This window comes from Arvicanthis niloticus, chromosome 17 (genome assembly GCF_011762505.2).
Source record: "Arvicanthis niloticus isolate mArvNil1 chromosome 17, mArvNil1.pat.X, whole genome shotgun sequence".
NCBI lineage: Eukaryota > Metazoa > Chordata > Mammalia > Rodentia > Muridae > Arvicanthis > Arvicanthis niloticus.
Window position 1 is genome coordinate 58,287,996 of NC_047674.1, and position 72,089 is coordinate 58,360,084.

At 41.3% G+C, this 72,089-nt stretch overlaps 1 protein-coding gene across 9 annotated transcripts; it reads right to left on the reverse strand.

The window, feature by feature from the left end:
* Window positions 1-11,359: 11,359 nt before the first annotated feature.
* On the reverse strand, window positions 11,360-32,189 carry Dazl (deleted in azoospermia like). Of its 9 annotated transcripts, XM_076915386.1 has the most exons (13): window positions 31,767-32,095; window positions 30,939-31,062; window positions 30,343-30,494; window positions 22,321-22,467; window positions 21,859-21,950; window positions 21,374-21,425; window positions 21,011-21,074; window positions 20,784-20,923; window positions 19,503-19,574; window positions 18,230-18,280; window positions 17,448-17,561; window positions 16,291-16,389; window positions 11,360-13,235 (listed from the first exon to the last, which is right to left on the reverse strand). In XM_076915386.1, exons 4-13 carry the CDS (start codon window positions 22,357-22,359, stop codon window positions 13,173-13,175), a joined length of 786 nt encoding a protein of 261 aa, XP_076771501.1. In that variant the 5' UTR covers window positions 22,360-22,467; window positions 30,343-30,494; window positions 30,939-31,062; window positions 31,767-32,095; the 3' UTR covers window positions 11,360-13,172. The 9 variants fall into 9 exon arrangements, with proteins under 9 accessions (XP_076771501.1, XP_076771499.1, XP_076771498.1 ...); XM_076915384.1 differs by lacking the exons at window positions 30,343-30,494; window positions 31,767-32,095 and adding an exon at window positions 32,171-32,189; XM_076915383.1 differs by lacking the exon at window positions 30,343-30,494.
* Between the last annotated feature and the right edge of the window lie 39,900 nt (window positions 32,190-72,089).

The window sequence follows — 72,089 nt, forward strand, 5'->3', positions numbered from 1 at the left end:
ATACTGCATGCATGTGAACATATGTGTGCACACTGTCCACTCTATCATGTGCCCCTTCCCATTACCCATGTTCTCATCTGCCACTGCTTCTCTTTTCCTTCCTTCCCTCTGTCCCTGCCTGCCTGCCTGCTTCTCTCCACCCTTCCTCCCTACCTCCCTCCCCCTCCCTTCCTTTTTTTCAGCCCTAGCACGAGGACTATACCCAAGGGCTTTTCTACCTGCACCCAAGTTCCCAAAGTAACGACTAAGAGACTGAATTATCTATGCATAAATGACTAGCCCAAAAGCTTTCCCTTGATCCTGCTAGCTTGTAACTCAATTATCCTGTTCATTCTATTCTAAGTCCTGCCACATGGCTAATTACCTATCCTCAGGTTCATGTGACCATCTCCATCAGTGTTTGGGGGTGAATATCCTCCATCACCTCACTCTATCCCAGAAGCCTCTCTTCCCTGCAGAACTCCCACCTCAAACCCATTAGGTACAGTCATATCAGAGCCTGTGCACTGGCTGTACCCATCTGGAGTTCTCTTTCCTCAACAGGGTTCCATGTTCCTGATCTATCTGGTGCCTGACTATGAATCCCTGATAGTCCTGTTAGGACTTTCTGTTAGGATATCCTACTTAAAATGGAAACCCTTGCCTGGTGGAAGGCTCAGCCGGGAATCCAACACTCAGAAGTGGCCAGAGGATCAGGAGTTCAATGAAATCCTAGGCTACATAACGAGTTTGAGGGCAGCCTATGTGAGATGTCCTCTCCAAATACAATGAACAAATGGCAAGCCATCCTACCGTCACCTCGGAAGTCCTTGCCCTCCAGCTGGGCTCTCACTGTCTAACACACAAGTACACATTTTGCTTTTATTTCTGCTTATTGTCTTTCTCTCTGAGAATACCAACTTCAGGAGGCTGGGTATTTGTTTTGTCTGCTATGTGCACTGACATTTCTGTAGCAACTAGAACAGTGTCCATCATACTAAATGCCAAATGTTTGTCAGATTAATTGCCTAGAATTAAGGAGAGAATGGGATATGTGAGGGTGCCTTATTGTACAACTCTAGAGGAAGCCTGTGTGACCAGTTACACTACAGTGATGATCCCAACAGCAAAGACAGTTACTTTGTCAGCGTATAAATTACTTAATAATTTTTTCTAATATATATTATAATAGGAATGATTCCATAGTATAATAGGAATGATTTCCCCCCCCCCCCCCGCCCCCAGACAACAGACAGGAGACAGAGGCAGATGGAAGATAATAGAGAGAAGGAGATAGGGCATGGCCAGACTCGTGTTCAATTTGAAAGACTCACAGGGATAGGCTGTTTTAAGTCCTCAGAAGAATACATAGAAACATAAAGAAGAAAATCATTGCAAGACCTCCAGCCTAGTGACAGCTATGTTCAATGGTATTTGCCAAACATCCCTCAGGCTCCTCTCTGCTGATACATATGCATATGAATATTCATTTTATGTAAGCAGCATCCCACTATCCACAGGACACTAACACATGCCTTTTCCCTTAGTACATACGGTGAGTTCTCCATGTCAACCAGTACAAACTCCTCCCTCTTTAAGGCAATCTGCACATGAAAGCCCCTAAGCCAAATCCACCTGATGGTGGATTTTCATAAGAATTATACTAGAACCCTGTTGTGTCCATTTCTTTACACACCAGAGGTAAACTAAAACAGTTTTAAAGAGCATGATCTTAGATAATTTTACTTTCCTCTGTATTTAAAGAGCTTTAGACATGAATTACTTCATTATCAGTTTGCCTCAGTGTGCTTGCCTGCGTGCACCTGCCTCAGTGTGCATGTGGTCACGAAAGAACGTGCCGGTGACTGTGTGGAACTAGGCTTAGTGGCACAGAATGGCCTTTTCCCATTGAATCATGATTTTATAGGTGCCTTCAAGTGTTCTTTGTGCTACTTCGTGTAGTAGCCAATGTTGACAAGAAATAGTTCCAAAAAGAAATTTGTAAATGTGTTTTGGAAGTTAAAAAATGATGTGCAATAGAACCTAACCATTTAATTCCTAGGTGTGAAATGGAAATGCACACTGGACCAGTGATGCCAATCTGCAAGGAGTCAAGTACAAAAGCTAGGCTCGTTGAAGTTGTCAAGAATAAAGCCTACTTCATGAACCACTTTGGTGCAATTTCAGTGATGTTGAGGATAAAACCGACTACTATGGTGATCCAGACCAAAAATAAGTAGAATACACCCAAAATATAGGAGGTCAGTAACTAATAAATTGTTTATACCTGTATAAGCAAGTTAGTGCTGTGTGTGCACTTGAACTACTAACCTGTGGTATATAAGTCAGATAAACTGTGCCTCAACTCTTTAGTGCTGGCTCTCTCTCCTTTTTGGTAGGTACAGCAGAGAGGAGACCTGTGAAGGCCAAGTGCTGGTAACTGGAGACGAACAGAATGTGAAAAGCACTGATGACCAAAGAAGGGCAGACCTTGCCATAGATATTATACAGTTAACTAGCAATAAAGGTTATGGGGCTGAAGAAAGTCATAGATGAAGTCTTCTCTAGTCCTTACAGTGCCTACGGAGCCATGGTTACAATTCTGAAAGTAAAGAGTATAACGCAGAAGTTCATTTCAAGTACATTATGGGTCATAACATTATACATTATATGCATGACCTAAAGGCAGATAAAAAACATTTATTAGAAAAAAAACTCAGTATTTGGGCAACAGTGTACATCCACATGTGATAGGGATGTGTAAGAAAGCCCATGCTGCTATACAAGACAACTCAGTGAGAGAGGTCAAGAGGGAAATTCAAGAGGTGGAACCATCCCAGAATATCCCTGGCCAGAAGGAAGGTCAGGTAGTTCAAAATAAGGCAGGCTTTGTCAGAGCTCAGGAGCAGGCTGCTGAGGTAAGCTATGAGGGCTGTGCTTTAGATAAAAGCACAATGTGGGCTGAGGAAATAGCACAGTGGGTAACAGTGCTTGCTGTATAAACACGAGGATGTGAGTATATCCCTAGACCAGGTAAAGGCAGGCATGGCAGCACATGTCGGTACCTAGGACTGGTGGGGATGGGAGCAGGGTCAGAGATGCAGATCTCAGGGACTCACTGTTCAGCTAGTCTAGCCCAACTGGCAAGCTCCAGGAGAGACTGTTTTTAGAAAGTGACATCCTGTCAACCCCTAGCTTGCACACAGGCACAGCAGAGTATACTAGCACATATGCACATCCCCCCCGAAAAAAAAAAACGATGTTCATTATATTTAATATATATGTGTACATATAAATCATCACAAAAGAGAGACAACTCTAGAAATAGAAGAAAATGTTCCCAATTATACCTCTAAGGATCTAATATCTAGAATGTATGTATAAAAGACAACTTTAAAAAATGAGCAAAAGACACAAAAGATGTTTCTGAAAAATCTCTGTCCACACACATACCATGGCACACATGCACCTAAATATACATATACATACAGACAATAAATAATTGCCACTCACTATGCTAAGTAAATATTCTTAAAATCTCCAAAGCTATAACATAAAAGAAATCTAGAGTAATCAAACATTTTAAATTAAAAACAAGAAAGCCCATTGTGCTGAGAAAGGATGAAACATAACGAGTAAACTACTGTACTAAAAAAGAGAAAATAACTATTTTTCCAAACAATATCAGTGAATTCAAGATTATAAACCAAAAAGATGGGGTCAGTATGTGTTCATTTAAAGTACAAATTCAGCAAGCTCACAGGTCAGCATTATTCTTTGTCCTGGCATCAGCACGTCTCACCCGTTGCTCTGGCGACCACCATGCTCCTTCAGCATCCTGCAGAAAAAACACAAACATGCCCTCTTCCCCATATTTAATATGTGATCAGGACTAAGACAGGTTCAGTCTTGTTAATGAAATAAAAAAGGGGGAGAGGTGGAGAGCCTTTGGGGCTGCTTGGCAAGAATCTGACATGGGCCAAGGACAAGGAAATGGGCTTCAGGTAGGAATCTAAATCTTAGGCTAGAACAAAGAAGTAATTTCAGGTAGGAATCTAAATCTTAGGCTAGAACAAAGAAATAATCTCAGGCAGGAACCTAAATATTAGGCTAGAACAAAGAAGTAATTTCAGACAGGAACCTAAATATTAGGCTAGAACAAAGAAGAAATTTCAGACAGGAATCTAAATCTTAGGCTAGAACAAGGAAGTAGGCTTCAGACATGAAAATGACCTTAGGCTAAGACTAGGCTCAGATACTTTGGTCTTATTGATAAGCCCTTAGAAACAGTGATCATGGGAATGTTCATGTAATTGGGTTTAATGCCTTGGTTTTTTTTTTTCTTTGACTATTTGTGTTTATTGTCTTGCTTGTTCCTTGACTATTTGCATCTATTGTTTTGCTAGGCCCTCAACCTAGAACTGACCTTAATATATGCATGTAATCAAATGGTATAAAAGCATAAAGGAGGAGGGGGGATGGGATAGGTGGTTCTAGAGAGGGGAAATGGGAAAAGATCTGTATTGTAAATAAATAAAATATCCAATAAAAAATAAAAAATAAAACACTTCTTCATAACAACAACAAAAAATAAAGTGCAGACTCCTGAAACAAGTTATTAGCAGAAACAAGTTATTTAGCAGAAAATTATACACTGAGGTTTTTTGTTGTTTAATATTTCTATGTATATGGGTATTTTGCCCGCATGTTTGTCTATGCATATTGTGTGTACAGTACCCAGAGGCCAAGAGGGCCTTGGATTTCCTGGAACTTAAATTTCAGATGGCTGTCAACAGCTGTGGGGGTGCTAGAAACCAAACCTCAGTCCTCTCTCTGGAAGAGCAGCCAGTGCTCATAACCAGTAAGGCCCTTGAGAAGTTATCTTTTGATGGGGAGGATGAGGAGCAAGTACATTATACTCAGGATTTTCTAATTCTAGGCTAGTTCTTATGTGACCTTGGATAGTTTCGCTTATTATTCTTTACACGTGTATTTTTATACACATTTATGTGAATTAGGAGTAAAATTTAAAAACATAATACATACATAAAAATATCACAAGCATATATCCAGGACTATCTAGGTCTTTAATTTATTTGATATTAATTTGATTGTTAAGGATAGAAGAAACACTGGTTAATTCAAAGACAGGAGGAACACCAATATTATACCATACCTTTCAAAAGCCGTAAGTAATAAAACTTAAATTTTTTTTCAAGTAAGTCTCAGCAGTCATCTTAGCCTGTCATTTATTTCTTGACATAGTTTTGGTTTTCAGATTGCACTCAATCTATTTATCAGCCTGCTCATGAGTCATATTTGTCTATGGACAAGTGGCAAGTCCTGAGCAAGCTTGGCAGGGGAAGAATTTAACCAACAAAGTTCCCTGAGACTCATTGGATGTTACAGGGGTTTCCTAAGTCCAGCTCCTAAATCTAGGGTGAAACTAACATGGTAATACTGTAGAAGAAAAGGTAGGCATGACCTGGTGGCCAGCCTACCTGAAATACTGTGCTTTTAAGTAAGAAGCATGGCCCGCCATGTTCCTGAATATTCCCAGAAGTCAGAACACTCGATTGTGAAGTGTCCTGAGTAGCCAGTGTGCATGAGTGTTCACTGTCCAGCCTGAGATAATATGCAGACCAATCACAGGCAGTAGACCTCTACTATGTAAGTGCTTGCTCCTATACAATAAAGCGGATGCTGCTCCCATGTGGTTCATCTCTGCACCCTTTATCTTGTCTTGTCTGGGGATGGCCAGGTAAGGACAACACAATACAACTGAGCTCGATTCAGAGCTGTAGCTGCATGCTGCACGGCTCACATTACAGATCTGTAGGCTTGCCTGCCTTCCAGACCTGCCCCTGATACCAGAGTTCAGGACTGTGCATCTCTGCAAAGCAGACAGGGCAGGTCTGAGGATGGTTCCAGTTTTCCTGTTGAGTTGCTATCCTTGGCGACCTTGCCTGCCAAATGCTGCTCTGATCTAACTAGGGATATATCCTTTAGATGGCTTTTCAGTTTGCTCAAAACAGACACACAATAAGCAGAGTGATGAGCATCAAACAACATCCAGTTTGAAAAAAGTTTAACGAAGTTAAGCTTTCTTTAAAAGCAGGTGTACTGCTTCAGTCACAGCAATGTGACCCTAACCAGCATTGGTAGAAACAGAGAAAACGGTCTCCTTATTTTCAGTTGCCGCTCTCCTCTTTAATGTCCAGCGTGATTTATTGTGGAAGGGGATAATGTCAATTTTTCTAACCAGATTATACAAGAGCAGAGGGGACAGAACCATCATAAACAGCTGGGCTGGCTCTTATCAGTGCAGATTGATTGTCAGCTCTGCTTTCTTCTACAATAAATATCTCACTCAAGACCGAACTAGAAGACTGTGTCTCTATCCACTTTATTCTGGGGAAAGGCAATATATGTGATTATAGTCTTAATGTAGTTTTAGTAATTTTGTTTTCTGTAAAAAGAAACCAATTAAGGATTATAAAACTTCTACTTTCTGAATTGCTTCTATTGCTTAAACTTATAAACAGCTTTAATGGCCTGAATGTCCCAGTTATTCATGCATTTGTTCCGAGGCTAAAGACCTAGTGAACTGGTACCTGGGCGTTTTAGATGGGTAGGGGAGGCACATTTCTGGCACACAGCCTTAATCGACGTACATTTAAGATAAAAGTCTGCCTTGGGAAGACAAGCTTGAGACTCAACTAGAAAAGTTTGTTTCAGACCAGTTAAAAATGTAAAATATAGCTACCACAGAGCTTAATTGTACAATGGTACTTTCAACTTCTGTTACCAGGAGACAATATTTTGCATTTTTGTGGGATTGGCCTACAGCTACAGCCATATTGGACAGATGTTTTTAACTCTAAGTGCAATGCAAAATTACCTATCATTTCTTTGCTATGCAGATTGAATATTTTGCATGAGCATTTAAAAACGCATGTTTATAGTTTTAACTTTTTAAGTTTATTGTTTTCTACCACCAAATGTGCTGTCTACAGATGGAAACTCAAGCCTTTGATGGGTGGTGAGGAATTGCTCAAAAGAATCAGTTACACAGACAGACACATTACACATAATGTTGGGAAAGGCTAGATTCCAATTTTCCAAATATATATTGGAGGAAACCTCATCTGAAAGAAACATTTTCGGAATTCCAGATGATATCCTCAACAGCTGCTCCTATTTACAAGACTTGGTCAATGGGAAATACTGCTGCTTTTTCCCCCTGGTGGTTCCTCCCCTCTCTCTAGTGCCATCTTTGTGAAAGCAGACTGGCACAGTAGTCTCATTGATGTCGTTCCTTATTACATTCAAAACAGCAGCAATAAAAGCAGGCACAGCAATTAAGCAATGTGGCATCCCATTTTTAGTTTACCTTTATAAATAACCAAAAAAAAAAAAAAAAAATTGAGAATGTGGGGCTTTCCAACTACAGGGAACTGCAGAAGAGTACTTATTTTTGGAACTCAGTAACTTTCTGGCAGGAAGGGTACTTAATACTGAATAAACAATTACAAAGGACTTGTCAAATTTTTAAACATGAAGACTTGGTTTTGTGTTGAAAATGTTGATAATCCTTAACCACTCTACTTCAAATACCATAGAGCAGGTTTAAGGCAAAATTTCAAGATACATGTAGTGTAGTTTAGGATTTTCATATTGAAACATGCTCAGTTTGGTCAGAGATAACCAAATAGTCTAGGTAACAGTCTTATGAGGAGTCAACCAGAGATGACCACTCAGATACTATAGCTTATAGCCAATTCAGAGTTTTTATTTTAGTGGCTTGGATTATACTCAGGTATCAGGCATTTAGTGTTACGGGCTTTTAAAGACAAAAACCACATTCTAGTATCTTGCTCTGAATCTGAGTATGAGGATGAGGAGGGGGTAGTTGCACAACAACCAGTTTAACAGATGCTAAGCTGAGTAGTTAGCTGGAGGGAGAAGTTTACACAAGCAGGGAATTTAACAGAAGTGAAGCTAAGCTAAGCCAGCTGGAGCATCCTGGCCTCAGATTCCTAGAATACAGTTGGGTAATTTCCCAAGGGATTCTCCATCAAGGAGATCAAATTCTAGTTAAACCTGAGGCCTCAGCAAGGATACAAAGACAGGAGAGCTTCTGCATTGTCTAACCCTGTCACTTTCTCCACTGGTTCTATGGGCATGAGTTAAATTGTTCACATGTCCTTTTCTAGGGGGCACAGTTGATCCTAGGGACCAGTAGCTTAATTATCCATGAAGTTGAGGGCGCAGGGTCCTACCACTAGCCTGATTGGGATAAGAATCAATGGCCATTGCTGACAGTAAGGTGGTCAGCCATGGGGATCAAGTAAACAAAGTAACACACCAATCATGTGATGTTTCCTTTCTTTGACATTGGCCATGAAGAGAACATATCAGTTGTCAATGTGTATGATAATAGCCTTGTTTACCCCCTTCTCCAGCAGAGTGCTTGAGTCAAAGCTAAAAGTTCAGTTTTTTGACCTAAAGTTACTTTACTTTAAAAACATTGTGCCCAGATAATCTTACCTTGGGTCACTACTGCTGTCCTTGCATACCTGATCCCATTTTGGGCAAATCTGCTCCCACTTGTAAACAATACCTTGTCTGGGGTCACCAACAGGACTTCAGTCAGATCAGGCTAACAGACTGTATCAGTTCAGTCATATCAAGGCATTGATGCAGGTGTCACACAGGGTCATCATCTGGCAGGAGCTGATGTCTTGTTGTGTAAACAAGTACACAGTTGATGCAGAAGCAGGGCTTTTTACCAGGTCACCTAGGCATTAGACACCCACTTGAGAAACCAAGTGGCCCTCTAAAGGAGACCTCAACAGAGTATGGGGCTGCCTAGAATAGTTTGTGCCCTAAAGTTAATTTGTCAGCTTCTTTTATCAGTAGGGCAGTGGCAGCTCTGGTAAATGGATCAAGTCTCTTCCACAGATAAGCTACTGACTGGCCTTTTCCAGGGTCCCTGGGTTTAACTAGGAAGCCCCACCCCAGGCCATGCTTCTGGCCTCATCCACATAAAATGGAAATGGTTCTGTAAGGTCTGAGAGGGCCAGGGCAGGGGCAGACACCAGGGCCTCTTCCATGGCCACAAGGTCCTTCAGCTCAGTTTCAGTCCATTCCAAAGGCAGCATACCCTTGATGCTAGCATAAAGGTGCTTCACCAACTCAGGCCAGTATCCAACTACTCCCAAAAATCTCCACAGGATGCACATGCCTAAAACATGGTCATGAAGTGTCTGCTTTCCTCTCTCTAGGTTGTAGTCTAGGTATGTGACCTAAGGAACACAGTTGAGCCTTCTTGGCTGAGAATGTAGCCCAGGGCTTGGTGGGCCTCTAAAAGGACTTCTGTTACCTGTTCACATTCCTCCTCAGGAGTCATAGCTATGGGGCCATCTACATGTTGGAGCAGGGTAGTTTGTGTGGTTTTTTTTTCTTTTGGTCTAAATTCCAAGAGATCTGTTCTCAGGGCCACTTAAATGCTCGAAGAGTCCCTGGACCCTGTCTCATAGTCAATTTGCCTCATTTCTCTCATCTGTTTCCCCAAGGGCAGAAATCACAAGGGAGAGTTTCCATCTTTGAATCTCAGTTGTTGAAAGCTTTCTGAGCTATTTCCAGAAATTGACATATGTTTATCCCTTCAAATTACTTAAAAATTTCTGGAGCTTTTATGTCTGGGCCAATTACATGACAAAGCCCAGTGGCTCACTGGTTTGGAGAGCATCTGGGTCTGTAGGGGTAAATACCCAATATGTGTCACAAAGCCTTTCCAGAAACCCATCAGATGACTCATCTGGTCTTAAATTACCTGGTAGATTTTTTGGCTGCCATTTTTAATCCTCCTGTTTGTTGAAGAAAAAAGAAAAAAAAAGCATGTTACCTTAAAACAGCTTCAAAGAGCTGTTTCTAACAGGCTCTTAAGGGTCTGCGGCTTGTCAGAAGATAGAGAGTTTTGGGGTCTTCACATTATGTAAGTCACTAACAGAAGAGGACATAAACCATGTACCTAGAAGTTGAACTTCCAGGTCAGGTAACTATTTTCTCTTCCCTGCATAAGGCTGAAAACAGGTACAAGTTTTGGGTTTCTCTGGGAGACCTGGCTGCACCCCAATTATTTGTGTCACCAATAAGCGGGCACAGGTCTTAAGCCAAGAAGGTATGTTTCTTGTACCAGAGACAATCACTGGTTATTGAACTTGTGACTAGTTTGTATACATACACATACATGCATATATAGCCATGCATATATACCTATACAAATGCATATTTAAAATAAATTCTAATTTCAGCAATTATACACTAATTTTAATCTTTGATGATTCCCAAAGCCATTCCTTGATATCCTGTATAATAGCCTTGGTATCTTAATTTTCTATTTGTCAACTACTCAGAGCTTATCAACTATTAAAATAATATCTACAAAAAGTCCTGTACCTATGGCTTCCTTTATAGAATTCAAAGTACTAGAACTAGAAATGGACATGGTATGAAGTACTTTTCTTCCTGACATACTCTTACAAAACTTCAAGATTCCATAGTAGTAAGTATACATTTCATTGCAGATACTAGGAAAAATACCTTGAAAAGCACTATTATTTGAAGCAAAAGCAACATGAATCTATAAGGTCTCTAACAAAAGGGTCAAAGATATTACCCTCCAATAAAGGCAAAAAAGCATTTTATAGCATCTAAAACGAAGTCTTTGCCTAAGTGACTAAAGTCGGTTGTGTACTCCAGCATTCCCAACAGGCGCTACTGTCTATGCTGCAATGAAAACTGAAGTATTTTCAGCTCCATACAGTATTTTTCTCATAAAATGTACAGTGACTGCTGAGAATGAACCCTATAGGGTCATATATTTGAATGTCTAGACACTAGTTGATGTAATATACACTAGTTGATGTAATATTTGAGCAGGATTATGTATGACCTTGTTGGAAGAAGTATCTATCACTGCGTGGGCTATTGAAACCTCAAAGCTACTGCTCCAGCACTATGCCTGCCTTTGTTAATACCATGCTCTCTGCCACAATTATGGACTTAAGCCTCTACAAAGGTAGGCAAGGCCCATGAAATGCTTTCTAAGTTGCCTTGGTCACAGTGTCTCTTCACAACACACTACTTGAAATGAAACAGTGACTATAAGACATGTACATATATACTAAAATATGTGTAAATATAAACATGTACACATGCATAATTTCATAGAATGTCTCAAAATGCTTTATAAATTAATGCCCTGCTTAGCAAATGCAGCATATAATTTCAATCTCAAGGACTTACACATTGTCATTCATTGTTCACACCAAAGTTTACTATCATTTCTAGAAACATAATAGTAAGTCAGTGATGCTTTTGAAAAAAGGCTTTATTCGTATATGCAAAGACAATAGGTAATAGGAACATACTTTTAAGTTTAAAATTAATCTTCCATTTTGAAAGGCTCAGTACTTGTTTCTTTCTCCCTTCTCTTAAATACTTGACTCCAACAAAACAGCAGACAAAAGTTTATTCCCTTACTTTTCTTTAAAGTCATATAGCAACAATTACATTTGTGCCTCAGAATTTAGGGCATCATTCATAGTAAGTTGGAGATTTAATCACAGAGTGGTACATGTAAGAACATACACTACAGATACACTGAAATAAGGGGACAAACTGTAAAAAGAAATAATTTCAGGACACTTCTTAGTTTTCTGGTATACTGACTTGATGACATAAAAAAATTTGACTTCAGATGTAGAATAAAATTAGGAGTTAAAGATCATTAGGGACAGTTGTGATATGAACCATTGGGTTCCATTAAGTTAGAGTAAGTGAAATCTCCATGTTTGAGGGAAAGGGCTAATACAATATAGACAACAAGGCATTTTAAAACTCATGTCCCTGGCAGGTCAGATGATGGTTGGTCAATTGTTTTGGTTAGACTAAGGTCCCTGAACTGCTCTGCTCATAACTGTTACTTGTCTACTTTATACCAAAGGAGCAATCCTGACAGAATAGAAGTAAGATTGCAAAAGACTGTGGGTACAAAGGTTCTCTGCTGTCACAATGCATAATGTCCAATGATCTAATGTCCGTCTAATCTAAAAACAGATTCACTTTAGCACATTCTTGGGATACATTTATGAAACAAATTATGTGGTTTAGAAATGTCAAAATTGCCTACTGACTGTTTTGGACATATTTTACTTTACAAAGGGAAATACAATAGACTAACAAAACTAAAAATGTATTTTACTCTGTAACAACTAATATTTTGAATGTTTTTATAAAAACAATTTCTTTCAGATACTCTGATTAACTTTTAAGTGACATAAAAAATTTTCAGCACTCTTTAATACTAGTATTTTGCACAATTTTAAGACAGCCATTGAGTTTAGCATTTTAAGAAAAAAAAAGAGTATTAACTCACTAAGAATAGCTTATACACCTAGTGAAGTTTAGTTTGTCTTGGATTCTTTAAACAAAATTATACCCAGAATTTTAGATATCCTAATTACCACCCCAACCAAGTAACTAGGATATATGAGTATGTGTGGATTCTAGATAAAGGGTAAAATATTTTGTATAAATGTTAAGACCCACTGATTGGACTGTTAAGAATCTGTTTTCCTGGGTTTAGATAAGGAAGACTTCAATAAAGCTAACTATATATTGAGTTCCACTGATTAAAAATGCAGTTCTAAAAATTCTGCTTTTGTGGCAAATGTTTAGACAAATAATAAATGTCAAGTACAATATTGTAAAATACTGTACTGTTCAGGTACCTGTTGAGAAGTGAAATGCTTGTAGTCAAACTATCAAAATTCTGACCTTTCAAAATAGGTTTATAAAATCCTTTTCTTGAAAATTAGTACTTGCTTTTGAACTCTTAAAATGCCAATTTCAATTAAAAGTCCTTAAGGTAAATCTTAAAAGTTATTCCTTTCAACTATTTTTCAATTATTTTTTATCTTTTTTTACTTGCAATTATTTTTTCTTTAACTATATGAACACAGAACCAGTTTCTATATAAACATCTAATGAACAGATTGAACATAAAACTAGGCAATCTAATATAACTTTTATAGAAAGTCTGAGTGATTTGTCAAATTTCCTGTAATAGTGAAAAAATTTTCAGTTTCTTTTAATATTCAAAACCAACAACCTCCTGAGATGAGTTAGCAGAGATGATCAGATTTAAGCACTGCCCGACTTCTTCTAAAGTGATGTACTCTTTTATCCTAGAAAAGATAGAAAAAGTCATTTAAAATCATTGAAAACTCCAGATTACCACTACTGACCTAAAATTATGAAACGAATGTGTTGTCTTAACTGTAAATATAGTGAGGAAAAAAAGATCATCTTGTAGAACCCTGCAACAATAAATGCACTAACTAGTTAGACTCTATTAAATGATGAAATTAAAAAGGAATCCCAGTAAACTCAGGAATATTAGTAAACTCAGTTAAAATTAGTACCATTTTAGATAATTAATGATTTAGCAGGTGAATCAGAGAGTGGATTCTTAAAACTTACTTTTAAAAATTTCATTGTAATTTATTATATGTGCATATGCATATACACATTATGTGCGTGAGTGTATGTATAGAGGTGGGGGCGGGGGCAGAAACACCAAAAACCTCTTCAAACAACAAAACTCTAGTAAAGTTTTTATTAACAACTTCATCTTGACAGAAACCATATTGAGAACAGTATTTCATCTAAAATCCTTATTTTTGATTAAAAACTTAATCTTGTATATTTAAGGCTCATCTTTCATCTGTGAAGATACTTCATTCCATATCAAGAAAAGGTTAAGAAAATTGAAAATGCTTTCTCAAGGGGATTGGTCCTAGGAACCCTCTCCCTCATGGGTATAAAAACCTGATGGTTGCCCAAATCTCTTATATAAAATGTTTGCATATACATTACAGATCTTTCTGACTACTTTAATTTTTTCTTATTTTACAACCTAACATGCAAAGTTTTACTGCTTTGAGGGGAATAAGAGAAAGTCTATACATGTTCAGTATAATTTAAACTATCTATATATTATCAGTTGAATTCAAGGATACTGGATTCATAGATACAGAAGACTGATATAGACAAATTATTTTCCTTTATTTTTTACAGCGATGTAGTTATAGGAAAGTTGAATCCTTAAAAAGAGAAATGCAGTTAATAAAATATAATTTTCTTTTCTACACAACTAGCTTAACCAGGCCCTTTTCATGGGGACCAGATTCCACTGTTAGGAAACAGTGACTTCTAGAAGTCACTCATTTGGTTAAGTACCTGCTATGCAAGCATGAGGACATGATTCAGATCCCTGGCACTCCCTTTAAAATGCTGGTAGTTGAGGTATACTATGTAGTCATAGAGCTCAGGAGTAGAGGCAGAGACAGGCAAATCTCTACAGCACATAGGTCAGTCAGCCTAGACAAATGAATGAGCTCCAGATTCAAGACACCCAAATTCTACCTCTGACTGCCACAAGCACCCTCATATATGTATGTATACACACACACATCATGTAGCCTGTCAGTAAGATAAAATCCCACTTAGGTTGGGGTCTAGAAATGTGGTCACAAAGGCACACATTTTTAGAAGTTAGGTAGGAATTAAAATTATGGGGCTGAAGTTAAAACAAAGAATGAGATTTACCATGGAAATAACCAGTGCATTCAATTACAATAAAACCAGCATTTAATTCATCTTTGGCTCCATAGAAAAAAGTGCTCCTCTGTATCAGGACAAGAGCTTGGGACGCTGAGAACACAAACATCTTCTACAGGCCTCCATACAGTCAACTAACACCCCTTGAACATGCACGCATACACAGAAGAAAAAGACAACAGCAGGCCACTCTAATAATTGATTCCTAACAGGGGTAGAAATCTCTGGAGATCAGAAAGTTTTTCTTCTAATACTAAGTAAAAACTGAATTTTGAATACTTTCTGTTTTCAAACAAGTCATTTTACACCTTTAGAACTTTTGGGCAAGCTGACTACTGCAGTTCTATATTGCACTATGTAGAAAAAAAATTTTAAATGAATATCTTTATTCATTATGTTGCAAACACAGTACTAACTTTCACTGGCTGCCTAAGACTAGAGGTTAGAAATGGAGAGAGATTGATTTCAAATAGGCAAGGGTTTTATTTTTGGGTGGCAAGACATTTAAATTTGACTTATGGTTGTACAATTTAGTAAATATACTAAAGTCCATTGAATTATATACTTTAAATGGCTTGCATGATATCTGTATTATATACCTGTTATTAATCTATTATTTTAAAAAATCTTCCCTTAAATGCAATTTTCTTTCCACTAGACTAACCAGTTAATAGCTTTCATATTCAGACTTGAAAGTAAAGGGACCTACTTTGTGTTCTACTCATCCCGATTTTACTTGTGGTCTTAGAGTCTGGAAAAACAGTGCAGTAATAAAGCATAGTCCCTGAGTTCTTCTCTTCAAACAAAATAACCGCAATGAGCTGGCAAGACTGTAGTCTTAAAATAAAAATCATCTGTCCAACTTGGCTGGAAGACTAGAAACTAAATCTTTGCTAAATTCAAACATTCATATTCTCTTCCACTTCAACTCTGGATCAACTTCCATTTCTTCTCACTTGGCTATTTTCAACCTTCTCAGTTTTATTCCTTTTCTTTCTCCACAATGCTCAAATATGTTAACCAAGCAGTTCTTTTGTTCTCTTTAGTCCAAGAGCTATAAATTATATTTTTGCTTTCAAATTTCTCTTACACCATATGGTTGAAAGTTACTATTTTCTTATCTGCCATCTCTCACAAACCCTTTATATTACTTGTGTAGAGAGGCCTGAGGTTAACACCTGGAGTCTTCCTGATTGTTCTCTACCTTTTTTTATTGCACCCAGAGATCACTGACATGGGTTGTCCTACCTACATAGCTCGCTTAGGATCCAGTCTTTGCTTTCTGAGGACTGGAATTCTAAGGACAATAATCCCACCTGACATTTATGTAATTTTACGTTCAAATTCACACTTGCTCAGTAAGTGCTTTATTCACTAAGCCATGTACCCAAGGGCTTACAACCAGTTTTTTCCCCCTAAAGACAAATTATTTACTCTAAGATTTACATCACATCAAACATACTGCTGGGTAAAACTCAACCACTATAATGGTTCTGGAAGTTACAATAAACACTTCAATTAATTGGTTTAAAAATATGTACACTACAGAAAAACAATTTTTCAATGTAAACACAAACACATAAACACACACCTTTACTATACATACTATCCTTTTCCTACCTTGAAGTAGTCATCTTGAGTAACAAGAGAGTTTCTCAGTCTGTTCTCAGGGTTAAACAGACAAGAGACCACGGTCTGTATACTTCGGTCCACAGATTTCTGCAACACAAAAGTTTAAAGACAATAATTTTATTAACTGGAAATGGCCTTCTGAAAGTATTCTAAGCATATCCCACTTATTTTTAAGAAATTCTTTCATAATGTTGAATGAACTCTTATGATTTTTAAATATTTCTCCCAAGAACAGTGGTTTAAAAGCTGAATTTACATATCCCTTGAAACATTTATTTTTTTCCTATCACAGAAGTCAGTTTTAGTATTTCAAGAAAAAAGTATTCAGAATGAGATGTCGTCAATATTTGTATAAGCTACTTTATATACACACATATGTATATATGTATGTATGTGTATTTGTATGTCTATAAAGTTATTTTTTTAAAACAGACTTATGTAACTCTAGGCTTGCTAATTTGCTATGTAGCCAAGGCTGATTTTGAACTTATTTTTCTACCCCTCTAAAGTTGTACTTCACTATACCACCTTTTTTTTCCCCTAATTTTAAGAACGTGGAACTGTGGCTCAAGTCAGGTTATATATTACCTTATTGTTCAGTAGTTTTGGTTTTTTTTCACTAATGAACACAGATGAGAGATGTGCCCAATAAAAATTCCCATTGTACACATTCCCAACATATCAACCATTTTAGTCATTCAACCATTATGAATTAGAATTTGGTAGTGAAGATATGTTCATTATCAAATAATCATTTTTTAAAAACCAATGTCATAGAATACCACAAATGATAAGTATTACTATTTAGCTAAATAAAAACTTCAAATTATAAAATACTTGGCAAATATAATTCACACTAATTGTAGAAACCTAGTCACTAAATTCTGTTAAGTCACACTGTAGCAATACCTAAAATATGTTTAAGAAAAAATAAAATTAGAACAGAGGATAGGACAATGGCACCAAAAACTCTCAAAGTTTGGAGTGTCATTATTTTGTATATTAACTGCAGAGTTAAAGTTTCCTAAGCTCTGCAGGTTGACTTTCAGTTTTAAATCTGGGCAGACAGACCTACTTGTCAAAGAACCATTACTAATAAACATAAATAAAAACATAAAAATCAGTAAACAAAATTAGATTTTTGCCTTTTGTGGGCCATTTCCAGAGGCAGGAGCAGCGTCATGAACTGAGCATTCATTGGGCAAAATGTCAACTCCTGGATCAACTTCACTGCAGTGGTAGTTAACAGTTGTATAAGCCTGTATTAAAATGATGAAAAAGTATAATTAAAAAGAAATATACATTCTAAGTCATCTGTTTTTCAAAATGCTAAGCTATTTCAGAAATGTTTTTAAGCTTAATGGCTAAAATTAAGTCTTATTTTAAAATGTCCTCTGTCAACACTATCAGAATCAGGATTCTAAGAAAAGTATAACATGTATTAACAGAGTATGGGAGAATTTTCTTGATATAGTTTAAAAATATCCAATCTTCATGAAAGTTAACAAAAGCTTTGGTGTTTTACAGCCAGTTTCTTCCTTTAGTCCTTTTATAAAGTATTATTAATGGTAAAGTATTTGTCTTGCTCCTAATACACGTTTTCTCTAAATAGCACAGTTAGAGGCAGATTAAGGGAAGAATAAATGCTAATTCTGAATCTAATATTAAAACTACTTTTTGTGGATTATATATCATGCCAACAAGTAACCAAAAACACATGAAGCAGCCATTGTGCCTGTGCATACAAAAATAATGTGGAGAGAAAAAAAGAAGTTTCTCTCTCATGTGTGTATGCAACTGAGGTTACAAGAAAGTGAAATATGTACTATAAAAAGGCAATTAAAATATAAATGTATACAATATGGCAAAGAACTATATTAGAAAATACTGTAAGACTAATAAAGTATGCTCAGCTAATTCATTTTACCGGCGGTATAACATAACTCCTCTGCTCTCCAGCAGGCCACTGCGGTGGCATCTTAAGAAAAGGAAACAAAGATTATTTAATCACACATTTTTACAAAAGAGGCAATAAGACAATGTTAAAGTACTCATCATGCTGACTCAATTTCTTACTATAAAACAGAACTAAAGATAGGTACCTTTATGCTTCTAATACCTGTGTACTTCTCATTTTCTTATATATAAGCACCTCATTTTCTCAGAAGCTGGCATTCAGAAAAATTTAATGAAACAGTGGCTCTTGGAAATTATCACTATAGCTATGGCTGTGGGTCATAAATATGGTCACATCTATTGAAGAAATTTATGAAACTATTTCACAGCATCCAGCATAATCACTATCAAACAGACTCTGAGTGCTCTAAGAACTGGGTAATATTTTTATTTCAACATACTCTATAAAAAATTATAAAAATCAGTCTAGATTTTTCAGGTATTTGACAGCAGTCAAAGAATGCATGCTGAAATAATAGAAGATACTGAATCTTTGTAAACAGTCTGAACAAGATTTTTCCTTGTCAAAATAATCTCAAATACTGCTGTCTGAATTTTAAACTACTACTACTACTACTTTTCTTTAATTTTCAATAGATACTATGTGGCAATTTTATATAAATACAGACTATATTAATATCCTAAATTATTTTCCTTTCCCTTATCTGATAATTCAAATCCATATCCTTAGGGCTCAGAGAAACCTGGGAAAGAAGAGGCAGAAAGAGTGTAAGAATGGGAGGGGATGGAGGACACCAAGAAAACAAGGTCTTCTAAATCAACATGATCAAAGCTCACGTGAACTCACACGGATAGATGTGGCATGCCCAGGTCCTGCACAGATATGCACTAGGTCCTCTGCATAGATATTATGGCTTCCAATTTAGTATTTTTATGAGCTTCATGAGTTTGTGAATGAATGGGTCTCTAATTTTCTCTTGGGCTCTTTTCCTTCCATTTGTTTTAATTCTGATGCATTAGTTTTTGTTTTGATTTTATTATTATCCCTTATGCGTTGGTGTACGCAAGCCCCAATTAAGTACTTTCTTTTATAAGAATTGCTGTGCCCACTGTCTCTTCACAGCAATAGAACACTAAGACACCTACCTTAGAAGCCTGTTTATAAGGAGTGGGTGAAAATGAAATGGAAGTGGGGGGGGGTTGGCAGGACTACAGGAAGGGGAAACCATAATCAGGATATTATTATGTGAGAAAAAAATCTTTTTCAATAAAAGAAATAATACCTGGTAATTATAAACAGGCAGCTGATATCCAGTGATAACCTGAACTGGTGAACTTGGATAAGGAGGATATGCCTGAGAATAAAGTGCACAGAAAAAAAGTGGGTAATAAAATAAATTTGAAAAAATAATAGAATCATTCACAATACAACAAAAATACAAATTTTCTCTTTTTCTACATATAGAAAATCTGTAAGAAAAAATAGAGATGCTAAATGGTTTTATGAAGAATTTCTTGTCAAATGATAACCTATTACACAGGAAGGAAGAAAAAACAATGTTAATGACTGCTTTTCTAAGCCAGTAACTACCTTAGGAAGTCATTGTACACTGATTATAAATATAGTTCTAGTAAGGAAGTTAAATTAATAGATCTTCTGTTTCTTTATAAAAATACTTTTGCAAAGTATTATTAACAGCAACATTAGCAGACAATCTCTAATATTCCTTCAGTATTTATGATTTTCTTATTTAATTTCTAAAAGTTAAGGGAATTACAATCTGAAACTAGAAAAGAAATAAATCAATGTTTTCTATACTTGTATTTATTGATTGAAAACAAGTAGGTCACATATGGACACCTTGCATCAGTTAGGAATTAAGTAGGGATTTTCTTTTAAGTCATATTTAGAGCAGGAAAAAATAAGATACAGTCTGTATTCCACACATTAAAAAAAACATAGGATTTTACTATCATCATCTTCTTTTATGGCAAAAAAACTTTCAAATTGAAAAAGTAAAATATATCAATGTATCAATAGGCATAGTACATGAAAATTTAAATGTTAACCAATTTAAGATAAATTAAATGGAAGAGTATGCTTTATAGAAAAAAACTATCAATTCTAGAACCAAAATAAACCCAGATGTCAACAACTTACACAAGGAGTCATTTGGAAAGCATTGCAAGTAAAACACAGAGTAACTGATATCAGCTGAGAAGATATCAACTAAGAGAACTTTCAAAACTGTTTCCAAATACTTAAAAACATTTTCAAATTTTAAAACTTTACAAGAAAAAAGTAATAGTAAAATTCTTCTGTATATATTTTTCTATGTGTCTTAATGTGGCTACTAAGGTTCTAGGATAAAGGCTTATATAAATTAGAGAGGCAAATTAGCTTATAAAAAGCACTAATGATGAGATAGTAACAAAATCCTAATACTTGAAGTAGTCCAATAAAGAATGGAGTTGTGTTATCACTTAACATCCAAACTGTGCATATAATTTCAGAGCTTAAGAAGACTATTAAATATAAGAATAAAAATACAGGTAGCTTTTACCTGAACATACTGAGTGATAGGATTCATCATGGTTGGAGGCTGCATATATGTCTCAGCATTTGGACTACTCCAAACACTCTGGAACTGTGGTGGAGGAGGAGGATTAAAAATCAAAGGACGTGGCTGCACATGATAAGTACCTTTAAAAAAGTAAAAAGAACAAAAGTTATATTGACTTCTTTGAAACCCTAAGCAGTTTCATCAAGAAAACTTCTGGTTTTACTCACATAAATTTTGTTTCCTGATTGCAGGGCCCAGTTTCAGCTTTTTACCATGGAAATTTATCTGTGACTAAAAACAGTAACAAATGATAATTTAATCTTTCGTGTCCAAGACTTAGGCAAACACTACTGTGCTCAGCCATACTTTAACCAAAGTGCCACAATGCATCAAATCCTATTTCTAATCTTGTCTCTAGTTGATAAACCTAGAGCCTCCAAGCAAGCAGTTTCTGACAAGTTACATAAGATTACATTTTGATTTTAAACAGAAAGGAAGCCTGTTTTTTCTGTATTTTATATAAGATTGAATATCCAGGAATTACTCAGCACTAAAGCATGCTAAGATTTTTACAAAAGACTATTACTTACTTCTACTATCTTCTGCACATCCACGTCATTGTAAAATGAGACAAATCCATAGCTAGAAAGACAAATGAAATACAAAATCATAACTATATAGTAACATGGTTTAGACTTAATATCCTATGTAACAGAAAGTGATGACAAAAGATCAATACATTGTGATAAATATACTGAGACATAGAGAATAGATCCTCTATAATACCATTGCTGTTTTCTTAGTAATAAGTCAGAACATGCTAATATTAACATTCATTAACAAAGGTTTATTAAGGCAAGACAGCTAAAATTTAAGACAGTGTGGAATGTGCCTTCATTTGTGAATAGAAAATATTGAAATACAAGTACTAGCAAACTGATTTTTAAAAAGTTTGCCCATAAATTATCAAAAGCAACAATTTTATTAGCTAGCATGGCCATGTCTGACATCCAAGCATCTCTCTGGCTATACTTAGCTCTATAAATAGTAGCTTCTATCAAGTATGTTTACATACCCCTTCGACACACCAGTTCGATCAGTGATTATCTTCACTTCTTTTACTGAGCCATATCTGGCAAAGAAACTCCTGATTTCGGTTTCATCCATCTATGGAAAGAATTGAATTTCAAGAGACAAAATTAAGCATTCAAACTTTTAATTGTAAAAAAAGACATTTGATTATGTGAAAAGTCAATCTCTAGTATTTGCAAACTACTCCGTTTTGAGTGTATTATTAGTTTCTATGTATTAAAACCAAACCTGCATAAAATTTAAAACAACAGAAAATCCTTTTAGGTTTACACTTCAGCTCCCATAGCCCATAATATTTTAAATAGTTTAATTTATTGAGCTAACTCTCAACTATGTTGCCCAGACTCCCCTTGGAACTCCTGGACTAAAGCACTCCTTCCACCTCTTCCCACCCCAACACTAATTGGCTTCACAATTTCAATTGAATGAAATGTAAATACAATACCCTAACATCAATTCCACCAACAAAAACGGTGTTTGGCATGATTTTGCCTTCTGGCAAAACATATCCTTGACTGGTGGTTGCTGATGAAGACTGAGTACTGGCCTCTCTGGAGACAGCTGAACTTGGAGCCTCAGAAGTTGTGGCAGACTGAAATTTGGAAAATAGACAATTAAAAAAATATATATCTATATGCACATACATGTATATACACACATGACAAATTATATAAAACATTTCTTTTGTATTTAGCTTAAATTAGTGTTACTCTAGATTACCTAGCAATACAGTGTAGCTCCAGGACTTAAAGCAATTAGAGAACTGGCATGGAAATTAAATAAAAGGATGTAATACTTTCAGAAATATCCTTCTTACTGTTACCGTTTTTAAAACAAGTGTGGTGGTCTAAATTAAGAATGGCACTCATAGGCTCACAGAATGAATGCTTGGTCACCATTTGAATGAATTAGGCGGTATGGTCTTGTGACAAGTATTTCACTGGAGATGGGTCTCAGAAGGCCAAGCCAGGTCCAGAGGCTCTCTTTCTGTTGCCTGTGGAGCTGGATGTAAAACTCTTAGCTCTCAGTCGGGCAGTGGTGGTACACGCTTTTAATCCCAGCACTTGGGAGGCAGAGGCAGGTGGATTTCTGAGTTCGAGGCCAGCCTGGTCTACAGAGTGAGTTCCAGGACAGCCAGGACTACACAGAGAAACCCTGACTCAAAAAAAACCAAAAAAACCTCTTAGCTCTCTCTCCAGTATCATGTCCACCTGTATATGCCATACTTCCGCCATGCTAATAATGAACTAAACCTCTAAAACTGAAAGCAAGACCCATTACATGCTTTCTAAGAGTTGCTGTGGTCATGGTATCTTTTCCCAGCAACAGAACACTACGACAACACATTTTTTAAATGTGTCTAAGCATTTTGTCTGTTTGTGTATTTGTGGACCATGTGTGTGCTAGTGTCTGCAGAAGCCAGAGAGAGCTGGATCTCCTGGAACTGAAGTTACAATTGTGAACTTAAAAGGTCCTTTGATTGTGAAATAAGGGTCCTCTACAAGAGAAACGAAAGTGCTTTTAACCAGTAATTCATCTCTCTACCCTCATGATGTCACCTTTTATACTATACTGTGAAAAAATGCCAACTTTACAGTTTATGAAAATATTTTTTTTTGATGAACTGAGTGAAATGTTCTGATCAGTGAAGACTAAAACCATTATGGAAATACTACTAAATTTTAATTTTACTGGGTATGTTAAATTAAAGGCATATTAAAACGCCAAAGTAAACAAAATAGCTGTTCAAAACTCCAATCAAAAAATTATAAATTCTTAAACCAATCTTTTTTCTTTGCCTTTCTACTATCAAATTAACATAAATCTTATAACCATAACACTCCCATATTAATGTCTGACTGACTTTAGAAATAAATAAAACCGGACTGGATTTGATTTCCTAATAAACTATCCATCTCTACTCAATTTTTTATTTAAAAGTAAACTCAAAATATAAAACAACAGTTTTTTAATTTTCATAGGACTCAATTTCTCAATTCTTGTATGGAAGAACTTAGGATATATTTATATTTGATAATTCTTTTTACTGGTGTCTGTACCACAATACATGGATGCATTTCAACTTAGAAGTGCAATATTTCACCAGTTAACCAGAATATAAGTTACAATGCACTGATTCTCAGTACTGTAAGGGTACTTATTAAATGTCTAGGAACATTTCTGGATGTCACAGTGAGGTAAACTTCTAGCATCTGGTAGTCAGCCAGGGATATTTCCATTAACAAATGATCCCCATAATAAAGTAATATTGGGACCAAAATCTGTACAGGGATGTGATGAAAAATCCTGTTATAGTGACTCTAAAAGTGAAGAGAAAAAGTACTGTTGGAAGAACTTGCTTGTCATTGTTCAAAATCTTGTTTTTCTTGCTTAAAATTAGAAAAACTCAAAATGTCTTCTAATTGTAACTCTTTATACAAAAAATGGATGTTTGAGAAAGTTTAATAAGGAGGAAAATAAAGCATTAAATATTATAGGATGCTTGATTTGGGCTTAAACTACCTGCTTCATCAGAGTAAATATAAGATTGGTCTCATCTTAATAGTGTAATGTATATATTAAAGGCGGCACACCATATCCTGGTCCTTACCCAGTAGGTGGCACTCAAAACCAAGAAAGCAAAGAACTCCATTTTAATACGACCCAATGTCTACTGTATGCTTAATACTGTTTTATCTAAAATGCCCACACTGATAGATGCTTTAGTTACTTTTTAAATACGACCAAAACCATTCTACAACTAAATACTTGTAAGTCAAAGTTTGATGTTCAAGAAAGTGTAATTTTTAAACTTAAGAGAGGGTCTCATTATGTAACTCTGGCTGGCTTCAAACTCATGTCTCTACTTCTTGAGTGTAATTTTTATTTTAAATGACGTCTTATGTTGCCAAAGTTGGCCTGAACTTCTGAAAAGCTCAAGTGATCCTCTTGCCTTGGCATCTGGCCCCCATTACCCCCAATAGTTGAGATTTTCCACACACCTACATGCCTACTACTGACCCTGGAGGAAAGTATAATCTTACCCATCAATAAACTACAATAGCATACTGAAAACAAACTGTATTAAATTTAAGACAGATTAATTATACCTCCTAATGAGCTATGAGTTAAATGAGAAATATTAGAATACCAGCAATAAACTTGGAAGCTAGCACAAACTTTCCTATTATGTACAGTAACATATTCCATTATATTTGACTATCCACATATTGAATATAACTAAAGCTGAAAATTCTGTTGTTAAAGATTTCAGGATAACGTTTTTGAAATGCAATTAAGTCACTATGCTAAGAAAATTATGCTACAAATACTGGCCAAGATAAAGTATGCAGTCATCAAATTTCTAATTGTAATGTAGTGTGAAAACTGTCCAGTATTGTGCGACTTTAATTATTGTGACAATTACCTAGTTCACAAATATAAACGTTTACAAAACTCCAACTTAATTTAACATGTCAGAAATTGTATAAATTTCTTCCTTTACCTCTAAAATGGAAAAAAAAAATATTGTCACGCTTAACGGATCTGTGGCTAAAAGGCTATCAACGTTTTCAGTACTGATCCTGAGGCAGGGTCTCCTGTAGCCCAAGCTAGCCTGGAGCCTCCTCAGGCAGCCTCCGTCCCGGCGGGGAGGTGGGGATTACAGCGTCCTGTCCGGCTACCCGCCTCCCCCAACCCCACCCAGGCCTCCGGCTGCTGGCTCCTCCCCCAGCCCACGCACGCACGACAGACGCTAAACACGCAAGCTGACGCAAAGCCGCCAGGCCGCCTCCGCCCGCCAGGCACCACAGGCGACAGGGCCCGGCCAATGGCGCCCGGCGAAGGTCCCGCCTTCAGCCTCCAAAGCTAGACACCACAGGCCCACAGGCCCAGCCGCGGCCGGCCTAGGCGCCGCCTGGCGGAGGAGCCCGCGCTGGCTCCTGCCCGGAAGCCGCCGCGGCGCTCGCGATGAGGGGCTGGGCCGCGGCGGGCCTCACCCAGGCCTATTCCGGCAGGCACCTCAGCCCAAAGGCGGGAAAGCGCCGTCACGTGACGCCCAGGCCGAGCACGTGGCCCACCCTGGAGCAGCCCGAGGCCCTCAGCGCTGCCCGCAGCCACCGGCCTCCGGCCGTCTCCCGGCCGCCCGCCCCTCAGTGCCTGTGTAGGCCGCCAAGTCAGCAAGGCCGCGACTCCCCGGGAACTGTCCGGTGGGGGACCCAGAACCGGAAATATGAGGGAACCCCCGGTTTTTTTTTGCCCTCTCCCCACTCCTTTGTGCTACACCGGAAAAGCCGGAATTTCAACCCCCGTCAGGAGCTGCGGCCTCTGGCTGGCCTTGCACTGCCACCCGGGGCCTTCCCTCGACTCACCATGATGGCGGCCGGAGTTCTGGTGGAGAAACCTCGAGGGTGGAGCAGAAGCCACGCGGCGGGCAGCTACTGGGGCAGCTGCTGGAGCGGCAGAGGTGGCTGCCTGGCCGCCAACGGGCAAAAAAAGCCGAGGCGGCGGTGGAAAGAGAGCCGAGGGCCACGGAGACAGCGGAGCCCCGAAGCGAGCGTGGCCAAGGTCGCTGAGTCACTGCGCTGTGGGCTGCGCGCCCCCGGGGGAAAGCTGTGCGTGGGCTGGTCTCGTGGTGGGCGTCAGCCAATGGGCGGCGGCGCTCGGCCCCTGCAGGGGGGGCCGGGGGACCCACGTCGCCCACCGGCGTGCGTGCGGGGTGTGCATGGGGCATGCGCGACGGACGCGCTCGGCGCCGAGCTAGGCCCGAGCCTCACAGATAAGACCGACGTACACACCCGAGTCACTCCCGAAACGTGTCTAAAGCCCCTTTGAAATAAGTCCCGGCCATAACTGTGGTCCGAGTTCTGTCAGGAAAGCATTTCTTCAGGCCATTACCTCAAAATGGCGCCTTGAATGCATAGGGTCATCCCCGTCCCATAAGCTCGGCGACCGGATTTAAACTGTAGAAATGAACAGGCAGGTCTAGAAAGCGGGCCTTGCCTGGCCGGACCCCTGAACCCCTTTTCCAGCCACATTTAGAGGAGTTGAGTCGGGTTGCGTGTTGGAGGGCGCGCCTCACGGGCCCACCCTTCAGCCGCCCGACTTTCATTTTCTTCCGTTTTTTCCCCCCCCTTCACTCTTTCAAGTAAATGCCTGAATTATCAGGTACAAGGGACACAGCAGTGAACACACAAGAGAGTTAAGTTGCAATGCGAGCGTTTGTCTTCGCAGGCTCTACAGAAACAGGCTAGGCCGGCTGGGAGAATTCTAGAACATTCCCAAGGTCGCAGACGCGGGCCCGCCTGCAGCAAAGCCCAGCTGCGGTGGTTGGGCGGGACAGTCGCACAGCGGAGCCACTGGAGCACCTTACACCGTCCTGACTGCCTTTTGTGCTGATGAAAAGTATTACGGTTTTTTTTTTTTTTTTTTTTTTTTTTTTTTTTTTTTTTTTAAGCTGGCAGAAACGATAGACTTAAGATTGCCGTTAACTATACAGCAATGACGGATAAAATAATAATAAAATAAATAAGGATAGACGCACTCATCTAAAAGGGGGGAAATTCCAAGGTACTGAAAAATGAAAATAAGCTTGAAACTACGGCTGTGGAAATCCGATTCTCCTCCGGCCTTTGATAGGTGGCTGTGTTGTGGTGTGAACTGTCTGACAAAGGACCTGGACCGTCCTCATTTTAGTATAGAAGAAAAAAAAAAAAAAAAAAACCCGCCACAAACACCTGGAATGGTTGGTCAATGAGCAGGGGTTAGACGGTTCTAACCTCTGTAGCGCTAGGCCTAGATGTGTGGGCTGGAAGGGAAAAGTTTAAACAGGCCGACCTGGAACTGAGGATCCAGAAGCATGCCAGTACTCTGGAGAGGCAGCATTCTAAGGAAAAGCACGGACTTGAGGGACAGAGAGCACCATGGAGACTAGAGCAAAAACCAAAAGCATTTAACTGGTTAGAATTTGACGCTCTATACCTGTACGTCCCAAGTTTGGCATTTATATGTATGACATGTTTGTTGCTAGAATCTCGAAATGAAGAAACAGGTTTTTCCAGTTCTCTATCTCCTTCCCTGCAAAAGATTCCTAGGCACGGTGTTTCTTAAACTCTCAAAGGAAACGAAGGCCCATCTGGAGAGGTAGTAAGGGGTCCTTCTCAGGATTTTGAAAGGACTTTTCAAAGAGAACCCTGCAGGAAGTGGAGCCTAAAGATGCAGTCTCCTGATCCTAGCTGCTTGGGAGGAGAGTCTGAGGCAAAGAAAACTAAAAGTTAAAGGCTGCCCTGACGATTTAGTGACACTGTTTTAACATAAAAAGGAAACACAGAACTGTGCAGAGGACGTCCCACAGGGAGAGCAATTGCCTAGCCTGTTTGTGAAGGATGTCACGCACACACACCCCAAAAGATTATAAAGCATTTGTGGTGAATAGGAATGGCATGTTTGGATTGAATGAACTTTTTTGTTTTTCTGTCTCTGTCTTTGGTCTTTTAAGACAGGCTTTTTCTGTGTAGCTCTGGATGTCTCTCTGTAGACCAGGCTGGCCTTGAACTTACGGAAACCCACTTGCCTCTGCCTCCTGAGGGCCCACCACTCCCGGCTCTTTTACTGCTTGACCATACACTTTAAATAGAAAGCTAATAAATATCTGCCCTCTTAAATAATTCAGAGGCCTCCGGGTGTTCTTACTGGTAAACCCTTCTCCCAGTTTAACCTGGCCGGTTTTCAGGTTCCTTCTGTTAGCCTGCTCTAAGTCAGCCATCGTGGTTTTTAGACACACCCACATAGAGAGAAACATTGTGCTATCACCTCCCGCTCTACCCTGCTCTCCTGGCTCCTCCCAATCCCCCCTTTCTTGCACAATCCCATTCTCCACCCTGGTCCCTTACTAGGTACTTAACCTGTGTGGTTATCTGGATTGTAGCAAACATGTCAAAAAAAAAAATCCTAAAGCATATAAAAACTAATGTCTATATATAAGAGAAAGTATGTGATTTTTTTTGAGGCCTAGATTGCTTCATATGGGATAAGTTTTATAGCTCCATCCATTTACCTCAAACTTCATTTTTCTTAATAGGTGAATAATAGTCCATGGTGCTTCACAGACGTTTGTGTCTCGTCTTTGAGAATTCTCTGCTTAATTCTACATCTCATTTTTTTGTTTTGTTTTGTTTTTTTAATTATCAAATCATAATATTTACTTTTTAACACAGGGGTTAGAAACACAAAAATGCAGGATGTGGGGACGGGGATGACGCAGGAGCGTGGGTGTTCAGGGGGAGTACAGATATCTTTCAGAACAGGGTATCAGCTGGGTGAAGGTTCAGGGGTCAGGTCACTATGACTATGATTCACTTGTCCTTATCTGAGTTGGTACTATCCGCCAAGCCTGCCTGTTTACAAGGTCTGTGACTACTCAGACTGGTAGATTTCCATAGGTCTCATTTTTTAATTGAGTTTTGTTTCTTCCTGTTTAGGTTGTTTGGTTTTTTGTATAATATAGCTATTAGCTGGCTGCTGATTTGCCTAAATGATGCTGCCCTTTGCCGTAAGAAAGTTCTCACCTTGATAAGGTCTCATTTATTAATTTTTGGTCTCCATGCCCATGGTATCAATGTCCTATTCACAAAGTCCTTTTCTGTGCCAAAGAATCAAGCTTATTCCCCCCACTGAAAAGGTTTTATTCAGTGTGCATGAGAGCTTTATTAATAGTCAGTCATATAGGTAGAACTCCCTCTTCTTATTCCCGTTTTAAACGTATATGTAAATTAAAATTTTAAATTTTAAAACTCATGTTAATTGTCCCAAAGAAAGGTTCAGGACCATCACCCATCTCTCTTTGCTTAACTTATGTGGCCACAGTTTTTAATTATAATTTTTTTGTATGTGCTTAACCATTATTTTGTTTCTTAAAATTTTAGGTTTACTATGAACATGAAGAAGTTCTTGTTCAAGTCGACCACTTCAGTTTGTCTGAGCACTGACTTACAAGTCAACTTGGTGCCAAGTACATGGTGTGCAAACTATAATCACATGTAGTCGGACAGTCCATATAAACACAATCGTACATAAGATACATTTAAAACCAAGATTTTGAATGGTATTATGTGTTGAGATTATGCTTTCTATAATTTTCATTGTGAAAAGGAAATATTACAGGGCTCTCTAGAGATACATTCCTAGATCTGGATCACACCGAAACTAAAACGAACATGGGAGGGGGCGCTCAGGAGTATTGAGGGTAAGGGATGGTTTCTATCTCAGAGTAAAATGGGCCTGGAGAAACTAGGTAGTATAGCAGGTGTTCACACTTAGTAGAGCCTGCTTAGCAGACCCTCACTGTGGCAGCTTGTCTTGCAATTGGCAGTTTATCCTTTGAGTCACAAACCATTAAAATGACAAAACCCACCTTGGTTATTGTCTGATGTTACCTCCTTAGTCTAATATAAAAGAGATGCAGTCATACCTTGCAGGCTTAGTGGGATTGGAAGTTTTATGGATGTCTCCATTTTTGTCCTGTTCAGCCCCATGATCTAGTAAGCCCATGTCCCATCAGGGCACAAGTCTCTGTGGGGTCCACATATCTCACAGATTAAATGTGAACTGTTATATCCTTTCCTTTAAAAAAAGAGGGGGGGACACTTTATTTGGGTTAGTGTGGACATAGGAGATGGTACCTATGGCCTTGGCAGGAAGGCCCAAGATAGCAAAACAAGAAACAGATGAAGGAACTCCAAGGTCTTGGCTCAAGGAGTTCATATGTTGCTTTGCCAGAATCACAGTGTGAGGTCTCTCTCTGGGTTGCAGGAGAGACAGGAGAAGGAAAAGAAATAAAGGTGCTTTTAAAAACCCACAAGTCTGTTCCCAAGTGGAGTATAACTTAACAAAATTTCAGTAAACAATGTTACCAGCCCAGTTGGAGGGTGGCCAATGGTGTCACGGTTTCTTTTCTCTCTGACTCAGAGCTTTTTATCTTGGCATCCTTTTATGGTAGTTGTTTTTCCTAAAGACATCTCTGCATGAAGAGATAAATAACAATAACTTGTGCTGGAACTAGCTTACCGGTTAACTGTCCTTCAGGGTACAGCACTTTTACTTCTTGGGGTGTTTTGTTCTCTCTTCCTTGTCACAGTCCGGAGGCCAGCCTGACCCAAGACGGGTCATTGTGACACAAACATGCTTGAGTCTGAAATGAGAGAGCCAAACTCCATCTCCCAATGGCTGCTCGGTGAGCTTCAACAGTACAGGACAGTTTGCCAAAGTCACTTAGTACTTAGGAGTCTGTCCACAGGCAGTGGTTAGGCAGAGCGTGAGAACAGTTGATGGGTGCAGGCTCACCAGTAGACTAACATCGCAGAGGGCTTAGGAGTGGGGTTGAAAGTTTGAGCTGTTATGCAGAAGTGGAGGAGGAACAAGAGAAGGTCAGGAGTGGAGAGAAAAGGAGACAAGAGGTGGGAACTGCAGCATTTGCCTTTATGTCTGCTAAAGCCCTTTAAGCCAGTGAGGATTTGGAAATGAAAATTAATCAGTTGAGGCCAGGTGTGGCTGTCGTGTAATTGATATTGGGGTCAGATCTCAATTGAGGGCTACGTAAGAGTAGGGGTCTGAAGCAGGATAGACATAAAGTTTTGAGGTTTGATTTTAGGCATGCCAAAGGGTGTTCTTGGGCACAGATAATTTGGAACCCATCTCAGAAGGTCAATGAAAAAGGAGAGTACAGTCGTTCCCCACGTTGTCACCTGGGGCCAGGCAGCAGCTGGAGGAACAAGCATGAATTGCAGAAGATGGTGTCTCTGGCCTGTGGACATCAGGTGCCAAAAGCCAAGGAAGCCCTGGAGTTTTGGAGCAGGCCTAGGTCTGGGGCCCCTCCTGACGCTGGCCAAGCCTTACCTTACCAATGTGTAGTAGTGGGTGTGCTCTAGGAAACAAACAGACTGAGAGATAGGAGGAGCAATTATACAAAGAACCACATTTCCATGGCATGCCAATTACACCCCAGAACGGGGCTTATACCACTTACGTAGATAAAGGCCCCCAAGGCCCAGAGGTTTCAAGGTGCAACAGGCAGCTGTTCAGTTTGTAGTAAGAAGAGGAAACCACATTCTCAATGGGTGGGTATCAGGAAAGGGAGGGAGATGGAGAAGGAGAGAGGGAAATGACTACCAGGGGAGTGGGACACAGAAGCCCTAAACCCGTCTCGGGTTTCAGCACCAGATGTTAGATGGGGACAGGAGGAGGCGACATGACAATACAAGGAAGAGGCCAACAGTCAACAGAAGCTGGTTGTCACTTACCAGAACAGTAAAGGCTCTCTCCATGGGAGTGGAGGACGCTGGGAGGGTTTTATAGGGCAGCAAAGGAACTTTGGCAGTGGAAGATTCCATCCGTACATCCGTTCCTCTGCAGCTTGGACTTGTAAATGCCAACGCAGGTTGATGTGCTGACCTTCTTGTCAGGAGCTTCCAGGATCATAACTGCGAAGATGTTATCAGCTTGTTGACTTTCCTGTCGGGAGCTTCTCAGCTCCTCTGAGGCTTTGAGATCATCAACCCTTCTGTAACAGTGGAGAAAACGGTGCCACTAGTTCACCAGTGGAAATGTTGCCAGTCCAGCCATGGCTGTGGTTTCTGGGCTTTACAGTTAGACAGGACAACCAAACGCTTGGCTTTCTCGGTGCCTTCTGACACTGAGAGCCATTTGTCAGGGATGAGCTCCAACACTGCAAGTCCTGCATCCAAAGAGCATCATGTCTTCAGCAATAGGGTCTTATCTTCAAATTCTGAGAGGCCATCAAAGGTGATACCAATCGCCTGTATTGTCTTACAGGTGTCTTGGCTTCCCCTGACTAGAAACTCGAGACTGTTTCTCAGGCAGAGTATTAAGGGTTTTGTTAGATACATCATGGCTCTTAGGGGGAGCATTATCATGCCAAGGTTGGTGATATTTTCTTGAAACCTTACAAAAACTTTAAACCATGGGAAACAATTGTTAAGATAAAAATCGGCAGTAAGCATCTCAGTGTGGTGAGGTTAGTAGCATAATTCACATAAGCTCAGAAGCAACTCTTTATACTGCTTCCTTCTCTGCCAGGGACTATTAACAGAAGAAATAAGGGTGACACTTTAACTTATAATTTTATTATAAGTTTATTATAAATTTATTTAAATTTATATAAATTTATTATAAGTTTATTATAAGTAAATGTTGAAATTATTTTATATTAAATTATTGATTAATAAATTTAAAAATAATTTTAATTATAAGTAGCTTCCGGTTGGCTTTTGAGTAGTATAACTTAGCCACACACTTAAACGCATAAGTAGCATTGGCTTCTGTCTACATTCTACTGCCCAGTCAGACTTCCACAACCTCTTATTACTCCTAGATAATAGAAATAGACATCTCAATGTCTATAATGAGCTGAAGAAATCCTTGGCTCATGCCACTTAAAAAATAATTAGTATTAAATCCAACACCTTCTTGACACCACTGTCCCACAAAGCAAGCCCAAAGTGTTGCTGAGATACTCCTGGTCCTTTAAGGTCTGTGGGCCATGGGGGCTTCTGCCCTGTGTGCTGCTGTCCTGAAGTCACATGGGCAGAGTCTATACACTTCTTCCCACTGTAAACCAGGCATCCGGTGTCGCTGTGTTGTGCAGTATTTCTGTGCAGGTCAAGGAAGTGAGTGTGTACAGAGGCAACAGAACAGCTTACAAACGTCATACTCTACTTGGTATTTGCATCAAGGGTCAGGCTACCAGGTGTAGTAGATGGTGCAGCAGGCCAGGCTTGGCACACCAGCAGCAGGGGATGCGGTAAGGGTGATCCAGGCACAGTACCCCCAGCATGGGCCACTGAGTACAATCAGCTACCTGGTCAACTAATTACTGTCTCATCTGGGATGCAGGCAGACTCATTCTCAAGGTACTTGTCCTGCCTGGGCTTCCAGTTCCTGCTCTGGCTCATCCTCTGGCTGGTCCCGGGTATTCTTCCCATTGTAGGTCTTGTGTACTCTATATCAGTCTGTGGGCAACGGGCAGGACTCAGGTGTTTCCTTCCTCATGTGGCATCTCAGAGACTCTTTTGTTTGTGTGTGTGTGTGTGTGCGTGCGCACATACGTGTGCATGTGTGTGTGCATTGCACACGTGTGTACAAATGATGGCATACTTGTGGAGATCAGAGGAAAACTTACATGAATCAGTTCTTTTCTCCCATAAGGGTTTGAACTCAGGTACTCTTAAATGCTTCTGCCAGTTCTGTGTTCTAAAAGCCTAGAACTTTGGACAGAAAATGTACCCTGATGCAGGCCCTTGGGAACTTCAGTCATCTGTAGACCATTGTCATGGTTTTTGCTATGGCTATCCAGAATCTCTACATAAATATTTATATTTTTAATTGTCTTGTTGTCTTAAGCAGTATGGTTAAGTCAGATGCCATGCTACTGATACTTTCAAGCAAGGCAAGCCAATCGCTTTTGAAAGTTTTATTTCTAAACAAATCTTTCGAGGCAACTCAGCTTGCTTCAGACTAACATCGACATTCAGACAATTTGTGTAGGAAACTAAGCAGCATTGAATGTGTAAACTACTCTGCAGGTGCCAGGGGCTAAAGGGGAACAAGCAGCGCTTGGGATAGAAAATGAGTAGAGGGATGGACAACCCACTTGGAGAGTGAAGGGTAATTGGCTCAGATCGGAGCCCACACGGAGTGTAAATAGCTCCATCTCTTCCCGTCCCCCTAGGAACCCTGGGAGAAAGATTTAAGCTCCTGCCGGGTATTTCCAAGCTTCTGTTCCTGCTGAATTACTTCATCTCTGGATAATCTCACTGCCCAGCACATAGTCCTTGACTATATCACGTTGTAACATAGAAGTAGGGAAGGCCTTTCCTTGATGCATCTCACCAAACAGCCGTCGAGCAAGGCTTTTGTGAAACCGTAGGTGGACTCTAGTCGAGTTTGAAAACAGGAAGGGTGGGTGAGGTTACATGATCCAAAGAGCTGTGAATGTTTCAGTTGTGAGTTTTTCTTCTCAAAAAGTACTTCGGCTGACCCTGCTCATCACGCATTTCAGTAGAGCAGTTGACTCAGAAGTTTTGGTTGACTTACACGGGAAGTAAACTCATTAAAATGTATTGGGTATTTGTGGCTGGAGAGGTGACTTGGAGGCTAAGCATGAGTACTGTTCTTGCAGAGGAACTGAGTTTGGTTCCCAGCACACATGTCAGGTTGCCTGTAACTCCAGGAGATCTGACAGCCAGCCTCCAAGGGCACCTACAGTCATGTGCACACGCTCCCACTCAGATATACAGGAGTGTAATTAAAAGTTTAAAAAATGAATGTAGAAACGAAATGTACTAAGTAGCCACCCAAAAGGTCTCAAAAGGGGGTGAAGAAGCAAATTAAAAGCCTTTGTCTCCAGGAATGGCACACAACGTTTCGTGCACCTGCACCTGCACGGGTGTTCATTCATTGAACACTTACTTCCCTAAGCAAGACACCTGAATTTTGCTGTCAGTCTGAACCAAGCTTGCCTAATCGCCAGAGTGGCCTCACAAAGCTTGTTTAGACATAATACAACTCTGAAAAGAGACTGACTTGTTAGAAGTAACAGGCGCTGCTTTGCCTGTGCCAGGGACCGCTTAGATTCATTTATATCATCCTCAGTGGTAATAGCTGTCCTCCTCTTCCTCCTCCCCCTCCTCCTCTTCCTCCTCCCCCTCCTCCTCTTCCTCCTCCCCCTCCTCCTCTTCCTCCTCCCCCCTCCTCCTCATCATTTTGTGTATGTGTGTGTACTGTGGCATTTGCACACATGTATACACGCCTCTGCCATATGAAGGCCAGAGGAGGGTGGACCACCTTAGTTTTTGAGGCAGGGTCTCTCTGAACCAGTGAGGCTGCTTGGCCTGAAAGCTGGATCTACCTGCTCTGCCGTGCAGTTCTGGGCTTAGGCATGTGTGGTCATGCCAGGCTTTTACATGGGTGCTAGGGACTTGAACTCAGATCACTAAGTTTCCATAGTAAGCCTCTTGTGCTCAAAACCATCTCCCCAGCCCTGAAGCTGCTGTTCTATTCTCACTTTACAGAGAAGAAAGTAAATGTGAGGACGATCAGATGGTTGATAAGTATGAGAGAGCCTCAGCTTAAACCCAGTCTGGCTTTAGAGTGCTTCTTGGATCCTTGTGATGTGTTTGCAAACTACATAGAGGAAAAAAAACTAACATAGACAAAGTTATGTCTAAATACCTGGTTTTCATAGCAGTACGAAAAGGTGGGGGGCTTTGAGTTTTTTTTCTCACTTAATAATGTTGGTCACTTTTGCCACATCTATGTTGCAAAGTAGGGTTAGGATCCAGCTTCCAGATGATCCACTAAAGAAAAGCAAACTCCAAGTATCAGCACAATCAACTGCTCTCTTCTGAGTGTTAGTCCCAGCCAGTGAGATGTTGCTATCCGGAGATGGTACTTTAAGAGGATGTTTAGGTCATGTGGGCAGAGCCCAAGGGGGTTCACTTGTTCCCTGATGTGACACTGCAAAAATTGGCAGTCTGCAAACCAACACTGCCCATAGTGGGAACTGACCATGCTGGTGCCCTAGCCTTAGACTTTGTAGCTTCCAGAACGCTGCTGACAAAGAGAACTTCTGTTTATAGCAGCTCAGTTTCAGGTACTTTTGTTAGAGAAACGCAAATGGACAAAGGAAGTTGTTCCACAGAGTAAGCTGCTGCCATAGAAACACCTAACAATGTGGTACCAGCTTTGGAACTAGATAAAGGGAGATGCTGGAAGCTTCTGTGCTCATTGCCAAGAGGCAGCTGGCTGCACAGTGGCAGGCTGGGTGAGTGTACGGCAGAAGAGGGAGCAGGCTGTGGAGTTTTTGCAGGTGTCTGTGAGTGGAACGGTGAGGAGAAACATGGACAGAAAAGCCCATCCTGATGGAGTTGCAGGTGGAAATGAGAAACTTGTTATTGGAGCTTGGAAAAATGGTGATTTTTGTCTTTGTCGTTGTTCTTATAAAGCACCATAGAGCTAGGATAAATTGCGTTCGTGTCCTAGTATTTTGTGGCATAAACAGAGAAGGCCACTTAGTCCATTTTGTGATTATATATGAAAATATCTGAGACCAGCTAATTTATTAAAAATGAGTGATTGTTTTTTATAGTACTGGGTACTGTTATAGTCGGGGACATAGGATAATCTAACATTGAGGTGCCAACACCCAATACTTTCTCCATGTTACAACCCAGGTCAAAGGGCAAGAGCGCATATGCAAGAAGGATGGGATAGGGTGGAAAATGGGTAGGGAAGGATACACAAGCACACCCTTCAGGATGACCTCACCAGTCTCCATAACTCTCCAGCTTCAGTGACAATGACATCAATCATCTTTTGAGAATCAATCTCCTCTTAAAGCTCCCAACATTGCTGTGTTGGGGTTAAGTTTCCAATGCATGGACTTTGAGGGACACATTCAATACAACAAATGCCAACCCGTCATTGGATTGAGTGTGTTACCCACGTAATAGAGAGGGAAAACCTCACATGTGTGTTGGAACGGTCTGTACTTACCCCACGCCTTCTAATCAGGTCTAAAATGTTTGACACGCTAACCTCTAGCTTGGCCATACCACTAGCTTCCTAATTCACATAAATGTTCTTCCAGCTACTTTGAGGCCAGCCTGGTCTACAGAGTGAGTTCCAGGACAGCCCAGGCTACACAGAGAAACCCTGTCTCGAAAAACAAACAAACAACAACAAAAAGAAATTTCTAATGTTAGTATTTAGATTTATTTAAGCACTTTGACATGTGCCATGCGTTTGCATAATGTAGGTCTGCCATAGTTATTTTTTGCAAATGGACATTTAGGTAATTTCTAGTTTTTCATTGTTATAAATAATACATAATAAATGTATTTCATTTGAGTCACATGAACATTTCCAAAGAGGTATAACTGTTGGGTCATGCAATATACATGTGTTTGTGCGTGTATGTATATATGTACATACATATGTATGTATGCATGTCTTCAGAAAAATGAAAACACTTCCCAGACTATGGCAGCTGACAAACTGAGTGGTCTGAACTCAAAGGATAGCCTCTGACTTCCCACCCTTTCCCCCCACATTTCTTTTCTCTGGAGGTGAAGGAAAGGAGTCATGTGAAGTTCTCTATCTGACTGAGGGCGTTCCTTCAGAAGGAATGGGATAGTCTCATCACCTTCCTCCTCGATTATATCTCATAAAACATGGAAGATTATCTCTCAAGAAGTGGAGGGTTTGGGAAGTGACATCTGTCCTGGAGACACTACCAGAAGCAATCATCCGTTCTTCTGTGGGTCGTGATGCACAGAGCATATATGTAGCAAGAATAACTTTGTTCACGGTGTATCCCACTCCCACTATCTCTTTTAACCCTGTACGGTGAAATACATGGGGCAATTAACTTATAATAAGAAAAGGCTTGTTTTGGCTCAGATCCTTGAGCTCTAATTGATGATTCTCAACCTTCCTAATACTGTGACCCCTTAATACAGTTCATGTTCTGGTGACCCCAAAGCATAAAATCATTTTCATTGCTTCCTTCATAACAACAATTTTGCTGCCGTTATGAATCATAATGTAAATGGTTTGGGAGATAGGGGTCATGTGGCATCTTTGCTTTGGGATTCTGGCAAGAGTGAAAGATCATGGCAGAACAGTTCAGTTATGTCATGAGCCAGGAACAAAGAGCAAGCAGACAGGTTGAGAGCACGCACTTGGAGGCATGTCCCCAGAGACATAAAGACTTCCTACCACAACTCAGCTCCTAAAAGCCAATAGCACCTCCCATAGCATCATTCTGGGGATAAGCCCTTGAGGACATTCTGTGCCAGAGCTGCAGCACCAGCCTGTGGTCTGCTTCTCTCCCTACAGGCTCTGGTTCTCTGTTTCTTCCTGTGACCATGGCAACCACCACCAGAAACCTCAAGCCACTTTTTCCTTTAGCCCAGTGTACTGTTTGAGCTTCAGAGATCTGGGGTTTCATACTTAGTGTGACCTCCTATGTGCTTGGATATTAATTAATCTGTGTTCTTTTCCTTCAGTTAATATACTATCCATCTGTTTGATAGACTTAAATTGTCAGTTCTTCAGGAGATAAAGAGAAAATTCTTCTATTCTTAACTACATTCCAAGTTTTAATAGAGAATGTGATACTGCCCTTTAAGATACTATAAATATCAATGCACACTTCTCTATCTGTGAATGTGTGTTCTCCCATGATCTGTTTACTAGCCGATACTGGTGATTTGCCTAGGTGCCACCTCAGTTTTATGTTACTTTGAATTTCCCTGGTTGGTAGTAGAATTGAAACCATTTCTGTTGTCTGCTCAGGCTTCTTGTGCAAATGGCCTTTGTTATGTGTCTTTGGGGCTGTCTCTTTCCCACTGTGTGTGGGAGTCTGACTTCCTTCTGTATTTCCTGCCGTATCCCACGGGCACTGGGTACAGTGCTGTGGGAGCCTGTGAAGCTCTGGCCTATCATGGTGAAGTAGAGTTGTATTCATTGCCAAGAACTCTTTGTTCCCAAGTTAAAGAGATTGAAGCCCGGGACAAGAGAGGAAAAGAAGTCCCAGGTCGTAAACTTCAACTGTTGGATCTGTTGGTGCCTTTGAGTGTGAATCTTTTTCTGGGCCAGATGAAAGATGTTATTCATGTCCCTCACTTTCAGACATGCTTTGGAAATGCCAGAGACTTCTGAAGAGAAAGTGTTGTTTCCAGAGAGCTGCTCTGCCTATTTTACTTTATTCTATTTTAGTTAGTTTAGTTTTCATTAAAAACACCTTTTGTGTGTATGGGTGTTTTGCCTGTGTGCGTATCTGTGTACCACATGTGGTCAGTGCCCTCAGAGGCCAGTGGAGGGCGTCAGATCCACTGGGAGGGATGCGAGGTGCCACACAAGTGTTGAGAATCAAACCCTGAGAGCATCATCTGCTGAGCCATCTCTCCTGACATTTAAAAATGTCTGTATTTTTAAAATTTAAGTTTTTATTAAATTTAAATTTAATTTAATTTAAAAATTTAAATAATTGTGAATGCATTTTAAAAATGAATTTAAAAAGGCAATCTGACAACTGAAAGAGATTACTAAAGGCAATGATGTATGGGCAGGTCTTTCTGTCCCTGCAGCCAGCCCTAAATTTAGAGTGAGATAATCTATAGGACAGTAGATACAGACAAGCGAGTAACACAATATTCAGAGGTTCGCGCTCAGAGGTTAGTAGGACAGGTCCTGTGCTGTAGAATCTATAGTAACCCCATTTCCTAAAAATGGAGACGCTCAGATTTTTCTTTTCTCCTCAAGAGTTTCCCCACGTCCTGTGCGGAATTAATCTCAGAACACGTCTGGCAGATGTTTTGTTTCAGGCTGCTGCGGTGGAATGGAGGAGGGAGAAGTGAGGAGACAGAGGAGTAATACACCAACAGGAAACCACAGTGTCCTAAAAGAAAAGACACACGCAGAGAATCCGCAAGCTTCAGAGAAAACGCAAGGGGTGTTGAGGGAATCGTTTGCTTGGCATTTCTCATATCCTGTCGATCAACAAGTTTCATTATCATTATTTATTTTTATTATTATATCATTATGTTATTATATCATTTATTATTAATCAATTAGCCAATTAATTAATTACACTTATTTCCTGATGGGTCTTTCTCTCTAGTCCCACCACTTGCCTTTAGCCCATAAGATGCATCCTTGGCTTTAAAAGCATCAAGCCAGGTTCTTTTTATACTGTGGCCCTGCCTTAAATCTCCATCGGCTCCTACAGCCAACTTATGGCTCTTTTTTTTTCTGCTCAAAATGTACCAGGCATCCATACCACTGCCTTTATTATATTAAACTTAAGCCCTTTGCTGTCTCTTGGAACTCTTTGATGTGAGCCCTCACCCCATGGGATGTGCTTGTCAGATTGAACATCCTTTCTTTAAAAATAGAAACTTTTTATTGGGATATAAAGTCATTGTGCAGAGTGTTGTGTTTGTAAAGACAGCTTGTTTTCAGTACCTCATACATTCTGACCGTAATCATCCTCCTGTGCCTCCTTTGTGTACCATGCCTTTCCCTTTCTGATTTCTTCTTTGAGTTCTACTTCACCTGTTCACACTGACCTGTTCTGGTAAACCCAGCAAGTCTCTAGACTTTGTCTAGATTTACACTGTACTTCACAAATTTTAGATTTATTTACATGTGTGTGTACCACTTGTGTTTCTGGTGACCATGGAAGTCAGGGGATTGACCAGGAAGCCAATGCCCTGGGATTGGAATTACAGATGATCGTGAGCCACCGTGTGAATTCTGGGAGCAGAATCCCCTTCTCCTCTGCAAGAGCAGCAAATGCCTTTATGAACCATTGGTTCAGCCCATTAACTTGACCTGTTTTAATTTACCTCTTGGTCTGAGGCGCATTCCCACCTATAGTCAAGTTGTATTAGCAGAAAGAAGGGATGGATGTCTACTCTTGTCAGTAACTCTACATGACACATGACCATTCTTCTGGCCACACCAACTAGGTGGGAACAAACATTTCTCTGAGCTGAATCAATCTGGTTTCTCCCGTTATGATCTTAATTAATCCCAGTACTTGGGAGGTAGAGGCAGGCAGACCAATGTCAGTTCTGGGCCAGCCTCCGTAGTCAATCTTCCTCTAGACTGTTGTGACTTGTGATATAACTGAAAGTAGAACCTCAAGTCACAGGATTCGCTCCTTCATCTTCTCAGTGAGTTCTCTATTCAGTAGCCCTCTTTTCTTTCTTCTCTCCTTCTTCCTTCCTTTGCTCTTTCCCCATTCCTCCATCTTACTATGTAACCCAAGATGGCCTGGCACTTGCTGGGCTGGTCTTGAACTCATAACTCTCCTGCATCAGCCTCTTCAGTTCTGGGATTATAGCTCTGTGCCACCATATCCTGCTGGTTTTCACTATAGCTATTTGTTCTCTCTCTCTCTCTCTCTCTCTCTCTCTCTCTCTCTCTCTCTCTCTCTCTCTCTCTCGTGCTAAGGATTGAACCCAGGCAGGCTCTATACTGCCAAGCTACAAGCTACATCCTCAGCCCAGCTTCTGGCTCTTGAAATGAGATGAACCTAGATTAAGCCACAGACTCAGTTGCATGGTCTTCATTGACATTCACTAATATAGCCATGCATTGTAATAACTGTCTCATTGAAGTGACTTCATGTTTGTCTCTTCTTGCACAGAGATTATATATTCTGCAAGACAGAAATCAAGCATATACATTATTTCCATGGTTCTTAAAAAAATATTAACTCCAAGATATGATGAAGATTCTCTGATTTTTGTAGATTGATTGGTTGATACTGTTTTAGGCTGTCTCATAAATAGAAAGTAAAGACTCATAATATATTTTAATATCAGATTAGCAAGATGCAATTATAGGCTGATGGTTTGATTGACATCTTGCAAAATCAAGTAAATTGGTAAAAGAATAAAGAGACATACTTCAGTATGGAAACACCGTTTCTGTTATCCTAAGAGGTAAAGTTTTAAGTTCTATTTGTGGGACTTCAGGGATGCAAGCACCATTAGAGCCTGTGGAAAATCAAGCTAACACTTTCTAAAGAGGAAATCAGGAAAAAAGCATATTTGACATTTAGAGCATATTTCTTAGTTCCCTTCTTTTTGTTTGGAATACTTGTTTCACATGTAAGCTTTCACCTTAGGAACACCAGCTTGGGCTTAACTCACAGTGTTTGAGTTGGTTCCTGTTACTTTAGGATGGTGTTAACCACATCGGAAAGCTTGACACAGTTTTGAGTACAGTGATACTAAGCTGTAAAAAATTCCCTTAAAGAATACCTCTAGGCATTCTTATTTAACTTTAAATATAGTTTAAAAATGAACAAAAGAGGGAGCTAGAGAGGCGGCTCAGTGGTTAAGAGCCCTGACTTCAGTTTTCAGCAGCCACACAGTGGCTCACAACCATTTGTAAATGGGATTCTATACCTTTTTATGGTGTGTCTGAAGACAGTGACAGTCTATTCAGATACATAAAATAAATAAGCAATTTAAAAAAAATGAACAAAAGAGCCAGATATAGTGACATGCACTTTTAATCCCAGCACTCAGAAATCAGAGACAGGTGGATCTGTCAGTTTTAAGCTAACCTGGTCTACGGGAGAGCCATGGCTACAGAATGAAACCCTGACTGAAAACTAGACAAAAAGATTGACGGTGTTTATGTGTCTTTAAAAATCATTTAAACTGTCTTTACATTCTTGCCCATTGCAAAAAAAAAAAAAAAAAAAAAAGTAATTCGGCACCTCCAGACCTTTTGCTTCAAGCCACAAATCAGCCAAACCTGAGTTTTCCCCTTAATGCCAAATGTAAAACAATATATAATAAATCCAGGGTTCTTTTCTCCCCAGTCCCTGCTCCTGAAATGACAATTCTTGAGACTTCTTGTTTATTAATAACTGCCTAGGCCATAAGCTTTGACTTACTCTTAACTTATTAACCCTTTTATTCTAACCTGAGTTTGACTATGTGGCCAGTTTCCTCTCCTTGTCTTATGTCCATCTCCTCAGTGTTCTTTGGGACAAGTCTCCCCTTTACTGTATCCTGAGTTCCGCTACCTGCCGTTTAATCTGTCTCCTCAGTGTTCCAGCTCGAAGCTCCTGTGCTTTTGACTCTTTCCATGAATTTTTCTATCCCTAGTGGATGTCCCACCTCCTATTTCCTGCCAAAGCTCATTGGCCATAAACTTTTTTTTTTTTAATTGACAGGTGACACTTATAAGAGAGTCTCTCTATGGCCAAACATTGAAATTTATGTCACACAGACTTTTGTTGAAAGAAATATCCATATCTAGAATTTTAAAATTAGCATTAAAAAGCTTTTTTGTTTACAAAATAATCTAGATGCAACAGGTCCTTGATCTTCCAACTGGACCACAGATGAATCCAAAAGAACAGAAAGGGGAGTTTGTTCTGTTTTGATTCTGAGCATAAAGAGTTGACACTCTTTTCACAGTATACACATATACACTCACATGCACATACACTCACGCATACACACACCACACATACAGAGACACACATACACACACATATACCACACACATACTTACACACCACACACACACACATACCACACACATACTTACACACACACACATACACACACCATTCACATACCACACCCCACACACACACACAACACATGCACATGTACCATACAGACACCCGGGCACACACACCCACACACCCACACAGTATAACTGTGTATAGTAAGGAAACACCACTGTCTTTGTCAAATGCTTCAGGACATGCAGTCATTGGATTGGCTGCAGGTACACAGACTTCTCATCTTTAAAACTACAGATTTGATACTATTAGGACTGCCAGTGACAAAGTGCCCTGCTTCTTTCAGACGAAGAGAGGGGGTAACATTCTGTAGTTTTGTTTTCATACTCCCACGGGGTTTCAGAGGGAGTCAAGCTGAGGTAAGACCTAGTCAGCCCTCGTGGTATGGTCCAACCTCTTTTGGAGTCACCCTCTCGGTCCAGTCAGTGCATCTTAGGAGCAACCCAAAGCTTCATACTCCTGATAATTTTGAAAATGAAAAATAATGCCTACCAGATAGGCATTTTATTTGTGTATTTTAATTTTATTTATTCTTAGCTGGAGATGTATGAGGCTTAAAGATAGTTCAGGAAAAACTATGGACGCTCCAATCTGGACTCACAGGCTACAGCAGCAGGATGACCAGTTGGACCTACACTCTTCTGTTGGCTTTGAAGAGACTTCCCTGGGTTTGTCATTGGCCAATCATCTCATCTCATATAGACCTTCATCAAGTGTGGGTGTCCTGGAAGGGCCAAGGTGCTAACCCTAAACCTCCTATGAGCCCCTCTCAGCAGGACAAAAGGCTCATGATTGGCCCATCTCCTCCCTGCAGCTACCTCTGCCCGTTCTGCCACCCACCAATGAGGCCATTTGGTTTCTCCCAGATGTCTCAGCCTTTGGCTTGCTTATTCTTTGCCTGATATCTCCTGACCCTGGGGCCTCTGACCAGAAGTGCTGAGGTCCTGGTCTCTTATCTCCTTTCCATTCTCACATCCCTAGCTCTTCTTATCCATGTAAAGATAAAAAACAAACCAAAAATAATGAGAGACAGGGAGACAGTGAGCCTGAGGTCATGTGAGGGCATGCAGCACAACTAGATACCCCTAGAAAGGAGTCTGCTATTTGCAAAACAACTGGCTACTGAAACCACTGGTCAGCCATGAATGCTATGTTTTATATTCTTAAGAATTAAACCTGCAACCAAACACTAAGTATCAGGACCCGCGGGCTGCCCTAGTGGCCCTGAATCTCGAGTGCAGGATAGTGCTACGCTTCCCACCCTATCCAGCCTGTCTTCAGAGTCTTGTGGAGAAAGTTTTCTATCAGACATGCATTTTTCCAAATGCAGTTTTCTTCTTTTTACAGATATTTTTGCTGGGCAAGAAGAATTGGAAGAGACAAGGACAGGAAATAAAAGCTCAGTTGGCAAGTCTGGAAATTAAGTCAACTTTAGTGTTGAGAACCATCTAGAGTTTCAAAGGCAAAAAGAAGCAGCCAACTTCTTTGTCTCTTGTTTCTGGAATTTCTTTTCTTCTCTGAGCAATTGATAGACACTCTGAGGACACGGCTACTAAGCCACACCCTCCAGTGGAGTCCAGCAGATGGGAGAGATGGGCACTGTCCCCAGTCTGTCATGTGCCAGCTGCCCAGGGCTGAGAGGCATATTGCTGCTGCAAGCACCAGAGAGCTCAAGGACAATTCGGGTTACATTAAAGAGGCTGAGTCTTTGGGCATAAATGAGGGGCTGAATTTTGTGACTGCAATATGAATCCATTTCTTTGTTCTCCTGCATTCCACTAAACCCAAAGAATGTACCTTCTACCACGTGTACCTTGATACTAGTATCTTTGTGTTTTCCGTCCCGTTTACCCTTTCTTTACTATTGGCTCCACCACACAAACTGCAAAGATTCTTATTTCCCAATCCACTCTGGAAAGCATGATAATATGTTTATAACTGAACTGTTATTATTACTGGCCACAGGGAGAATTCACCAAGAAAAATAGCAAATTATTTTGAGACAGACTTTTTCTCCTTTAGAGATGAAGCCCCCTAAAACTATCCTCCTTGATTGTCTAGAGATACCCATTTTCCTGCACAAAAGGAGCAATGGAAGTGTCCATGTCCATTGAAGGTGGGTACTTTACATAGGATATGTGGGTACACAACAGGAAATCAAATAGAAATAAAACTGAGAGCAAAACCTTTAAGTGTGATCAGAGGATAAACTCACCCTTCTATAAATTAGTAGAGAAAAAATGCACATGAATAAAAACCAAATTTAGATATATAAAACTAGACAGCGTACACCTGTGATCCTCCACTTCCCCAGTAGCTGAAGCAAGAGCAAGAAGCCTGGCCTGCTACACATGAAGACTTGGTCTTAAAGCAAAACAACAGGGACGTTGAAGAATCAGATGGGTTTTGTTAATGATATTTCTAGATGTAATGAAAAACTAACAAACAAACAAACAAACAAACAAACATAATCCTGTTGCACAGTGTTGATCGCCAAAGAATAAAATGGCTTCCACACATTCAGATGAAAACCACCTGCCAGTCAGGCTGCTCTCATCAAGGGAAATGTAAGGGACCGATCAATGATGACCAAGACAGCAGCTGCTCCCATAGTATAGTCTCATGTTTTTTGAGGAGGTAGATGTGAATGTTTAATTTAGGTACATAATTAAATGCATCATGGGAACTATAACTAGCAAACAGAAAGGGCTTGTGAGAAACACTGCCCGACCTACACTCCAGATCCATTCAGCTCTTTCTTCTGGACTTTCCTCAGGAATAAGGCAAATTGATACCCACACTAGCATCCTTGACAGGTAAAAAATCAGCAAGTCCCTTCAGATAAGTAAAATACAGAAGAAGCCCTTGGAGGGGGGGTCTCCAGAATGTCACTTGCTACATGAAATGGTAAAACTTAAAGGAAATTGTTCCTTTCCCTTTGTTCCTTCATTGCGACCTTTGACATGAAATCGAGACTTGAAAAGGGCAAGAGACACTGGAAGAAGACAGTGAACTGAGAAGCCTGAGCATCAAAGTGGTCACATTAACGATGAAGAAAACAACAAAACAAACAAACAACGGCCGAGCAGGCCAGAGAAACAGGTAAGCTAACTGGTGAAGACCTTCACCATCCCTCCTCTCCGAGGTTCATTCCTAGCTCTGCAACCTTCATCCCTCCACTACCCCTGCCCACATCTGTGGGTCCCACACACCTTTCTGTCCTAACCTCCCTCCCTGTCTTGTTTCATCCCAACCCCCAAGTCCAGCGGGAACCTCCTGCTAACCCCTCTCCTGTCAGGGAAGCATGCAGGCTGATTGTAGGTCCTTTCCTGTCCTTCTGTTTTTCCAGATCCAATCCCCCAGCTCTATAGCAGACCTTCTGGGTGGCCTCTGTTCACTGTCTATCCACACTCCAAGGAGACTAACTACGCAGATCCTAGTGGAACATTCTGCTCTCCTCCACTCGATGAAGCCATTCGGACCCTTAGCCTATTCTCATTCCTAAGTGTCAGCACCCAGTACCCAGAAACATTGCAGGGGCGGTTCTGATCCTAAGGTCTTGTTCCCCAGTTAGTTCTTGATCTGTCAGTAAAGAAAGCTACGGCTCAAATGCTGGTGGAAGGGATAGGCAGACCTTCTGGGTCCCTGGAGGCAGGCAGAGAGATGCAAGGGAGGAGAGGAGAGTTAGCCAGGCTTCTGATAGAGAAGGGTTGAAGAGCCATGTGAGATCTCACACAGGCCACTCCTACAGGTCAGGGGAGTTTAGCAGGTGGGAGTTGCGGAGTATTGATAAGGGCATGCTTTTCCAGGCTGGAGATAGTAGCTCCCGGCAATTGTGCCAAGAAGGCAAGCCTAAAATGAAAAACTGTGTGTGTATCTTTTATCTGTGGATTCAAGGGAAATGGGGTGGGGGCTGGTAGAGCAGCTCTGTTCCCAGAGCAAAGGTAGCGCAAAACTACACACAAAAACACACTTTGCCTGGAGCTCCCAGTGGTGACATCTATCAAATCCATAGAAAATGTCCTACCAGGCAACACACAGCCATCACACTCTCCAGAGAGGAAACAGAAACCAGGGAACAAAACACCCACTAAACAAAAACTAAACCAGATACCAGCACTTAGACCTATAATCACCCTGTGATGGCTTATATATGCTTGGTCCAGAGTGGCACTTAGGAGGTGTGGCCCTGTTGGAATAGGTGTGTCACTGTGGGTGTGGGCTATAAGACCCTCACCCTAGCTGCCTGAAAGCCAGTCTTCCACTAGCAGCCTTCAGATGAGGATGTAGAACTCTCAGCTCTGCTTGCATCATGCCTGCCTAGATGCTGCCATGTTTCCCCCTTGATGATAATAGACTAAACCTCTGAACCTGTAAGCCAGCCCCAGTTAAATGCTATCCTTTATAAGACTTGCCTTGGTCATGGTATTTGTTCACAGCAGTAAAACCCTAACTAAGACACACCTCCATCCCAAGTGCATAGATGCAATCTTAAAAAACACAGACAATAACTGCCAAGAAAATATGTTTCCACTAGAATCCAGCAACCCTACCACAACAGGTCCTGAATATTCTGACATAGCTAAAGCACAAGAAAAAGGCCTCGAAATGGCCTGTATGAAGATGAGAAGGCCTTAAAAAGAAACTGGATAAATTCCTTAAAGAAATTCAGGAACACACACACACACACACACACGCACACACACACACACCAGTGGAAAGAAATGAATATGGAAGAAGAAACAGAGAAAGGGCTTGAAAATGGAAATCAAATCAATAAAAAAGACCCAAGCTGAGGGAATTCTGAAAATGAAAAATTTAGGGATGCAAATAGAAGCTACAGAGGCAAGGTTCACCAATAAAATAAGAATACAAGAGATGAAAGAGAAACTGCGGTGTTGAAGATACAATAGAAGAAACGGATATATTTGTTGAAGAAAATGTTAGATCTAAAAACTCCAGACACAAAATATCCAGGAAACCTGAGACATTATGAAAAGAATAATAGGAATAGAGGAAGGAGAAGAATCCCAGCTCAAAGGCCTAGAAAATAACAAAATCATAGAAGAAAAATGCCCTAACCTAAAGAAGGAAATGCCTACAAAAGTGCAAGAAGCATAAAGAACACCAGATAGATTGGACCAGAAAAGAAAGTTCCCTTGGCATATAATAATCAGAACACTAAACATTCAGAACAACAACAACAACGAATACTAAAAGATGAAAAGGGAAAAGATCAAGGAGGATATAGAGACAGACCTACTAGAATTATACCTGACTTCCCGATGGAGACTCTAAAAGCCAGAAGGATCTGGGCAGATGTGCTGTAGATTCTAAGGGACCACAGATGCCAGTCTAGACTATTATACCTAACAAAACTTTTAATCACTGTGGATCACAGATGGAGAAAGTAAGCTATCCCAGGATAAAGCCGATTTAAACAATATCTATCTATCTATCTATCTATCTATCTATCTATCTATCTATCTATCTATCTATCTATCTGTCTGTCTGTCTGTCTATAAATCCAGCCCTACAGATAGTGCTAAAAGAAAAACTCCAGTCTAAGGAAGTTAATTACAACCATGAAAACGTAGGAAATAAATAATCACAGACTAGCAAAATCTAAAGAAGGGAAACACACACCACCACCACCACCACCACCAAAATAACAGAAATCAACACTCTCTCTTTGACATATACTCAAAGGACACTCACTCAGTCTTGTTCATTGCTGCTCTATTTATAATATCCAGAAACTGGGAACAACCTAGATGTCCCTCAACAGAGGAATGGATAAAGAAAATATGGCGCATTTACACAATGGAGTATTACTCAGTTGATTTTTTTTTAAATGGCATCATGAAATTTGCAGGGCAAGTGGATAGAACTAGGAAAAACTCATCAAGAGTGAGGTAACCCAGATCCAGGAAGACAAATATGGAATGTATTTAGTTATATTTGGATATTAGCCATTAAATAATAATGACCAACCTACAGAGAAGTTGAGTATAGAGGTAGGGAAAATGGGGGAGAACATGGATCTCTCTGGGAGGGAAAACAGAGTAGATTTTATGGTGGACTGAGGGTGAATGGGGACATGAATGAAAACCAGATGGGATGGGGAGGGGAGACGGCACTGAGGGGAAAATGGAAAGACAGACAGCTTGGATTGAAGAGCATTTGAGGAGTGGTATGGAAACCTAATGCAGTGAAAAATTCCTAAAATATGAGAAGGTGATCCTAATGAAGGATCCAATAATGGGGACGACAGATCCCCAACTGGCCATCTCTAGTCACCAAATGAAACTTTCAGTGCTGGGATTGGGTTACATCCAATTGAGTTATTGGCCAAAGGGGTCCTATGGAAATTCCCAAACAACCCAGGCTGTTGACAAGACACTCCTGGGATCCTCTTTTGTGAGATTACAGGTGTGTAGTGCCTGGCTAGACTTAAGTTTATATTCAAGTGCAACACTTGAATTCTATAAGTACTCAACATTACTATACAGAGAGGCAGGGGAAAATAGTAGCTCAGACTTCAGCAGCCCAGTGACTTGACCTGCCCTTGGAACCTTACAGCAGTTTGTTGCTCAAACGGCTCCCCTAATGGACTCAAGTCCACTGTAGAACAGGCAGCCAGTAGAACCCTGGATACACAACAGTAAACACGGTTGCATAAGGAGTCCAGGGTCTTCTACAAAAAGAGAGTCTGAGATACAGTGTCTACACTGGAGATTTCTGCTAGGGAAGCACAGTAGGTGGAATGAGATAACCCTGATCAAGAGAAATGGTTCCAGTGTCCAAAAGATCTCCAATAATTCACTGAGGGGGCTACCATGGCTTGGCAACCAGGAGCCGTAGGAGAGCACATGAGTTTGTAGAGCTTGCTGGTTCTGTGGAAGATCACCCAAATTCAGAACATCTCCCTATGAGAGCATCACACATCCATCTTACAATCATGGCCAGCACAGTCTGGTTTGTTTAGACCAGTGAAGTATGTGTCACACCTGAGCAATGAGGGTACAGATGTAGCACGTGCTTTTCTTGCTCTTCCTCCAGTGAGCCATGTTCCTGGTAGTGGCTGCTCTGTGCATGGAGTCAGATTCACAAGGCATAAAGCAAAGAAAGAAATGAATATGGTTTCCTATAAGCCAGTTCTACTTCGGGGTTGTTGTGTCTGGAACACAGTCTGGCTAATGATCTTACTTGGAACAGTAAGAGATCACTAAGTGACACTAGTTTCAAAAGAGACATTTGTGCATTGGGTCCCTCAATTCACAACTCAGTTCCATGAGGGCTAAGGTTACGCCAGGGGCTGATAGTATTTAGCAGGAGAAAAAAAGAATGCTACTTCTGAATTTCTTAAGTATCAAACACGCACGCACGCACGCACGCACGCACGCACGCACGCGAACTCACGCAAACTCAAATCCCATGGTTATTATTAGTTTCATGGAATAATCTATCACTAAGTGGCATGGTGTTCCCAAGAACATTCTGTGCAGAAATAGTGCACATCTCAGCGGGTGTTTTCTTTAATCTTCCCACTATACTCCAAAGTTCTGGTCAATTTTAGAGAAAGTTCTGCGGGCTGCTGCTAAGAAGGTATATTCTTTAGTGTTTGAATCACCATTAAAACAGCAAGAAGAAGCAAGTGAAATTAATTTCATTACTGTAATCTGCTTAAACCAATTCATCTAAAACATTAGTTCAACTTAGAGCCATAAAAATATTTAAGTATTTAATTTTTCTATTGTACTAAATACTTGGAATACAATACACATTTTATTCGTCCGGCATAGCTCTTTCTTAACTAGCCCCATTGCATTACTCAGTAGCCATAGAGACTGGTGGCCGTTGTGTTGCTAGGGAAGCCCCAGTGTTTATGGTTCAGTGTTTATGGTTCATAACACTTCCACAAGCGTGAAATCTCCTTGAAAAGATTTGTTTTAATTTTTAAAGATCTCATGAATTATTTAGTAGAAAATGATTTTACATTAATTCTTACTGTATTATTTCTTCATCTAGAAAATTAGTTATTACTGTATTAATTATTTCCTTCTTTGGAAAAGGAATTATGTTAGCCCCATGGCTCTGATTTTTGCTAGGATATTATCTTGAACCCCAGAAGAACTGAGCCAGGACCTGGAAATTTCTGTTTAAGGTTCAGGAGAGAGAGATGAGTTAGAAACCTGTAAGTCATGTGTCTTTGTTGAGCTATATTTCCAGAGATAAGACTCTCTCTAAATTGCCTTTGAAAACCCTGAGTTCTAAGGCTCCAGTTGGGATGAGTTTTCCTTTATTAGGGGGGAGTAAGGCTGAATTTTATTATTGTTGTTTTTTAAATGTGAGAGGAGTGAGCACACACGCACACATGCATGTGCACAGTCATGAGCCAGAGCATGTAATGCAGAGGTTAGAAGAATGTTGAAAGAGCCATTTCTTGCCTTCTGCCATACAGAGTCTGAGAATGGAACTCGGGCTGCCAGGCATGGTGGCAAGTGCCTTTACTTCTTGAACCATCTCACTGGCCCCGCTGTTGTGAGATGCTAAGAAAACGTGGCCTTCGGTGTTAACTGTCAAGTGACCTACCAAGTATTTGGAGCCACTCTTTCCAAGGCAGAGAATAGCTCTTCTCCGGCTCCACACCCTGCATCCACGACTGGCCATCTAAACTCCCTGTGCTAGTTTTGTCAACTTGATACAAACTAGATCAGTCTGGGAGAAGGGACTTCAGTTGAGGAACTGTCTCCATCTAATTGGCCTGGAGGAGTGTCTCGGTAGCATTTTCTTTATTGTCGACTGGTGCGGGAGGGCCCTTCTGATGTGGGCAGTGCAGTACCCTGGCATGTAGCTCTGGGAGGTATAAGGAAGGAAACTGAATGTGAGCCTGGAAGCAAGCCAGCAAGCAGCACTCCTCCGCAGTCCCTGCCTCCACAGTCCCCGCCTCTGCTCCTGCCTGAGTTCCTGCTCTGACTTCCCCCACCTACCAGACCTGTAAGCCTCTCCTCCCAGAGTTTACATGGTGTTTAACACAGCACTGCCAAGAAAACTAGACAACCCATCATGACTGAGCAGTAACTGGCATGAGGCCTCCCCTGACTGAGTGGCTCAGTGGATTCTAAGATACCCACGGCATGTCTGCTGAGAAAGCCGTTGCCTGAGTTTTAGAGATCTGAAGTTAACTTGTTGGCCATGGCTGTCTGTGACGACGATTTTGACAGATTTCCGCTTTGCCGTTCCCGTTGGAATCTCACTGTGTCGATCACCTCAAAGCAAGGATAAAGTCTAGAGCTCACCACCTGTGAGTGAGCAGTCGGGTCTTTCAGAATCCAGAGCAATTATTTGAACACATGAGAAGGGGAGGGGGAGAGAGGACGTCTTGCTTTTTCCCAGTGGTCTGTGAGGTTTGTGGTGGTGGATGAACACCAGCACCTGAGATGGGATCTTGCTTCTGCATCTCCGAGGAGTTGGTGACAGTGGAGGTGTGGTTACCATTTGAGTGGATTTGGCACAGCAAGGCTTCAGCTGAAAGGGCCCCAGGATCTGTACCCTCTGTAGCTGCCAACCTAAGCATTCTAAGGGAACAGGTGCCTCAGCCACTCTCCTCCCACAGAATTTAGAGCAGCAGCAAGTATCTCCTGTGTTCTACCCCACACATTCGAAAGGCAAAAACAAACAAACAAACAATCTACCTTACCTCTCAGACAAGCACCAGAGCTAATCAGTAGAGTTCAAGAAAGCCCTTGAGATTAGGTCACTACATGAATGTGAATTCGTCATGAATGTTCAGGGCAAAATGGTTTACTTAGCAATACTAAAAATGACTTTGGACAACACATAAACTGCGTGTGTAGAATACATTTATTTTGTTCTTAAAGATTTCTTTTATTTGATATGTGTGACTGTTTGTCTGCATGTATGTGTGTTTACCAGGTATGTGTTTGGTGCCCATAGAGGCCAGAAGAGAGGGCAGTGTCAGATGCCCTGGAGCTGGAGTTACAAGTGACAATGAGTAATCCAGGGCGTCTGCAAGAGCAGCACGTGCTCTTAACCGATGAGCCATTTCTTCAGCCCCACAGCCTCACTTGGGGTGTTTTTATGAGAATTTCCAATGTAAACATTCGGGCTTTCATGCAAGCTCGAAAATGTGAAAGGCTTTAAAACTTTCTACATAAACAATATGATTTTGAGCTAGGTTATTGGTTTTTATTTTTATTTGTACAGAAGCACTCTATCCTTGAACCATGCTTTTTTTTTTTTCTTACTCCTTTGGCATGCATTCTTGCCCAGGCTGAGTTTTCCCCTAAGAACTGCCCTGTGTTTTTTTTCCTCCAAGTTATGATAAGGAAGGACAAAGGACCATACAGTTTAGTTTTCCACCGAGGTGTCTTATCAGTAAGTTTCTCCACTCTTGAATAAATTTCTGATGAGCAAGACAAAGTGAACTAAGTAATGTGAGCTCAGGTGAGGTGAGGTAATGCTGTTTACTTAACAGAACTCCTGCGGGTTTGTCCTGCTACAGCCGGGTTCTCTGTGTGCCAGACTATATTACTGAACGGCCCCAGGCAGAGCTAAGCACTGAGGCACGTTGAACACATCTCATTTGCAATGGTTAGTCCTGACTGCCAGCTCAATCGGATTGAGAGCCGTCTAGGAGATTTGTAAAGAATACTCCTAGGTGAGCTCTGAGGATGTTTCTAGAAAGAGTAACTTAAGACAGGGATGACCCCTCTAAGATATGTGTCAGCATCCCACTAGCCAGGCCCAGGATGGGGAGACTGCCAGAGAATAGCATCCTCAATTTGTTTTCTGGCTACCCTGAGGGAGTCCTTTCCTCCCTCATGCCCTTGCCTTGATGCCTTGACTCAGCACAGGCCCGGAAACAGAATCAGCCTGTTATGAACGAAAATTTCTGAAACTGAGAGCCGAAATAAATCTGTCCTCCTTCCCTCCCTCCCTCCCTCCCTCTCTTCCTTCCTTCTTTCCTTCCTTCCTCCCTCCCTCCCTCCCTCCCTTAAGTTTTCTGTCAAATAAGTGGGCACATCCCTCTTGTTTCTTGTGTCTAAACACTCTTCTATGGGACATTTTTTCAGAGCCTCTTCAAATGATGACAGGCCAAAGTCATCAAAGTAATTGGGGGGGGGGGGTGGGGCTGGTTGTGGCCCCTGACTGGAGTCCTTCATTACATCAGTGTGGGCTCTCGGTCCCTGTAAGCTTTTTCCCATCTATTCTATCCTGTTCAGTAACCACCTCCCACCTTTTGTGGCCGGAAGCATCCCTGAACAAGCTGAATGTCTCCTTATACCTACTGTGTTATTCAGGATGTTCTCTGTGATTGAAAAAAAAAAATTCATTCCGTCTTCTCTTGCTTTACTACATGACCCTTTACTCATTCCTCAAGGCTTAAATTTCTCTGTCGTTGTGACTTTTTTTTCTTAATCCCCTCTCACTCCCTGACCATTCTGGCCAGAAGTAACTGCCACCTCCCCTTCCCTGCACTTTCAAAGCCTATTGTCCCCCCTTCCTAGTATAGCACTTGCCACACACCTTCACTGTGCCATGTGTCCTCATAAAAGTTTCTTGTGCTTTCTGAAGATTCTGGCTTCATCATCTCTAGAATGTAAATAAAACCAGTTCCACTTTATAAGGTCACTGTAAAGACACAACACTTAACTGGATGTGATGACATATACATTTAATACTAGCACTCGAGGCAGGGGCAGGGGCAGGGGCAGGGGCAGGGGCAGGGGCAGGGGCAGGGGCAGGGGCAGGGGCAGGGGCAGGGGCAGGGGCAGGGGCAGGGGCAGGGGCAGGGGCAGGGGCAGGGGCAGGGGCAGGGGCAGGGGCAGGGGCAGGGGCAGGGGCAGGGGCAGGTGGATCTCAGTTAGAGGCCAGTCTGACAGTTCTTATTTATTTGTGTATTCACAAACTCATATGACGTTCACGTGGCAATTAGAGGACAACTTGAGGGATTTGAGTCTCTTTTCTCCTGGGGAGTCCTGGGGTTCAACTCAGCTCATCAACCTTGGCATCAAATGCCTTTACCCATTAAGCCATTTTGACAGACCATACAGCATTTCTTTTAAAAAACCGCTTCATTATGAGAAATTTTATGAACTCCATTGCCCGTCATCATTCTTGACAATTGCCAGTAAAATGTCGCTCTTTCATTCATCCATCCCTCTGCTCTCATGGACCGACACTTTCCTCCGACACTATTAACATCTCTGTGCTACCAGCTTCGCATGTTGTTAGCGTCGTCAATCTATCATTCAGTGCTGTGCAGCCGTCAGCCACAATCCAGTTCTAGACTCTACTTTCTTTTTTTTTTACTAAAGAGAGTGAAACTCTGTTTCCCCACATCGCTACTACATCTTACTCTGCCTCCGGTAAGAGTCTCAGTGAAGAAGAAAAGACTGTGGTAAAGACCGCGTCTGGATCGGCTGTGAGAGGGCGTTATTTTTTGCACACATTTCGATCTTCTGGAAATGAAAGGATGTTTTCGGTTTCTCTGTCCCTTCTCTCAATCTTTCCCCCCACTGCAGTGAAAACCATCTGACATTCTGGAAAAAAAAACTAGAAGATAAAGACAGGAAGGAACTATAAAATGCCACTGAGGGCTGAACATGTTTAATTTGTGTACAGAAAATAGTTTGACGGGGTTACTTATAAAAGACAATCATGACCTTGAGTGGCAAAATATAGCTGCTTTCTCACTCGGGTTCCTCCCCGTGCTGTGGTTGGTTTAGCACACTGCATGCTGCGGAGGTTGCAATTACTTGCATTTTTTTTTCTTTTCTTTTTTTAGAAGAGGACAGGAAAGCACAAGATTTAATATTAATATAAACAGTGAGACAAAATTTGAAACTTAACATATACCACATAACACATAACATAATATATAATACATAATACATACAATTTAACATATATAATATACACATATATAACATGTATAACACATCTTATAGCATATAACATACAACATAGAACATGTAATAATTTTTCTTTTATATATATTAGTCCAAAATATATTTTTTCAGTTTTTTATTTGATATTTTTGTATCATAGTTAACTAAGGGTAACAGAACATTATACAAGACTCTTGATACTGTAAAATCCTGATAGTATTAAAGATAGAAATAATTTTTTATAAAATGATAGTCATTAATTAAGGTAATATCTGGGCTTTCAATCATATACACACATACACTAACAACACAGAAAAATCCATATATGTGCGCTTTCAATCATACCACTTCATACATAAATGTTTAAAAAAGAAAAACAAAAATAGACTTGAACTTCCTCACAAATTGACACTGGATATTCAACTGATGCATAGATGTGAGTGACCTCATAGTTTCTAGAACAGCGTAGCAACAATCAGATCACTCAATCATAAAGTTTTTTTTTAAATGTCAATAGAATACAATAAAAATGAACTTTAATCCAAATTAAATCCATTAAAACACCTTTACATTTTGATAGCTAAAAAAATTATGTATGAGTTGAATATTGTATTTTTCTTAACTTAAAACTGAAAAGTTGTAAGTACATATATCCCTATAAAAGATAAAAATCATATAAAGCTACACTAAGATTTACTTGGAGAATTTTTTTGCATCTTTGATGAAGGCCTGCAAGTGCTGCAGGAACTCGCTCTCACTTCCTTTTTGGAACTGGGGCAAAGCAACAGTCAACTCTGACCCCTGTAAAGAGCATTGACGGCCGAATTGGGCCTCATTCAGTCGTTCCCCAGACGTTTGTTGAGTTCTTCTGATCGTAGAGATTACTCTAGTGAATCAGCTGGGTGAGGTAGAAAGAAGAAAGTGCCGAGTTCAAGTCTTGCCAGTGATCTTTAACGCTAAGCCTCAAGTGCTCTCTCAGTACAATGGGAGCAGCAGTTGCTCTCACAGCCCATGGCTGTCGTGGAGATGAAGTCAGGTTAGGCATATGAAGAACAGGTGTTTATGGTACATTGCTGGTGGTCAGTAACTATCCATACACATCTTGATCCAGGTGTTGCCAACATCTGATGGTGTTGGTCAGGGTCCCTGGATGCGGAGCCTTAAAAAAAAAAAAAAAAAAAAAAAGATTTTTTTGTGAAAGTGATTTACTGTAGGAATATAACTTTTAAGAATTGCTCATGAGAAAACAGGGCTAGGAACAAGCCAGTGAACATTGAGAACTGGCAGATTCTAGTCCCAGCCTGACCCATGAGGGCCCAAGGGCTCCCACAGAGCAGAGCAGTTCCCCTATGGAGGCAGAGACTGGCTATTTTAAGTCTCCTATGAGTCACTCTGCAGGTTGACTGAGATTGATGGAGAATAGACCATTTAGCTTGAGCTCAGATAACATGAAAGGAATCATGAGCTTTCGAGAGCAAAAATCAAGTTGGGGAGATGTTTGGATGGTACGCTGAAGACCTACCGAGTCACCACCCAGCCTATGGGAGTCGCTGAACTCTCCAGTTGGGGGGGGGGCCCGCGGGGCGCAGGTAATTTGATAATGGAGGATCCAGGTGTTGATAATCCTTTCGTGGCATCTCTTTGTTGTCAGGCTGAAGATCACATTTTCTGCCCTGACCTTCAACCACCTACACGATTTGAGCCTAATCCTGTCCCATCCCTTCAGGCTCAGTGCACCCTGAAGGCAGCATTGCATAGCTGCCCAGCAGAGCCGTCTGGTCTGCTCCACCCCACCCCTCAACCCCCACTCACACACTAGAGGACCTTGGGAAAGCTGCTCCTTGTTTATAAGGCATTCATTAGAGACTAGATGGCACTGATAATTTTTATGGCCTGGAAGGACTGTAGGAGTTAATGGTAAAGGGGGCCTTACCCACACAATGGCAGGGCCATGAACGGGAGCGTATTTCCACTCGGGCAGGATGTAGACGTGTTTGCGGTCTGTTTCCTGTGTGTGGATGAAAGTGTACCCAGCCACCTTCCTGCGTCTGTGAGCGGGCCACGCCTTCCCAACATTATGGACTCTGGAACCTCAAGCCAAACCAGCTCTTTCTTCCTTAACCTTGCCTTTGTTCATAGCATCTTATCATAGTGACAGAAAAGTAATCTAGAAACTGATACCAGAGGAGTGTGGCTCCGCTGCGTTGAAGAATGTGATTGCCATGTGGTGGAGGGGGGATGTAGAAGATTCTGGAACTTTGGACTAAAAAAAATACTGAGTGTTGTAAGCCGAGCTTAGTGGGTGTAGAATCTGGTAGGAGCCCGGGAGACGGTAATGAGGTCAGAGAGGGTCCAGTTCAGGAGGTTTCAGAGGGACACAGGACTCTACCAACAACTAGGCTGGAGGCCATGCCTGTGATATCCTAGTAAAGAATCTGGCTACCCTCTGCCGGTGTCCCAACAACTCAGCTGAGGGTAAATTAAAAATTGATGGGCTGATTTTACTGGCAGAGGAGATCTCAGGTGGCGTAATGTTGAGTCTGTGGAATGCTTATAACCAGTTACTCTCAAACAGGCCTATGATGAAAAATAGCAACAAATGAGGCAGGAAGAGTGGAAAAATTGTGCCCCTTGGTGAAAAAAAAATCACCAGAAAGCTTATTGTTCTAGCTGAGTCATGTGATGAAGACAGGGCAGGATTCACAATGTTATGTGGTCAGCCCTGGACAAGTGTACACATGGAAAGCACGAACTGGAGTCAGCAGGTTGTGTGTGAGTGTGTGTGTGTGTGTGTGTGTGTGTGTGTGTGCCTGTGTGTACATAGACACTTACAGAGGAGGTTATGAGTTTGAGAGGGTTGTTAGTGGGGACATGAGAGGAGTTGAAGGGGGAGAGGAAGTGGAGAAAATGATGTAAATACATTGTACTTTTTATATGAAATTCTCAAAAAATTAAATAAAAATTTAAATTAAAAATTTAAAAATGGAGCAGAAATGCATATTAAAATTTTTTTTTAAAACTAGACCAGAATATTATGTGGCTAGCAGAATTGCTGAGTTTTCCAGCTACCCCAGTATATATAGAAAGAATTATTTCTCTATTAAAATAGTGTGATCTGGAAACAAGAGTCATAAAATATCGACAATTTCAAAATATTAGACATATATGCCCTTGTGAAAAAATTTCATATGTTTTATTTTATGAAAATAATATGACCTCATTTGAATACACTGAAAAAAGAAGAGATAGTTTAGCTAAGAAACTGATTAAAGTAAACTGAATATGTATCAAAAATAGTTGTTCTACTGGGATTACACCATAGGCAATATGAAGACTTTTAAACTTTACATAAATGTATATAGTGATGTTACTTTTAATTTTGGGAAATTATTTTTGAGGTGTTTTTTACTATTGCTATTTTAATAGTAGTTATTTTGTGTGGGGGAGGAGAGCACATAGGCACATGGGGGTCAGAAGACAACTTGCTAGGATCAGTCCTGGTCTTCTACCATGTGGATCTTAGGGAATTAAACTCAAGTTGTCATATGCCTGTGGCCAACTGTGGCCTTCGCCCACTAACTCATTTTAGCAGACATTTTTTTTTTTTTTTTGAGATAGGTTTTTAAGCAAGAGGATTTCAAAGGTTCCTCACTATAAGGAAAACCAAACAATCACTTAAAATGCAGATACAATTACTCAATTTGAATTCCTTTGCATCTCTTTTCATACTCAAAGCCATAAATTATAGAGACTTTATAAGTTTGTCTCCAACCTGGATGCAGGGCCCCAACACTGGTAACACAGTGAAGGACACGGGCTGCCTGCTCTGCCTCTGTGAGAAGCAGGAGAGGGCTTCACTTCCCTGCTCTGTCTTCTCATGCATCTCCTTGTAGCGACTTACTTACGAGGCTGTCTAAATTGAAACGCACCGTGTGCCACCATGATGTCTAAAGCACTTGCATGGATCCATTCACTTAACTCTGCAGGGTAACCCCATCATGGACGAAGAAACAGACTCAGCTGAAGGGAAGTTTCTGGAAAGAGTGTGGTTCAAAAGCAGAAGCTGTGTCATTAACCCTCATTATATCTCCCTTTCCCATCCTGCTCAGACCACCAGATTTCTGCCAGCACTTCGGGTCACTCACGAATTTTGTCAGTTGTTCTGAATTTGTGCCCTTGTTGATGGGGCTGGAGAAGCAGCTTTGGTGCCTAGACTCCAAGTGGAAAGAGCCGGCAGCACGTGGGCTTACGGTAACAACTATGAACTCTGTGGTTGGGTGAGCCATATGTTAAGCCTTGCTGCTTGGTTGAGGGTGAATAGAATTTCTGGGAAGGGCAGCATTGGAATATTTCTGATGTTGTGCTGGAAGACCAGGTTTTTTTAAAAAAAAAAAAATCTTCAAAACTGGAAGCAGGGTTTGCGGGACACTGGGTCAGCAGCTTAGAGTACTTGCCGATTTTACAGCTACCCAAGTTCAGTTCCTAGCACACAAATCAGATAGTTCAAAACCATTCCACTGCCAGCACCTTCTTCTGTCCATGTGAGCACCTGCGCATATGTGATACACGCTCATACAGGGGCACTTGAACGAATGCACATGTATGCACAGGCACACACGCACACAGACACACACATACACACAGGGAGCTTTAAAAAGAGTATACCATGTGTTTTGTATACTTTATATAATTATTTTAAGTACAAAACTAAAGTGTTTAAAAATATACTACAAAATGTATGGTACTCTACATAATTTGATTATTTTTTAAGCAACCATGGAACAACACCTCACATTCGTGCTCTTCATGGTACTATTTATTTTATTTCATTGATCTCCCATAGATCCTATGGTTTCTACATTTGAAAAGCTCCCTGTACTTTAATAACACTTCCTCATTTTAGTCAGCTTGGATTGCCATAGATAAATAAGAAGGGGGAAAAGTGGCTAAGAACAGAAACCTGTCTTCTCGCAGCTCTCTAGTTGGTGTTTCAGGGTCAGGGTACAGCATGGAGGACCTGTCCCCTGTGGTGAGGGCATCCTTGCCGTGTCTTCACATGACAGGAGTGGGGTGGCGGTGTCCAAAAGAGCACCAAATCCACTTGAAGGCCTTGTGATGTTGATCTCTGTCAGCATCATTGGATTGAGAATCGTCTAGGAGATTCGGCCCACCTGTCACTGTGTCCATTTCCAGAGGATTCACTGATGGAGGAAGACCCACCCTGAGTATGAGCAGCACCATCCATCATAGATGGGGATCTCAACAGAAGAAAGGGGAGAAAGGAGCAAACCAGAGCATGCCAGCATCCCCCTTTTCTGCTTTCCTGTGTGCTGCTGTGAGCTGCTCCAACATGCCTGCCCTGCTGCCACATACTGAATCCCCTGGAACCGGAGCCAAAGTAAGTGTTTCCCCTCTCACTTGGTTCTTTACATATTATACAATAGTGATGGGAAAAGTAGCTGATTTAAACCTCGTGGTCTCCCAAAGGCCCGGCTCTGAAATGTGCTCTACCTAAAAACTGGGGCTTCAACATCTGAATTTTAAGGACTCATAGTTCAAGCTCCTTCCTTCCTTCACATGAGATCATAAATGACACATGTTCAATCCTTCGCAGTCATAAAGGTCATAGATGATACAGACACATGTTCAGTTCACCTTTTCCACCCTAAATCAGTGAATTCTTTCTGTAAGACTAGCATTATTTCATACTATTTGGAAACTGAGTCTGAGTGCTCATGTCTTGAATCCAGCACTTCTCACAACAGACACTTTTTAAACAGAGGTTACGGTGTTTCCTGCTCACTTCTCTCAATCTAGGGGAGATCCAATCTGAGCACTTTCTTCCCTGCGAGTGGTTTCTTTATAAAAGGCCTTAGCAACAAGGTCCTGTGTTTTTCCCACACAGAAGTTCAGGAGCTAGCAAAGGCTTTCTGGTTTTAAGGTGCAAAATAACTTCAGGGTTTTTAAAAATTATCTGTTTGTTTACTTATGTGTTTATTTTATATTAATGAGTGCTCCACTGCGTGTACACCTGAATGCCAGCAGAGGGCATCAGATCCCCTTATAGATAGATGGTTGTGAGCCACCATGTGCTTGCTGAGAATTGAACTCAGAACTGCTGGAAGAGCAGCCAGTGTTTTTAGCCATCTCTTCAGCCCCCAGAGATGATTCATGTTCTAGAAAAATGAACTTTGCAGAAACTGAAGCTTTGCTAATTTACTTAACCTATTTAATGTAATTTGGGATTTTAAAACTTCTTTATGATCACACAGGAAGGGCTGAGCACTTCTGTTCAATCCTCTGTAGGAAACAAGGAAGCGATTGTATTTGTTTCCTTGGCTCTTTTCAGTTCACGGAGTTTATGGCTCCAGCTGAGCACAGGGACAGCCGCCATGCTTGGACCAAAACAGCTGCCAGGTGTCCCCTCTTCTTCCTGTAGGGGAGAGGATTCAACTTCAGAATTCACTATTTTGCTGCTGAATTTATATGGTTTGGATCCTAGAGACCTGATTAAAAGTAGGGTATTAGCTCTTAAAACTTTGTCTCTATGTAAAACACCTGCTATCTCTTGTTCAAAAAGAAACCCCAAACAGGCCATTTCTAGACTATTCTAGGAAATGTCTATAAAGGCTTGGATATAGGCATCTCTTTTTAAAGACTTCCTCCCTCCTTTTTTTCTTTCCTTCCTTCCTTCTTTCCTTCCTTCTTTCCTTCCTTCCTTCCTTTTCTTTCCATTACACCCACTGCTGGGTCTGTGAGGTCGTTTTTAGAGGAGTCACTGATATAGGAAGGCCCACCTGAGTGTGAGCAGCACCATCCCATAGGCTGGGGTCTCAACAGAATAAGGGGAGGAGAAGCAAGGCAGAGAATGCCTGCATCCCCCTTTTATTCTGTTCTTGTGTGCTCACAGGAGCTGAGCTGTTGAAAAAAAAATGCCTGCAGCTTTTCCTACAAATCCTAGATCCTTCTCCAGTGTCTCCAATAAGAGCAGGTTGCATGGCCAGCTCTGTGACAAAGGTGTTTGCTTCACCAACTGAATACCTTCACTATGACATCAGAGGCAGGAATAGCCATCTGGTCAATTGTCTCAGGCTTCAGCTTACACCTGAGTTCTTCTGTATCTGTCAGGTAATGTGAAGTCTCTCTGCCTCAGCACTGTTAACTTTTAGATCTGGTAATTCTTCATCCTGAGGACTGCCCTGTGCTCGGGGGGCTGTTTATCAATCTGGCCTAAGTACTCACCGTGTGTCAGAGCCCTCCACCCACACTATGACAACATCTCAAAGCATTACCGAATGTCCCTTGTGAGTGAAAACCAAGCCTGGTTATAAAGCATCTTCCTTTTCCAGCCACCTACCTCAGACTTCAGGCTCTAACACTAGACGCAGGGCTTATGGAGACTAACAGAGACTCATGCCTGAGAAAGGTCTAACCTTTCACTAGGTAGCTCTGTTTAGTGGTTCTATTTCTCTGGGTAGACCCTGGTTTGTAACTCATTTAGGTCCGCTTGGATCTTCTAGGATCTTATTTCTTTCTATTATCTATTTGTGACAAAATATCTCCTAACAGTCGATTGAGATTCTTCTGCATCAGGAGAGGGACAGTCAAGCATTGGCTGCTTGAAGCTAATCTAAGTGTATGTAACTTCACCTGTGGGAGTGTGAACTTTGACCTTCATGCTACTGTGGTTTCCACAGGCTTTGTGAACTGAGGGCTGGGCTGCAGAGACCTAAAACCAGTGGATCACATGGTTGTGTTGAAGCCTTGAAACACTGTATTATGTTTTCCTGAAATTATTTTCATGGAAACACATCACACATTGTGAGCCAATAATAATCATTTGACACTCACTCAGTCACTTCTCTAGTTCTAGGAAAGCTGGAAAAATAAGTGTTTTATACAGCGAGTCAGGCATATATCATCAGCTATGATCAAAGCCTTTATTTTCTAGTTGAAGTACAAATAATTTTCCTTGAAAAGTTAGTCAGATGAGATTGAAATATGATGTCATGTCTATTTATCAAGCAGCATCATGAGCCTGACACTGTGCCTGGCATTGCTGATCATCCAGATAGACAGACAAGCTTTCTTCCCTTGTAGTAGAGTAGAAGAAATATTCACTACAGAAATAACTCTACAAAAGATAGTTGTGGGGCTGGAGAGGTGGCTCAGATATTAGGAGTACTGGCTGCTCTTCCAGAGGCCCTAAGCAATTCCCAGTATGGTGGCTCACAACTGTCTATAATGGGATATGACACCCTCTTCCGGTGTGCAGATGGACATGCAGACAAATTGCTCCATACATAAGATACATAAATGCATAAATTAAAAAGGGGAGTTACAAGTTGCATCAAGTTCTATGAAGGAATTGTTTAACAGTCAGCCCTACGAGAGGCAGAATATAGAGGGTAAGGGTGCTGAGGCAGGCTTCCTCAGAAAGTGATGTTGCCTCTAACGCCTGGAGGAAGAGTTAAAGGTGGCAGGTGAGACGAAGACTGGAGAGAATCCCAAGCAGAGGTCAACACTTTTGCCTTCAGAAAAAACGAAAAAATGGTAGGGCAGCTGGAGCCAGTGAGAAGACAGGAGGAGGTGGGGCTGCTGAGGCGTGAGGGGAAGAGTCTGAGTGGTAGTTTGGAGCCACCCAGATGCCTAAAAGCAGGTTCTTAGGAGAAAATGACATCGACAAGGGAGCAAGCACTTGGTTATATGCAGAGAGCTGAGCAAAACCAGAGCTCTCACACCATGCCTGGTAATCGGTGATTCTTCATAGAGAGGACTGTCCCGTGCACTGTGAGCTGTGTTTATCAATCTGGCCTCGGCACTCACCACACTTCAGGGCCCTCTAGAGATCCACGTTCAGGAAGACATGAAGGAGCTCACTGCCCTTGGAGTAGAGCAAGCCTGGGATGGTGGAGGAGCTGGGGGAGGGACCTGGGGGGACATAATGGGGCCAAGATCTTTTTGAACACGTATTTTATTTCTAGTTATGTCTACATGTCTGTGTGTGGACACATGCATGTACGTGTAGGTGCCTTGAAGTCAGAGGCATCAGACCGCCTGGAGTCAGAGTTATGGGCAGTTGAGAGCCATCTGACACAAGTGCTAAGAATAAAACCTGGGTCACCTGGAAGAGTCACGAATCCTCTTAACTGCTGAGCCATCTCCCCATCCCCAAGACTCCAGCTTTTACTCTAACGAAAGTGACAGTACAAGGAACACTATCCGACTGACATCTTACAGGGGTTCTTCTGGCTGCTGTGATCGACTACTGTGGAGGGACGGAAGAAGCAGGCAGACTAGTCAGGAAGCCATTACAGCTGAAGCCAGCTGAGGAGGACCTAGCAAGGATGAGTGACAATAGAGATGGTAAAAGGTGGACAGAGGCTCAGCACGCTTGGAACACAAGAGCTGTGGGCCTGTAGTGGACTGGCTGGGGGACATAAGAGAAAGAGGGAGTTAGATCATCAACAGGAGGACTGGACTGGACTGGACTGGACTGGACTGGACTGGACTGGACTGGACTGGACTTGCCATAGACTGAGAAGTAGAAGACTGGGTAGATCAAGTTTCAGGAGCATTTCTAGCTAGTTTGGGACATGCTAAGTTTTGCGAGCTCTACCAGACACTGGAATTCCCAGGAGAAATAAACAACTAAGAGTCTAGGAACTGGGAAAGCAACGCATTTGGATCACACAGTCTAGCATGCCAGCACGTACATGCAGCTAAAGCCATGAAAAAGGCGTGGGCTTGGGGAGAAGAGAAGCTATGAAGGACAAGGGCCTGTGTGGTTCTTCACTCCAGGGGGAAGCAGTGAGGAGACTGAGGAATCGTCAGCAAAGCAGGGGTTCCTGAGAGCCAAGTGGGGAGCTACATACAAAGACAGTGGAGCCCCTGATACGGAAAAGAGACATCAGGACTAACAGCCATTGGATTTATGAATGTAGCAGTCACTGCCAATTGGAACAAGAGCAGTTTGTTACATAGTGGATCAACTGGGAATCGCAAAAGGAGGATAGGAGACAGGAAGTCTTCTTCCAGGGAGTTCTGCTCTAAAACATAGGAGAAATGGGGTGTTAGCTGTGACAGTGGGGTGCACAGAGGTATTTGCATAAGAAGATAGATAGCACATAATTTTTTTTTAAGTGGGAATTGTGACAATTGCTTTTGCTTATCTAATTGTATTACGCACCGAGGAGAGGCGTACATCTGAGTCTGTCTGGGATGCTGTCTTCAGAAAGGATTAGCTCATCCTGCATGAGTGGCACCCAACAGGCTGTGGGTCCCAGGTGAAATAAGGATGTTGGGAGATAGTTCAAGCTCACACTTTCTGCTTCCTGGCTCCCGTGTCAATTGGCTGCTCCTCAACTGCAGCCGTCCTCCCGCTGAGCTTTCTCCATGATATTCTGCCTCTCCACAGGAACCAACTGGCCATGGGCTGAAACCATGAGCAAGGAAACAAAAGCAAAAGATTCCCCTCCCTTGCGTGATGTCTATTAGGTTGCCCCAGCAACAAGCCTGACGAACACAAGACTAACCCTGGCATGCATGGGCTGGGATTTTGACAGAAGAGAAAGAACTGGCTTGAGGGAAAGGCTGGTGGAGACACAGGTCCATGGGACACTTGCTTGAAGGCATTTGCAAAGCTTCCTTTCTGACCATTTCTGTTTTCTCTGTGAAACAGGCCAATGGCTGAAGGCACAGATAGGGAAGGAGGGTGGGGAAGACTGAGCGCAGCAACTGTCCTGTAGGAAAATGCAGGATAGATGCAGAACATCTAGACTAGGGAAACGACATATCTACACCTGAAGTACAACTTAAAGGTCCTATGTATATATGGTATGTTTTCTCTGGCCATTTCTCAAGCAGCATGTGTATAGGTTCAGAGGACACTCAGAGAGTCAGCTTTTTTAAAAAAGGATTTCTTACATGTGCCAGTGCACTATGTGCACGCATGCACTTCCATGGACACACAGGAAGGAGGCATCAGATCCCCTGAACCTGAAGTTACAAGCAGCTGGGAGGTGTGCCTGCTGTTGGTGCTGGGAACCAAACTATGGCTCTTTTTTTAAAGACATCAAGCACTTAGACTTACTGAGCCATCTCTCCGGTACAAAGAGTTATATATATATATATATATATATATATATATATATATATATATATATATACATATATATGTATACACACACACACACACACACACACACACACACATATATATATATATATATATATATATATATATATATATATATATAAAGAAATAATAGTGAAGAAAAAGGGAGACGGGAATTGTGAGTGTGTGAAGGCAAGTGTGTGTAGATGATCAGAAGATTCAACTGGGTGGAAGAAAACAGTGATGACATGAAAAGTTCTGTTCTTGTGATAAATTACCCACCAAAAGCAACTTGAGGAGGAAAGGGTTTATTTCATCTTACAGTTCATCACTGAAGGAAGCCGAGGCAGGAATTTAAGGCAGGAACCTGGAGGCAGAAGCTGAAGCGGAGTCCACGGAGGAGTGCTGCTTATTTGTCTGCTTCCAGCTTCATGCCCAACTTTCTTTCTTATACAGTCCAGTCCTACCTGCCTAGGGTGGCCCTACCTACAATGGCCTGGGCCCTCCTATGTCAATCAACAAGCAGGATGCCCACAGCATAATCTGATGGAGGTAATTATTCAGTTGTTTCCTTTGTCCCATGAGTGTCAGGTTGATAGCTAATGCCAACTATGACAGTAAGGTTTTGGTCACAGAGAGTAGATTACCAGAATTGGGATATGTATATGTGGTAGGTACAATAACAGTCCCCAAAGAGGTCCCCAGGCTAACCCTTAAAGTTTGTGAGTAAGTCAGGTATTCAAAGGACGATTACCAGGGTAGGGTATTATTCTTTCTTAGGGTATGTAAATAAACATTTATCCCCTCTTTATATGGCACCAGTGAGAAACCAAAGTACTATTAAACCAACGTTAGTAAGCAGGGATGTGCTATTTATAGGAACAATGACCCCAAAGCAGCTCCAGCACTCAGAAGTCTCGTGCCAGCGTGTTTGCTACTTGCCCACAGTTGCACAAACAGACTTTCTCCAAATTCTGTTAGTCTTACAAAGTCTATGTATTCTACCCCAGCCCAAAGACTATGAGACTGTGTACAGTTATGGCAGAATCACATACAGTTGGCTGGAAAGTGCAGGAGCAAGTGACTGGGTGACTGGACTCTCCGGTGAGGATCTGATGAGCCCCAACCCCTTCTCTCTCTCTCTCTCTCTCTCTCTCTCTCTCTCTCTCTCTCTCTCTCTCTCTCTATCTACTCTTCCTCCTCCCCTCCTTCCTCTTCTTCTTTCACCTCTTCCTCCTCCTTCTCTTCTTCCTCTTCCTTCTCCTCCTCCTCCTTCTACATGGGACCATCAAGAGTCAACAGGCCAGATCTTGAAGCAGTCTCTGAAGTGGTTACAGCTACACCCTGATGAAAAAGCTGGTATTACCCTCAGACTTGAAAGTTTTAGAAGAGGGAACAGGAGGCAGGTGAGACTGCAGATGGCCAGCATGACAGTGCCGGACAGTTCCGGTCCTTCTTTGCCAGCTTGGAAGAGAGGGAGAGGCAGTCATGATCATGGAAAGGAGGTGGTCTTTCGAAGGTCCAGGAGCCGTAAGGAACGGACACAGCCCCGACAGTATACTAAGTATACAGTAAGCCTATGAGACCTGCATGCAACTTCCAGTCTACACATCTATAAGAGAACTTATCTGTGTTGACTGAGACCCAAGTTTGTGATAGGACACAAACACAGGCTCGGGAGGGAATGAGCCGGGCAGTCAGACTCTGCCCTCTGGTTGTGAAAGTTTGCTGTTAGTTCAGGAAGTAACCAGGTCAAGAATATGGCTATCATGTTTGGGTATAGTAGTCACCTAAATTGTTGGAAGAACACATCTTTTAAAACTATATAGTTTGAAACAAAACTTTTGTCACGGGTTAAAATTATGTGGCGTGGCATGTCATGAGCTCGTTGGGGCTTTCGTCTGGTCCCGGAAGGCACACCCAGGTGCACTAACCCGTCCCCTCCTGCAGCTGATCTTCCTTAGTGCTTACTGCTAGATGGCATGAACTGTGCTGCTGAGAATTGGATTAAGGGGGAGATCTGGTCCAAGTGAAAGCTGTAATAAATGAGCACTGTTTACTTTTCCTCACGCGTGCCCTCTTCCGCACGCACACCAGATTACTGTGGAAATGAAATGCAAGATAAAAACAAGGAAGGACTCTGCTCTTCATTAATGTGTAATTATAAAGTGTTGGGCTCCCCTGCTGGGTAGAGAAGGCGAGCCTGTGGTAGGGGCAGGATGCTCCAGGTTGGGGGTGGGGTGGATTCCTTGTGGCTTTCAATTACAGTGATGAAGTATTATGTTCACAGTTTTAACAAGAGCTGAGTGAAAATGAAGACTTTGGATAACATCTGGGCCCCCTTCATAGAACCATAAAGAGGGGGTGGCACGTGGGCGGAAGTGTTTGTCTGCGAGATTAGAGTCTCCGATGCCCTGCTCACACTTCCTTTTATTAATAATGAGTGACGAGGAAGTCAGCTTTGCTTTGTGATTTGAAGCCACCTAGTCTTTTGTGTGTACACGGCGTTGATGTATACAAGAAGCCGTGCTGGCAAGAGATGCTCTTAGATGGTCTTTTCACTTATTTTAAGAATACCTAGGATCTTGGTGCAGGAAGGGAAGTAATATGGCACGCTTGGCCTGGCCCTGGGACCACTGGGTCAGCTGATGGGAAGTGGTGTTTTGGAAGCTTCATTTCTTCATTTGGGAAATGGGGATGATGGTAGCTCCGTGGACTGTACCCGCAAGATTGAACATCAGTATTATTATCATGGCTCTGGCTGACAGTGAAATGTGGAAAAGAGATGGGGGATCTGCCCCACCTTGCTCCTGAGTCCTAGCCATCTTAGTTTAATTAAAAACTTTATATCTGATGTAAAATTTTATTCTCAACAAACCATTTCTTCTGCAAAACCTTCTCATATTCAAGATAGGAGGTGATTTTAACATTCTCCTTGCTCACTCACATAGTGACAAAGGGGGTGATTGTCATAGTGACAAAGGAGGTGATTGTCAGGCCAGTTTGATAAGAAGACAAGCTTACATACACTATTTATGGATGGAACTGCTCTTTCACATTTACAAGCCACTAGCCACATGTAGCCATTTAAATGTAAAGCCGTCACAGTTAAATAATATAAAAACTTCACCTTCTCACTTGTACCTGTTACATTGGAGTATTCAAGTATTTGATAACCACATATTGCCAGGTGACTGTGGCACTCAACAATGAGGACCAGGAACATGTCTGTCATTTTTCTGCTGCACACATGGTAATGCCCTAAATTAAAGTTCCATAAACGTAGATGAGAAAACAGTAGAGATCAGGGCACAGTGTCAAAAAAGACAAGATGCCTAAGTAAGCGTACTGATTTCACAAATTTGCAAAGAATCAAATCTGCCCTTGGCTGTAACAATGCCACAAAATTGAATAAAATTGCCCATAAATTTTCTGTGGATGGCGTGGGAAGAAAATAAATATTTTTAAACTACTGGAAATTTTGCCAGTATATGTCATTTTTCATAGCAGAAATTCATTCACTCAATGACTATTTATTGGATTCACACCATGCACCATCCTGTGGGTGAGGGTAGGAGTATGGACAGATGAGGGAGGAGTGTTCAGGGCATGGAGGGAGAAGTAGAGGGGATAACACTGGGAATATAAAGAAGGAAAACTGACTTGGGAGAGTAGAGTTAGGCTGATCCCCGTAGACAGGAGGCTTGAGCAAGCCTTGATGAATGGATAAAGGTTGTCATGGGGCACTGTGAGGAAGAATGTCTTCAGAGGGCATTGTATCCCCTGAAACTGGAGCTAAGGTGGTTCTAAATCACCATGTGAGTGCTGGGTATCAAACTTAAATCCTCTGCAACAGTAGCAAGTGTTCTTAACCACTTAGCCAACTCCCCAGCCCCAGCTTGTATAGTTTTATGCTCAGTCTTAATGAAGAGTGGGCTGTCACAGAGAGATAGGATTGGAGGCCAACCTTTAGAGTTGTGAGCTAAATTACCTAATCTGTTGTTTGTAAATTACCTAATCTATGCCTTTTTTTGCAGCAGGAAGAA

Coding starts and splice junctions, on each gene's coding strand:
- Dazl (XM_076915381.1), bottom strand. Junction 20,924..21,010: donor AATCAGGAAACAAAATTTAT/GTGAGTAAAACC, acceptor ACTTTTTTAAAG/GTACTTATCATGTGCAGCCA. Junction 13,236..16,290: donor CTCAAGATGACTACTTCAAG/GTAGGAAAAGGA, acceptor TATCTTTTCTAG/GATAAAAGAGTACATCACTT.